Source organism: Pongo pygmaeus, chromosome 23, assembly GCF_028885625.2.
Source record: "Pongo pygmaeus isolate AG05252 chromosome 23, NHGRI_mPonPyg2-v2.0_pri, whole genome shotgun sequence".
Classification (NCBI taxonomy): domain Eukaryota; kingdom Metazoa; phylum Chordata; class Mammalia; order Primates; family Hominidae; genus Pongo; species Pongo pygmaeus.
The window spans coordinates 28,964,667-29,018,534 of NC_085931.1; the positions used below are offsets into that span (position 1 = coordinate 28,964,667).

Here is a 53,868-nt window from a genome sequence, read left to right on the forward strand (position 1 = left end):
TTTGTTGGCAATAGTGTTCCTATTCCAAGTTCAAACAAATTAAAAAAGAAGTGTTCAAATATTTTTTCTTAATTCTTTTTTTTTTTTTTTTTTTCCGCCCAGGCTGGACTGCAATGGCACGATCTCGGCTCACTGCAACCTCTGCCTCCCGGGTTAAAGCGATTCTCCTGCCTCAGCCTCCCGAGTAGCTGGGATTACAGGCATGCACCACCACACCTGGCTAATTTTGTATTTTTAGTAGAGACGGGGTTTCTCCATGTTGGCCAGGCTGGTCTTGAACTCCCGACCTCAGGTGATCTGCCCGTCTCGGCCTCCCAAAGTGTTGGGATTACATACCCTAGGCCATGTGCTTTCCTATGCATCACCTCCATCCATCCTCAATAGCTCTGTGGCTTCGGCATTGCTACACCCATTGTGCATTTTTATGTGGGAAGTGGGGATTTGAAGTCATTTTGCTCTCCCAAGAAAACCCATGCTCTTGTCACGACCACACATCAGACAGACTTGCGTTCAGATTCTGACTGTGGCACTCATTAGCTGTGCGACCTTGGGCACATCTTTTAACTTATGTGAAGCTCAGCTACTGGTACTAAAACAGGGGCAATGACAGAAAGTGAGGTTATTAAGAGAATTAGAGAGTACACCTCTAGGGCTTTTTGATTGTAAACAACAGCAATATACTCTAGGGCTAACTTTGGAGAAGGATGAAGAAATTTATTAGGAGGATATGAATTAGCTCATATAACTGAATGCAAAGCAAACAGCCAGGTCTTGGAAAGGATGAGAACCAGGCCAGCTGAAGCGATCTCGAGAATAGGGAGGTAACTGCCTTCCTTCTTCAGGGGATTATTGACTGCATGAAGCAGCTCCGGTTGTCTTCAGTTCTGCGGCTCTCTGCTTGACACTCAACTTCCAGGAAGACAGGTCAGACTGGACGAGGCTGGGCCATGTGCTGCCTTCCTCATGGATGGAGAGCAAGGTGCCTCCATCCCCATGCCCACCAGGCCTGCATGCAGTGGGGGAAAGGTAGTTTCCACAATAGAAGCTAAGATGTAGGCACTGTTACCAAGCAAGTGGGTCTGAATGCTGGGCAGGCTAAAGCCACAGTTGTCCACCGTGGAGCTGATGCAGTCAGACGTCCCAGCCCAGGACCTGGCACAAGGGAGTGGCTCCATAAATGCTTGGTTTTGCTGGTGGTGTTTTCACATGACCACCTGCGAGGCAGCAGTTCCAGACCAGTAAATCACCGTGTAACAGTACATCTAGAAATCCTAGCTCAAAGTTCTTCATGGGTGTGTCATGTTGTGATACACACAGAAGATGGTATTTGAGCAGCAAATATCTGAGGTAAACTGACAAGGTGCTCCTGCAGGAGGAGACTGGCTGGGAGGCTCTGGCCACCCCGGCCCTATCTGGCAGCCCTGGGAGCTGAGGGAATCAATACGGCACTTATGGGTGATGCACCCGTGAAGAAGCCCAATTAGATGATAGAACTTCAGGCCCCCCGCTGACTGCCACTGCCTTGGTCTCAGCTCTGCCTGGCCCTCCCTTACCCCTCCAAAAGTTTGAAAGAGGGTCCCCATGAGGGCCGAGGCCTGAGGCCCAGTAGAGTCAGCAGTGGTATCTCCGGCTTTGCCCCACTGATGACTGCCAGCTGTCTTCTGTCCACTAGCTCCTTAGGGCTTTCATTGTCAGGAAGTCAAGCTTTTCAGGAAATAAAAAGTAACCTCTTTTTATTTTTTTTATTTTTGAGACAGAGTCTTGCTCTGTCTTCCAGGATTGAGTGCAGTGGCATGATCTTGTCATGACCCCATATTCCAAGTTCAAAAAAATCAATAAATTAGGTCCAAGTGATTCTTCTGCCTTAGCTTCCCAAGAAGCTAGGATTATAGGCACCTGCCACCATACCTGGCTAATTTTTGTATTTTTAGTAGAGACAGGGTTTCGCCCTGTTGCCCAGGGTGGTCTTGATCTCCTGACCTCAGGTGATCTGCCCACCTTGGCCTTTCAAAGTGCTGGGATTACAGGTGTGAGCCACCGTACCCGGCCCCAACCATGCATTTTTTACTTTGCTAGCTAGTGGCAGATAGCTGATCAAAACTGGTTTAAGTCAAAAACAAAAACAAAAACAAAACTGAGCATAGTGGCTGAGGCCTGGAATCCTAGCACTTTAGGATGCTGAAGTGGGAGGATCACTTGAGCCCAGGAGTGCCAGGCTGCAGTGAACTATGATTGTGCCACTGCACTCTAGCCTGGGCAACAGAGCAAGACCCTGATTCTAAAAAAGAAAAAAAAAATCATTTTTTAAGTAATATATAATGGCATAGGAAAATTCCTAGCCTATTAAGTAGAAAAGTAGATTGCAAAGCAGTTTGATCAAATTTTGTTAAAAAGATAATACAGAAAAAGAAGATATATGACACATGTACACAGAAAAATACAAGAAAACACATCAAAATGGCAACAACAATATGCTGGTGAAGATAATGGGTATTTTTATTTTTTGTACTTTTCTCTATTTAAAAAATTCTTTTACAATGAACATGAGTTACTTTTGAAATCAGAAAATTGGCCAGGCATGGTGGCTCACGCCTGTAATCCTAGAACTTTGGGAGGCTGAGGCAGGTGGCTCACCTGAGGTCAAGAGTTCAAGACCAGCCTGGCCAACATGGTGAAACCCTGTCTCTGCCAAAATACAAAAATTAGCCGGGCATGATGGCGGGTGCCTGTAATCCCAGCTACTCGGGAGGCTGAGATGGGAGAATCGCTTGAACCCGGAAGATGGTGGTTGTGGTGAGCCGAGATCACGCCACTGCACTCCAGCCTGGGCGGCTGAGTGAGGCTCCATCTCAAAAAAAAAAAAAGAAATCAGAAAATTTTTTTCTTTTTTTGAGATGGAGTTTTGCTCTTGTTGCCCAGGCTGGAGTGAAATGGCGCGATCTCGGCTCACTGCAACCTCCGTCTCCCGGGTTCAAGTGATTTTCCTGCATCAGCCTCCTGAGTAGCTGGGATTACAGGCAAGCGCCATCACGCCCAGCTAATTTTGTATTTTTAGTAGAGATGGGGTTTCTCCATGTTGATCAGGCTGGTCTCAAACTCCCGACTTCAGGTGATCCGCCCGCCTCAGCCTCTTAAAGTGCTGGAATTACAGGCGTGAGCCACTGTGCCTGGCCCAGAAAGTATTTTTTAAATTGAAAATAAGACAGCATACTCCACAAATCTTCTACCAGCTCCATTGTGGACTGAATTAGATGATTCTCCCTATTGTTTGCTATGTGTCCAGTTATTTCTGGGCACTCTCCACCTCCCGAGGACACTGCCCATCTCCCCAACCCAGGACCATTTCTCAACCTACTGCTCCTTCTCCTACTAGCAGGGCGGACTTTCCAACATGAGCACCTACATTTCGCCGTGGATGGGATCCACTTGCACGCTCTGAGGTGCTCAGGCAGATTCCTTCCTTACGGAAGGGGGTCTGATACTTAATCACCCCATGCGCTAAGTACACACATCATGTGTGATCCATCAGGATAACCCCACACAACCTGCCAGTTCTTTGTTTGTAGTGGGTGCCCAATACATGTTTGAATGCATAAATAAAGCACTCAGATAAGCAGAGACATTTTAGAACTCTCTGGGGATGAGAAAAGAGAGAGCTATGGAAGTGAGAATTAACTTGATTGACTATGGCTGGACCTGGCAAAGAACAACTCAGAAGTATTGGCCTCACAATTGGTTTGTTCAGGCTGCTTAATCAATATTAAAAGTTTCCTGCTCCCACACAACTTTGGTAGGCTCTCCAACCCTGTGAGGATGTCAACAGTAGAAAAAGAAGAAATAATGAGCCCAGCCCGTATTTGCAGGGGAGTGTTAAAACTGTCGGTGGAGCAGGATAGTTTGCTAAATAGCAAGTTGAGAACTTTCCCAAACTGGTCGGCAGCAGCATTGCACATAGAAGTCCCTTCTTTGTTGACATGGGGCTAATTCTAGCCACCAGCATTCCAGCGGTATGGGGCAGTTTTGTGGCCTTTTGCTATTGAATTTGCCAGATGTGTCCAAGACACACTCTCATGGGCAGAAGATAAACAACAAACCAGTATAAAGAAGTCCACAGTGATTCTCGCCCTTCATAGAAGTCTTCTTTGACGTGTTTTCTGGCCCCCTGTAAGCACTCCTTGTACCACACTCCCTAAACCCCGTGGCTTAGGTTTTGCTATTTTGTATTTGTTTCCCCCTTCTCTGGTTGTTACATGTGAAAAGGTTGTGTTCACGCAGGGGGCAGGAATTGCAGTGGAAAGAATGCAGTGTGGAAAGCCAGGCTCAGTTACTTACCAGCCTTGCTACCTTAGCCAAACGGTCATGCTCTCTGAGCTGTAGTTTCCTTCCTCATCTGTGAATAGACTTCTACCAACTCTCCTCACATGACTGTTTTGAGGCTGAAATGATATTATAGGTACAGAAATAAATGTAAACATAATATAAATGTATGAGGCCTGGCATGGTGGCTCACACCTGTAATCCCAGCACTTTAGGAGGCCGAGGCAGGCAGATCACCTGAGGTCAGGAGTTCGAGACCAGCCTGGCCAACATAGTGAAACCCCTATCTCTACCAAAAATACAAAAATTAGCCAGGCATGGTGGCACAAGCCTGTAATCTCAGCTACTCGGGAGGCTGAGGCACGAGAATCGCTTGAACTCAGAAGGCAGAGGTTGCAGTGAGCCAAGATTGCGCCACTGTACTCCAGCCTGGGTGACAGAGTGTGACTCTGCCTCAAAAAAAAAAAAAAAAAAAAAGAAATAAAAATAAAAATAAAAATAAATAAGTAAATATATGAGATTATCTTTCATCTGGCATGCAATAGATTCTTAAGAAACTCAAGACAGTATTGCATTGTGGAGTTACGGTGGGGGCACTAGATGTCAGACCTCTGTGCACTCGGGCAGATCAGTCACTAAGCTCTTGTGTTTTCCTCAGGAGGGCAAAACGGAATGGGAATAATAATGGAACATCACAGAGTTGATATGAGGGTGAAATTAAATAATGCGGGCAAAGCACTTCCCAACAGTACCTAGCACATAGTGAGCACTTAATAAATGTAAGCTGTGGCTGCTGCTGCTGTGGCCAGCAGGGAGACGGGGAAATATGTCAATAAGAAACGTATATTGGCCGGGTGCAGTGGCTCACGCCTATAATCCCAGCACTTTGGGAGGCTGAGGTGGGCAGATCACCTGAGGTTGGAGTTTGAGACCAGCCTGATCAACATGGAGAAACCCTGTCTCTACTAAAAATGCAAAATTAGCCATGTGTGGTGGTGCATGCCTGTAATCCCAGCTACTCGGGAGGCTGAGGCTGGGGCAGGAGAATCACTTGAACCTGGGAGGCGGAGGTTGCAGTGAGCCAAGATTGCGCCATTTCACTCCAGCTTGGGCAATAAGAGCGAAACTCCATTTCAAAAAAAAAAAAAAAAAGAATTGTATATTGGGGCAGAGAGCATGGACAGTTGGGTTGTGGCAGGGCACAGAGTAGAAATGGGAGCTCTGTAAGCTAGCAGCTTCTGGCAATCGATCTGGAAGGCTTCATGGGGGGATGCACTTTCTGGAGCTCTTTGGATTATAGTTGGAAGATAAGTGGTCTGGAGCTATTAGAACAGGTATCCCAGACACCCTACATGATTTGGAAGCTGGTTGTGTGGGGGTGGGGTGATCACCTGTTGGGAGGTTGAAAAATTTTGAAATAAAGAAGGTGGAGCTGAAGCTTGGTAGCCAAAATGTAAGCCTAGCAGGCTGGTGTAAAACTCTGAAACAGAGCAGGCCCCAAGGAATGGTTAGAAAGTCTGAAATTTGGCTTGTAGTGTGGATGAAAGCACAATTGGCCACGTGTGGTTGAATGGTTGTCACAGCCTGAGTTAGGGACGAGCACTTTAGCAGCTATAGGGAGGGGTGAGCAGTGAGGTTTGTTGCTGAAGGCAGGAATTGTGGACAGCTCATGGGGTGAATGAATTATTAATCGAAGCTTTGTCTGATTATGAGGCGGAAGGGAGAAGGAAGAGAAAGGGGTGCCTCTTGGAGAAGTAGAAATTATTAGCTACTTGGAGGTGAGGGGCTCCACACATAAGAAGAATATCCTTCCCTAAGAGATGAGGGACCCAGAAAGAAGACTGTATTCGCCTTTACCAAAGGTGGGGTTGATACTATTGCTGAAAGTAGGTGTCAGAAAAGTCTATCTACTTTCAACTAAAGTTCTTTAAGATGGAGGATCATGCCCAAAATTGAAGAATAGTTGCAGGTATTGCTAGTCCCGTGCAAGGGATGATAGGATCACACACCAAGTGTGTGAAGGCTGTTAGACACCAAGTGCAGTCCAGTATCCTCATTGGACCAGATGACGAAACTGAGGCCGAGGGTTGGACTTACCTGCTCAAGGTCATACAGATATATTTGGTTCAATTCACTCTATATTTTCTTTGTCTTTCTTTTTTTTGAGAGGGAGTCTCACTCTGTTATACAGGCTGAAGTGCAATGGTGTGATCTTGGCTCACTGCAACCTCCGCCTCCCGGATTCAAGCGATTCTCCTGCCTTAGCCTCCTGAGTAGCTGAGATTACAGGCGCGCGCCACCATGCCTGGCTAATTTTTGTATTTTTAGTAGAGACTGGGTTTCACCATGTTGGTCAGGCTGGTCTCGAACTCCTGACCTTGTGATCCGCCCGCCTCAGCCTCCCAAAGTTCTGGTATTACAAGCGTGAGCCACCGCGTCCGGCCTCCGCTCTATATTTTCTTTTAGCTCCCTCCTCCAAAAATTTGAAATTCCCCCTAATCTCTTTGCTTCCCATCTGGATAGTGTCAGAATGAAAATCCTAGTTTTATTTTGCGGCAGCTAAGAGCAGCAAACAAGTCTGCTTTATTATTATTTTTTATTTCTTGAGACGGAGTCTCGCTCTGTAGTCCAGGCTGGAGTGCAGTGGCACCATCTCTGCTCACTGTAACCTCCGCCTCCCGGGTTCAAGTGATTCTCCTGCCTCAGCCTCCTGAGTAGCTGGGACTACAGGCCCACGCAACCATGCCCGGCTAATTTTTGTCTTTTCAGTAGAGACAGAGTTTCACCATGTTGGCCAGGCTGCTCTTGAACTCTTGACCTCAAGTGATCCGCCCGCCTCCGCTCCCCAAAGTGTTGGGATTACAGGCTTGAGCCACCACGCCGGGCCAACAAGTCCCCTTTAAATACATCCTCCCTTCTCTCTGCTGGCAGGGTTTGACATGCCCACCGCGTTTCTCCATTGGCCACTTCATGCGGCTTCTCGCTCCTTCCAAGATTTCCATCCAATCACCTCTTTCCTGTCTCCCGTTGGGCTTTGGGGAATGTACCATATGGACCCTGCGGGGAGACGGAGAAGACGAAGGGTGTGGCGACGGCTTATTTCTTTGCCTTTTGCACATATCCCATGAGATTCTGGCAAGGCTGAGCGTGCAGGTAGCAATGGGGTCCCTGAGGACGGGAGCCGCCGTGCCAGTTCCCGATGCACTGAGATCTCTCGCCCCCGAGGCTGGGGTCCTGTGGTCCGGCCCGAGGGCCGCAACGCCCGCCCTTCCTTGTGCCCGTCCCTCCTCCCGCTGCGCCGCTGCTCTGCGTGCTGCTTACCTCGACGGACGCCGGAGTTGCGGGACAGGCGGCACTGGCGGGTCAAGGGGACGCCGGCGCTGAGGGACACCGCAGCATGAAGCAGAGGTAAGGACGGGGCTTCGGGACTCCGACCCGCGCCAACCGCCCCCGAGGAGCCGCATCCTGTTCGCGCCCGAGCTCTGGGTCTCGGGCCCCGGGCTGGCCCCGGCGGGCGACTCTGGAGCGGGTGGCCCCGCGAGCGGACGCGCGCCGAGGCTCTCGCCCAGGCAGCCCCGAGACCCGGAACCGCCGCGGCGCGGTCGCCTCCTTCCAGCGGCGCTTATAGCCCTGCGCCCGGCGGGCGGGTCGCGAGTAAGCCCCCGCCTCGCGTCCCCCTGTGGTCACCTCCCGCGGGAGGATGCGCGGCCAGGTGCGCCGGCGGGTCCGGAGTTCCGGGACGGCGGGCGCGGGGAAGCGCGGGGAGGCTGCCCGCTTCAGGCGGGAGGCGGAGGGAGGAGGCTTAGCCCGGCGCTGGGCGGGGGTGCTTTTTGGGGCGGGGGAGGTCTCTGTTTTTACCCGGGTCCACAGGCTCGCGGCCGAGGCTCCGCCGGATCCTGCCTCCGCGGCCCGGCCCTCGGGGCCACCCCGTCCCGCTGTCCCAGCCTGGCGCTGGCGTGCGCCAAGGGTGGGCTCCTGCGACCCTGGCAAGTAGGTGGCCGAGAGGACCCTGGCGCACCTTTACATTTGTGGGGGCGGTGGGCGCGGCCGGGCGATGGCAGCCGCCTTCGCCTCTGGTCCCCTTCCCTAGCTGCCTTCCGAGGGGACCGCGCTCTTGGAGGTCTCCGGGGCACATTGGAAATTCCCAGGTTAGAAACCACCTTGAGGAGCCCTACACGGAGCCGGGCTTGCCTGGCTTAGCAGAAAGCCAGCCGCTACCGGGAGCCTCCGCCTGGCATGGGGCACTGGTGAGCCGCCACCCCACTTGCTCAGTGGTTTGCGGGGAAGAAGGGGTCTGGCAGGCCCCTCAGGCAAGGCCTCTGTGCCGCATCCCGTTAAGGGGCAGGGACCAGCCCCGTAGCTTGGCTGATTTTCCTGACTCTGAATGCAGAGAAAGTATGTCCAAGAGTTCAAACCACGTTTGTGTTCTTTTAATGGTGTTTAGTGCAGATGTTAATTGTGATTTATGTGAAATGGGTTGATGCAGAGGAATGAAGGTCAACTGTGGACAGGTGGACAGCTTTTGTTTTTTTTTTTGTTTTCTGTTTTTTCCCTAAGCTTCGTTTTAGTGGGATGTGCATGGAGAGGGTAACATTTGAATATCAGGCCACCAATGTGTATTTGGTCCCATCTGACACTTTGCTCCATAGACAGTCGTTGTACCCCAGGGATGAGGATGAACTAGGTTTTAAGCTGAGAAAGACATCTTCCTACAGTCGCTGCCGCCTGCGGGAAAGCCCCGCCTAATGGTTACCTGGCCGCACACAGGCCAGTTCGCTGTGGTTACCTTCTCCCGTGAGCACATCGCTGGGGCCTCTCAGAGGATGCCGTTCATTCCATATTTGATTGCCAGATGTACTTCTCGGGTCAGCAATCCAGCCCCAGATTGTTCGAGTCCTATAGTGAGTTTTTCTTGTGTTCCAGATTTTAAAAGTTTTCTTTTTTATAGTGTATTAAATAGCGTGAGTTAATTTCTTAATTATAGGAAAGACATGGTTTGTGTGTTCCTCCTGTAAAGGATGTTTCAGAACTTAGACGTGGTTCCTCAGTCAAGGCTGTTTATTTGTGTTTACAATGCTAACATTTGAAATGTCTTAAACTTGACTACATATTGTGATTCTTCCCCCCTACCCCCTACCGTGAGATGCTCCTGTTGTGGTGGTTATTCCATGGTGTTACTAGGCGTGGAAGAGGAAATGGGCTTTGGAAATAATGTGTGTGAAGAACTTAGCACAGTCCTTGGCACATAGCAGATGTTCAATAAACATAAAAGTAAATCTTTCCTCTCTTCCTTGGGTTTGAGAGACCTGGGGATGATGAAATTGGATGCAGTTTTGGTTGCATGCTCCGTGTTTAAATTAGGGAGATGAGGTCCCCCCCCATTCCTCCTCCCACTCAAACTTCCGGCTATCCAGACATTTCCGTGGTAGATTAAAAATGAAACTCACGTCTTGGACCTAGAAATAAAAATAAGGAAAAATTGAGCTCTTCCTCCTGGATCATGTGTTGCAGTTTAAAGGAAGGATGGCACATGCCCTGGAAGAGTGGTACACCATTCAGTACAGAAGAGCAGAGGGTCAAAGTGGACCCTTTCCTGCGTCTGTCGAGTAGTCCTGCAGGTGAGGATTTTGGTTGTCGTTGGTTTCACATGTCCAGGTGGAACCAGCTGAATTACCTGATTTCTCCCGGCACTGGCCTCTGAGAAGTGGCCCAGGATGGTTGAAGCCTGACCGTTGGCAGAGTGCTAGCTTTGCTGGGCCGTGCCTCTGAACTGGGATCTGCTAGGAGCAGCCATTTGCCTCCTCCGGCTTGTAGCAGGTTCCATGTGAATAGACGAAAGGGCCATCAAACCTAATGTTCAATAAGCCATCATTGGCTTATTTATGTTCCATAGTATTATGGGGCCCGGCATTTTAATAATAATTATGCTCTGGATTTACTACTTGTTGCTTTTTATTTGAGGAAGTGAAAGCTTTTTCATGACCTGTTATCTCATTGATTCTTACTCGTCTCTGAGGTCGTCAAAGTTTAGTAGGGTCTGTTATTCCCACTTTATAGGCAAAGAAATGGAGGTGACATGATTTACTTTAAGTTGCAAGTGAGTTCATCCCTGAACTGAGATTTAAATTGGGTTTTTCTTTTTTTTTTTTTTTTTTTTTTGAGATGGAGTCTCGCTCTGTTGTGCAGTGGCACAATCTTGGCTGGAGTGCAGTGGCGCAATCTTGGCTCACTGCAACCTCTGCCTCCTGGGTTCAAGTGATTCTCCTGCCTCAGCCTCCCAAGTAGCTGGAACTATAGGCGCCCGCCACCACGCCTGGCTGTTTTTGTATTTTTGGAAGAGACAGGGTTTCACCATGTTGGTCAGGCTGGTCTTGAACTCCTGACCTCATGTGATCTCCCCACCTTGGCCTTCCAAAGTGCTGAGATTATAGGCATGAGCCACTGCGCCCGGCCCAGGTTTTCCTTCTTAAATTTCACTTCACTGATACCTTTAGGGGAAAAAAATCCACACATCTTTTTCTTTCTTTCTTTTTTTGGGAAGTGGAAGGACTTAAAGATACAATATCATTGTGCTTTTCTGATGACTAGATAGTGGATGATAGTTAACATTTATTGAGTGTTTATCTGCAGGAATCTGTGCGAGGTGCTGCATAGACATTACCTCATTTATTCCTCACAACAACATTCAAGGTAGAACTTCTTATCCCCAGTTGTACAGATGACAAGGTTTTGTGAGGTCCTAGGTCGAGGGAGTGATAGTGAGTGACAAAGCCTTGACTGAAAGCAGGGCTGGGCTCAATCCTGGGCTTTCTGATTCCAGAGTGTGTGCTCCTGCTAACCCATGTGCTAACGGGTCTTAGGGATGACTAATGGGCAGGCCTGAGAGCCCCGAGGCCTGCTGCTGCCACACCCCAGGTCTAATGGGAGGTGGGGCTGGACGGGCTTTATGTTCTGTTGCAGTACAGTTTGCACACCCTGGCCTTTTCCTCTGCTAGAGGTATTCGTCTAGCCAGGTGGAGGGTCATTACTGCAGAAAAAATAATCAGAGCTGAGAAAACATCTGCATTTGCAGAGAATGAAGTATTTAATAAGACCAGATGGGCTGGGCGCAGTGGCTCACGCCTGTAATCCCAACACTTGGGGAGGTTGAGGTGGGCAGATTACTTGAGCCCAGTAGTTTGAGAGCAGCCTGGGCAACATAGCTAAACCCCATCTCTACAAAAAGTACAAAAATTAGCAGGGCATGGTGGTGTGCACCTGTGGTCCCAGCTACTGTGGAGGCTGAGATGGGAGGATTGCCTGAGCTCAGGAGGCCGAGGTTGCAGTGAGCCAAGATCGCACACTGTACTCCAGCCTGGGTGACAGAGCAAGACTCTGTCTCAAACAAAAAAAAAAAAAAAAAAAAGAAAGACTAGATGGGGAGATTAGGGACAGAGAGAATCAAAGAGAATCAAAGTGGTTTGTGGACAGAGGAAATTAGTGATACTCTGACCCAGAAGCCATCTTTAGTGTCCAGGCCGTTTTGCTTAAGCTGCTGGTGAAATTGTGAAACTGGAGGCATGGCACTTGGGCTAAAATCTGTGTGGTAAATAAGGCTCTCAGTTTCTCCTTTAGGTGGCAGAGTTGAAAATCTGATTCCTTTTTGGTCTTTAGCTTCCAGCATACTTTAATGCAGTACATTGCGGGCATGGTGGAAATGTGGTTGAGAAATTTACCTAAACTCTGTGGACTTCCCCCTCTCTCCAGCCACGCACTCTGTCGTCTTTGGTTCCACTCTTCAGAATTGAGCTCTGATCCCCTGGAGTTGGGGGGTGATGGGTGGTGTCAGATATCCAAGTGGTTGGGTTGCTCCGGTGGAGAGAACAGCATCCTGCCCCCCTGGGCCTCAATTGTACATGACTTGTTTTCTTGCGGGTGGCCTTTAGCCATCTCTAGCTATAAAGACACCAAGAAACTGGGAGGAATGACCAGGAAACTGTCACCCCAAGTTGCAGTTGATTACTTTTTTTTTTTTAAATCGAGACAGCATCTCACTCTGCCACCTAGGCTGGAGTGCAGTGGCGTGATCATAGTTCACTGCAACCTTGACCGCCTGAGCAGCTGAGACTACAGGCGTGCACCACCAAGCCTGGCTAATTTTTCACATTATTTGTAGAGATGGGGTTTTGCCACATTGCCCAGGCTGGTCTTGAGCTCCTGGGCTCAAACAGTTTGCCCGCCTCAGTCTCTCAAACTGCTGAGATTACAGGCGTGAGCCACCATGCCTGGCCCCACTGACTTTTTCTCATTGGTGAGTTCAACAGAGGAGAGATGGTTGCCACAGTTTTAAAAAAGAGGCCAGGTGTGGTGGCTCACGCCTGTAATCCCAGCACTTTGAGAGGCCGAGGTGGGCAGATCACCTGAGGTCAGGAGTTCCAGACCAGCCTGGCCAACATGGTGAAACCCTGTCTCTACAGAAAAATACAAAAATTAGCCGGGTGTGGGTGTTGCACACCCGTAGTCCCAGCTACTCAGGAGGATGAGGCAGGTGGATCATTTGAGCCTGGGAGGCCAAGGCTGCAGTGAGCGGAGATCACACCACTGCATTCCAGCCTTGGTAACAGAGCAAGACCCTACTGTCTCAAAAAAAAAAAAAAGTAAAAGAAAAGGCTGGGTGTCGTGGCTCATGTCTGTAATCCCAGCACTTTGAGAGGCTAAGGCAGGAGTATTGCTTGAGGCCAGGTGAGACCAGCCTGGGCAACATAGTGAGACCCTGTCTCTACAAAAATTTTAAAAATTAGCCGGGCGTGGTGGTGTACACCTATGGTCCCAGCTGCTCAGAAGGCTGAGGTGGGGGGATCCCTTGAGGCCAGGAGCTCAAGGCTGCAGTGAGCTATAATCATGCCGCTGCATTCCAGCCTGGGTGACAGAGTGAGATTCTGTCTCTTAAAAGAAAACAGAAAGGGAAGACAGAAATCAGATTAAAGAAGAGAGAAGAAGTGAGACTGTTGGCTTATAACTTGATGAAAGGTGGAAGCGGAAGGGCAGGAGCTTCTGCTAAGTAGTGAGTACCTTGGCAAGGACAACAGTATCTTTTTCGTGTTCTGTTAGGCCCTGTCTCTGTAGCGCCCAGCTCAGAGTGCACGTGTGTTATGTGTGAGGGAATCTAGTGAGGAGTCTTCCTGCATTAGGCACATCTGCAGGTGTCTGTTGAATTGTATATCTGCTGAAGGATTCAGTCTGGTTAACTCTGGCAGGAGACTCGGTCTGGTTAACTCCGGCAGGAGACTCGGTCTGGTTAACTCCGGCAGGAGACTCGGTCTGGTGAACTCCGGCAGGAGACTCGGTCTGGTGAACTCTGGCAGGAGACTCGGTCTGGTGAACTCTGGCAGGAGATTCGGTCTGGTGAACTCTGGCAGGAGATTCGGTCTGGTGAACTCTGGCAGGAGATTCGGTCTGGTGAACTCTGGCAGGAGGGGGAGGGACAGCACAGCCCCGTGGTTAACTAGTAGCTTTTATTGACTTTTCCTATTTAAAGGTGAAATGAAAGCTTAGTCCCAGCCTTCTCCTCTCTCCTGCCCATGCTTCTTATTTATTTATTTTTTTTGGAGACAGTGTCTTGCTCTGTGGCCCCCCGGCTAGAGTGGCGTGATATCGGCTCACTGCAGCCTTGACCTTCCGGGCCCAGGCCATCTCCCCAACCTCAGCCACCTGAGTAGCTGGGACTACAGGCCCACACCACCACACCCGACTAATTTTTAAATTTTGTGTAGAGACAAACTCTCTCTGTGTTGCCCAGTCTGGTCTTGAACTGCTGGGCTCAAGCGATCCTCCAGCCTTAGCCTCCCAAAGTGCTGGGATTACAGGCACCCCACTGCACCCAGCCCCCTGTCTCTTTTCTGTTGCCAATTGAAGTCTGGAGGTGGCATGGGTCCTGGGAGGCCAGTGCCAGTGTTGGAAGCTTGGGAAGAGAGGAGGAGCAGCTTGGTTGGGGGGAAGATGCAGAGTGCTCACTCCTGGCACCTGCAGCTCCCGGGGGTATGGCAGCTACCCTTTAGCATGGACTGTCCCCAGCCCACAGAAAGTCAGCTTACAAAGGTTCTAGCCATATTCCTCGCTGCCTCCACTGCCAAAGCTCCTTGTGGCTGAGAATTGTCGGACTGTGATGGGACAGGGACAGGTGGGAGAGCAGCCCCTGGCGCTGATGAGCACAGCAGTGATGGCAGCAGCAGAGATGCTTAGAGACCGTTGGCCATGCCACGTTTTGTCCTGAGTGCCCACATGTCTTAACGCACTCAGTCCTCACCACAGCAGACAGACTGGGTGCTGTTACGATTCCTGCTTTTCACACTAGGAAATGGGGCACAGAGGACTAAAAAAAGTGGTGGCGTCAGGATTTAGATGAAGGCATTGGGTTTTGGACTTGTGCTCTTGCAGACCAATTGAGGGCAACTGACTTGGGCAGATTCCACAGGGTTACCTCCGTCCTGGGGGGTCACACCTTCCTGTCTTCAGACCCCTTCTCCATGTTTCCCTCTCTTCACTCTTGAGTTATCTCTCTGAAATGCCAGGAGAGGTGCATTGAGGTTAATTGGTGTATTCCTTGAAATATTCCTGGCCTGTTTCTCAGGGGGCAGAGTCAGGAGGTAATTCTAAAGCACTGGGAGGAGAGCATGGGCACAGGGGGGCTTCCCAGAGGGGCACTTAAGACACTGTGTGTTCAGGAACCTGGGGGCTGTGCCTTGGGAATCCAGAGAGTGCTGAGGGCAGCCCTGCTCCTGGAAAAGGTGAGGAAGCCCTTCCCTTCCTTCTGATTCCCAAGTTGTGGAACCCAAGCAGATCCATTATTGCCCCAGCTGAACTCCTTTATGATGATTCTTTTAAGAATGAGCTGGGCCAGGGTTGGAGGAAGGCAAGGGGAGGGACAGCATTAGGACAAATACCTAATGCATGTGGGGCTTCAAACCTAGATGACAGGTTGACAGGTGCAGCAAACCACCATGGCACACATATACCTATGTAACAAACCTGCACGTTCTGCACATGTATCCTGGAACTTAAAGTAAAATTTAAAAAAAAAGAGAATGAGCCATCTGGGAATCCTAATCGCTGTGTATAATTGGCACATGAACTTATGGAACAGAACCTTTTTCCCAGTTTGGCCATGACTAGTCAGAGTCATTCATTTCCCTGAGAAAAAGGAAAAAGGAAATATTTTAACTAGTGACATGGGCTTGGGTCAGTTTCTTTCCAAAACAGATAGGCTTTCTCAAAACCACCCTTGCCAGGGGTAAGAAAAACAAATAAACTTTCTGCTTTTGGTATTCTAAGTTCCTTTAGACAGTGGGGCCTGTGGACAATTATATAAGCAAGTCATAACAGCGATCACTTCCCGTTACTGTGGCCAGACTGCGCACACATCATTTCTAGTCTTCGGGTAGGGTCCTTTCACCCCATTTTACAGCAGGGAAGTTGTTCCAGTGAGGTAAAGGGCCATAAACCCAATAATTTGCATAGCTGATGACTCCAAATCCCATGAGATACATGTTCAGGGAGCAAAAGAAGAAGAATGGGGCAGAAAAAGAGAGTATGAGGCAGGGAAAAAATTCACAGGTGGCAGCTTGAATCCGCCCTCCGGGTGTAGTGAGCACCGTGCTAGGCCCTAGCGGAGGGTGGGGACACAAGCCCCTGGGCCTCAACCACCCTCAGGGAGCCAGGGAGCAGGGGGGATTCCTACTTTAGGAATCCTTTACACACTGACTTTTTTCAGCACATTTATTGAGCACCTGTTGTATGTAAGTGCCATGTGGTAAGACAGCCTGTGTCTGCAAGAGGTTGATATTTCTAAGAGGTTAGATGCATTGTCAGCCATGCAAGTGCAGTAACCTGGATTTAACTGGCCAGGAAGCCCTGGACATAGAGTGCTAAGCAAATTTATGCTAACTAGTAAAATATTCTTCTTGATTTGGTTTTGTTTATTTCTTGCACCTAAGACTGAGAATTTCTAGAATTTACCTACCCCCTGTGCCTGCTGTTTGTGGAATGTTTGTGTTTTGCAAACAGGATCATTTTGCAACTCCTTCCCGAGGACCAGCCCTGCACTTTGGCTGCAGGAAAGGCTGGGACCATTTCCCTTGCCTGAAGGCTGCCCTTGGGCCCGTCACCACTTTGGATCTGGTGCTCTCAATGTGCTTGTCCTTGCCCAGCTACTCATCGAGAGATACAGCTGCCCCAAGTGAACTGGGCAGCCCTTCCTAGAGGAGCATTTTGTGGGCCATGCCCTTTCCTAGGTGCTCTAGCAACGGTGGGTGGCAGCAGTCCTGGGCATGGAGGCACCTCATCCGTGCTTTGGGCATTAGATTGTCCATGCTGCTTCTGGGGCTCCTTTCTAACCCTAGGACCACGGTGCTGTGTCTACCACAGCCTCGGAGCTGGTTGGAGCCTTGTAATAATGTCATCAGCCAGCACGGTAACAAGCCCCCCATTCCTCCACCTTCCTGAAGTATTTCTTTGTCATGTGCTGCATTTGGAAGCTGATGTGTTGTGGGAAAAGGCCTAATAGGACTTCTTACTACCGGATATGATGAGTGAGATACAGTTTTTGCTTGGGTTTTAACCGTTTATTTTCTAAGACCTTTGGATCCGTTTGATCAGGTCCATTCAAATAGAAATTACTTACATCTTCTAGAAATGAGTTAAACACCTGGCTTCTGCTCCCTGCTATATTAACTGAGCTGACTTGCTAACTCGAAGAACACTTTTTTTTTGAGACGGAATCTCGCTCTGTCGCCCAGGCTGGAGTGCAGTGGCTAGATCTCGGCTCACTGCAGCTTCCACCTGCCAGGTTCAAGCAGTTCTTCTGCCTCAGCCTCCCAAGTACCTGGGACTACAGGCACGCACCGCCATGCCCGGCTAATTTTTTGTATTTTTAGTAGAGACGGGGTTTCACTGTGTTGGCCAGGCTGGCCTCGAACTCGTGACCTCGTGATCCGCCCACCTCGGCCTCCCAAAGTGCTGGGATTACAGGTGTGAGCCACTGCACCCCGCCCCGAAGGACACTTTTACATGCTGCTAATGACAGGTTCCCTCTGTACATGACCACCAGCCCAGGGGAAGGGTTCATGGCTTAAAGGTATCTCTTACCCTTCAAGCAAACTTGATGTATGGAAATGTGGATTTACCTTCAAAATAAACTAGTGTGTATCTGTACTTCTTGACTTGAAATTAAATTCTTCACAGTAAAGGAATTTTGCAACAGAATTCCTTCTGTAGGAATTTAAAAATTTACCTTGCTATAGACAATATTTTAGGCAGTCTGATATCCCACCATTGGTGGGAATGACTGTCTGTCACTGTCACCTGCCTGTCCCTCTTTGTCCCCCTACAGCACTTAAAGACATGTGGGCTCAGAGGCACAGGTGCTCCTGGCTCTGCCTACAGCCTCCCAGGCCTGTCTTCTGGGCCTGTTGGTGGGGCACATGGATCTAGGTGCCATCACGGGCTGTCAGTTGTGGCGTGTCCTGGCAGGGCCTGGCTGGCCCGGCCTCTGCTCCTGCAGTATTCATCTGCACGCCAGGAGCCGTCTGGACCATCTCTGCTGCGCTGCCCCACTCAGCTCTGTGTGCAGTTGCTTTCCTTTCCTGCTTGTCTCCAGGCCATTTTTGTAAGCTTTTATGAGGTCCAAATGCTTAGGCACAGGCAGTAGGCAGGAAAATCCAGCAGGGCATATAGATCATTCCTAGTAGTAAAAGAGGTCAAGGGGTTTGGCTAAAAACCTCACTTATATCGGGATATGGGAAAAGTGGGAGGGAACTGATTTCTCAGGAGTCCACTTCATAATATGTGTCATGGCATGATCGCTTTCAATCCTCATGACCGTCTTACAAAGTTACCCATATGAGGCCCACTTGAAAGATGAGGTGCAGTGAGATTAGATGACTTGCCTGAGATCTCTCACCTGGTAAATGGTGGAGCTAAATCAGAGTAAGACACTCAAACTGCGTTGTGGCTAAGAGCTCGGACTCTGGAACCAGACTGTGCTGTACTGTACCGGTTACTAGAGTGTGTGACCTGGAGTGTGTTCCTTATCCTCCCGAGACTCAGTTTCCTTATCTGTGCAATGAAGGGCGTAACAGTCCTACTCACCTCGTGTGGTCAGAAGCATTTAGAAGCCTCCCAGCACGTGGTAAGCACGCAGTGAGCACCCCACACATCAGCTGGTACTGTCACTGACTGGTGCTCATGAAACTTGGAATGGAATTCTGAGGCTTGGGGCTTCCTCTCATCCAGAGACAGTCTTCAGGGGAGCATGCTGGGTCCAGACTGTCCAGTGAGTCAGCACAGGTTTCTTTGCAGTGTTTGGATGGGTGAGAATGAACAGAACCACCTCCAAGGGGGAGTTCTTTCCTCTCTTGCTGGTCCCCTCCTCATCCCACTTGCTCCCGCTCTCTAACTGCCTTTCTCATCAATATGAAAGCATCTGCAAAAGCCTGCTCTCTAGCTCACTCCTGATCCCCTGGGGCTTTGCATTTTTTTTTTATTAGCAATTCTTTAAACTTCCTGAAATAACTTATTTATTAAGGTTGTATCCGTTGGTCCCTTCTTCCACGTGTTGTGTTGTCCTGGGTTTTAGGGCAGGGGCGGCTTCATGGAAGTGTACAACAACCTTGTCTCTGCTTATGACAAACCTGCCTGCTTCAGGAGAGCCAGGAGTAATATACACAACAGTTATGGAGAAGAAAAGGGACAAAATACCCAGATGGCATAGACAGTGTGATTCGGGAAAACAAGTGTGCTATTACTTCTTAAAAATCTATTATATGCCAAGTGTCGGTTCAGAAGCTTTATATGCATTGTCAGCCCTGCAAGTTAGGGGATACTGAGTCATTCCCTCTTTGCAGATGAGGACCCAGAGACAGAAGCATCTTGTGCAAGGGCACTCGGCACATGGGTGAGAGGAGCTGAGGGTTTGAACCTGCGACCATGTTGACTTCCGTGGGCCTACGGAGGAAATGCAGTTTGAACTGTGCCCAGGCCGTGGTCGGATTGTCTTGAGATGTGGGGGTGCTGGGGTGAGCACGGGCCCAGGGTTGAGAGTGAGCAGCATGCATTCAGGGGCAGCGAGGAGGCCAGCCTGGCCAGGCTGGGGTTGCATTCAGCGTTGATGAGCTGTTGTACTGGGTTCTGTATGGGTGATGGGAGATGAGTAAGATGTGTTCCTTGCCCTCTGGGATCTTGCTTCACCTGGCGAGACAGATGCACAAATAGATGATTTCAGCGCTGTGTGGTAAGAGCTATGATGAGGGTAAGTATAGGGAGCTGTGGGAGCAGAGCACAGGGAGCTGGGAGCATTCCCAGAGCCTTGCCCTGACTGCAAGGACAAAGTAAGGTAGAGGCAGGCTTAGCGGTGGAAGGCAGGAAGGGCTTCCAGAAAGGCAGAGAAAAGCATGAGCAAAGGCATGGCCTTGAGGGCTTTTCTTATTTCTTCTCATGGTCGAATGGATGTCAGGGTACAGTGTGGGCTTTATGGGCATCGGGGAACCTGTCGGGGGTTTGAACACAGAGAGACGGCGGAAGTCGAGTTTTAGGTCAGTTAATCTTGTGGAGGTGGGAGAACTGAGTCAAGCAAGATCAGCCGGGGAGGAGTCAGCCAACTTTTTTCTGTAGAAGGCCAGAAGGTAAATGTTTTAGGTTCCATGAGCTGGTTGGGCTCCGCGGCTGCCCCCCTCTGCTGTTGTGTGAAGGCAGCCACAGAGAACACAGAAGTGGATGGCTGTGGCTGGATTCTAGTAATGCTTTTATTTGTGGCCTCTGAAATTTAAATTTTATGTCATTTTTACATGTCACAAAATAGCCTCCTTTTAATTTTTTTCCCTAGCCCTTTAGAAATGTAAATACCAGGCTGGGCGCAGTGGCTCATGCCTGTAATCCCAGCACTTTGGGAGGCTGAGGCGGGTGGATCACGAGGTCAGGAGTTCAAGACCAGCCTAGCCAAGATGGTGAAACCCCCGTCTCTACTAAAAATACAAAAAATTAGTCAGGCACATGTAATCCCAGCTACTTGGGAGGCTGAGGCAGGAGAATCGCTTGAACTCGGAGGGCAGAGGTTGCACAACGTGAGCCGAGATCGTGCCACTGCACTCCAGCCTGGGTGACAAGAGTGAGACTCTGTCTCAAAAAACAAAACAAGACAAAAAACAGAAACGTAAACACCATTCTTTGCCTGCAGGCTGGATTTGGCACGTGGGTGGTGGTGTGCCCACCCCTGGCAGGTGGGGATGATTCAGGTGTGACACGACAAGGAACTGGAACAGGATGTTGGCAGTGGATGTGGACATGAAGGGACCTGATGCCAGATACATTTTTGGGAAGAGGTCACTGATTAGATAGAAGGGATAAGGAAAGGGCAGCACCCCAGATAATGCTGGGTAGGGTAGCTGTTGGTAAAGCTGGCCTTGTTTTCCAAGCGTCAGCAGTATGACTTGGTTCTGGAGAAAAATCCAGAGATGTCGGATGCTCGCAGACTTCCATCAGCATTGTTAGCTGTCCCCATGTCTCCCTGGGGGCAGTGCTGTGCCAGTTTCTCTGCTGCCCTGGCCTTGAGTGTGCTGGGCAACAGGTGCCCCCCGCTGTGACTGGGGCAGCATGCCCGCCTGTTTGTGGAGCCACAGGTAGTCACCTTTAGGGCAACTCTATTTTGATGTAATTTGCTGTTTACAGAGAAGTTGCAGGAGGAGTACTAGGCACTCCCCATCTATTACCTGGATTTATTAGATTTGATCGTTTGACCCCATTTGCTTTATCATTCTCCCAGTGTGTAGATGCATTTTTTTTCCAGACCAATTTGAAAGTTGAAGACATTGTGCGCCTTTACCCTAAATAATTCAGTGTGGGTTTATCAAGAATAAGGATGTTCTTGTCCCCACCACAGTACAGGGATCAGGAAAGTTCCCAGTGACAGTGCTGTTTCTGTCTTTGAAGCTAGCACCCGTCCAATTGCTCTTGCTCACAGAGTACCTGCCGTAGGTAAATAGTGACGTGGCAGCTGTTCCATCACAGGTGAGTGGGTACCTGCCCGTCTCTGCACCCACACACACGCCTGCGATGGTTCCCCAGCACCCATGCTAGGCTGCCCAGGGGGCAGCAGGCCCAGCAGTGGCCTAAATGGAGAGCAGGCCTAGGGCTCATGGATCACTTGTCTTGAGCATCTGAGCTGCAGAGGGCGGGGACTGTGCTTTCCTTCACATAGCTCCTGCCAGTCCCTGCTGCCTCCAGGAGGAAGGCCATCTCCTGAACAGAACAGCTGCTCAGTTACAGTTTCAAACATCTTCTCTTTCAGCTTTCCTCTCCTCCATTGTCTGTCAGTCTGTGGAAAATGATTCTTCTTGTTTTTCTTTTTTTTCTTTTTCTTTTTCTTTTTTTTTTTTTTTGAGACAGGGTCTTGCTCTGTTACCCAGGCGGGAGTGCAGTGGCATGAGCATAGTTCACTGCAGCCTGGAACTCCTGGGCTCCAGCAATCCTCCTTCCTCAGTCTCCTGAGTAGCTGGGACTACAGGCATGCACCCCTATGCCTGGCCAATTTTTTTTTATTTTTAGTAGAGATGGGGTCTCGCTGTGTTGCCCAGGCTGGACTCGAACTCCTAGTCTCAATGATTCTCCTGCCTCAGCCTCCCAAAGCATTGGAATTACAGATGTGAGCCACCACGCCCAGTTGAAAATGATTCTTCCAGGTTGGATTTTTTTGTATGCTTATTCTGGAAAATAAAATGGAATTAAATTGGTGTAATCTACTTTGGAAATAAATGGGAGGAAAGAGGTGTCCTACCATTTCTGATGTAGGAGAAAAAGGCATTTTCTTTTGGCTACTTTGAAGACTGAAACTAGAAATAGGGAAGTGTCTGATGCATATTCCTTAATTCCTTATGAGTAGCCTGCATAGTTCAAGGGGAACTATGGGAAAGAAATCTGGGCCTTCTGCGTGTGATGAGACAGGAGTAGAGGGATGCATTTTTCTCTGTGTGAAGTGGGTGACTCACTGCGTTTAGCTAAATTCTCTGTGACTTAAGTAAATGCTCAGTCTTTGCCTTAAGCCTACTTAGATGGGATCGGGACCCTGTACTGTTCGGTCATTACTTACCTTTTTTTTCTTTTTTCTTTTTTCTTTTTCTTTTTCTTTTTTTTTTTTTGAGACAGAGTCTCGCTCTGTTGCCCAGGTTGGAGTGCAGTGGCACCATCTTGGCTCACTGCAACCTCTGCCTCCTGGATTCAAGCAATTCTCTTGCCTTAGCCTCCCCAATAGCTGGGACTACAGGCATGTGCCACCATGCCTGGCTAATTTTTGTATTTTTAGTAGAGACAGAATTTCACCATCTTGGCCAGGCTGGTCTTGAACTCCTGACCTCAGGTGATCTGCCTACCTTGGCCTCTCAAAGTGCTGGGATTACAGGCATGAGCCACCGCACCCGGCCCGGTCTTTACTCACCTCTTGAGAGTCATTCTTGAGGCTGGGCATGGTGGCTCACACCTGTAATCCCAGCACTTTGGGAGGCTGAGGTGGGTGGTTTTGCCATTTGTCAAGCAGGGTGGAATTGGCTGCCTACCAGTTTAAAGGGGCCTACTGGGAATAAAATTTGAATATAGAATTAGGCAGGCAGGCTTTGAAAATACAGAATACAAGTGCCCTTTACTTAACTGCTGCTTCCCCGCCCCAGGCAGAGGCTACTGCTCACCACTAGTGTAGGAGGACCAGTGACAGAGGTGTCAGAAGCTTCCCTGGCAGGACCTGCTCATCCTCCTGGACCTTGTAGTTTTGTGGAATCCACAAGGCAAGGCAGACAGATCCAGCAAACATCAGCTTGAAAGTACCAGGGACAAGCAGAGGGAGTAGAGGTCACGGGCTCTGTTCTCTGAGTTCACTGTTCACTTTGGAAGTCAAGATGAATACTAAAAGAGCACCACGGGCACCAGGGAGGCAGGGAATCAGGCACGCAGCACGCACGGGCATTCTGCTGCACAAGAAGCAAGTGCTGTTCCCTCCCTGTCTGGACCTTCCTCCCATGCTCCAGGCACGCCCTGCCTCAGGACTGTGGGACAGACTCCCCCTCCCTGAAACACTCTTTCCTGCAATATTGCATGCGAACTCCCTCAACCCTTGTGTGCCTTTGCTCAGATGTCACCTCCTCCGGGAATCCTCATGCCTCCCAGTTTAAAATGTCAGTATGTCTCCTTCCCTCCGTGCTCCAGATTCCCTTTACTCTGCTTTACTCTCCATTTTTCCAGGGCACTCTAGTATGCTGTGTTGCTCACTCGTGCTTACTGAGGGGTGGCAGGGCCTGGGCTCTGGAGCCAGGCTGCCTGGGGTTGAGTTGTGGCTTCACCGCTTGCTACTCGTGTGGCTTTGGGTGGATTATTTAACCCCTTTAGCCTTGGTTTCCTTATTTATATGAACTATACCTAACTGAGAATTTTCATGAGGATCAAATGAATTTATAAAATGCGTAGCGTAACACCTGCCATGGAGTCAGTGCTATGTTAAGTGTTTAATAAATACAGCTTCTATTGTCCGTCTCCTTCCACAAAAATGGAAGCTTCATGAAGTCAAAAACCTATTTGTTTTGTTCTCTGATGGGTCCCTAAGCATTTTGAGCAGGACCTGGGGCAAAGCAGCCCATCTGTGCTCACGGAGTGAATGACTGGGTAGGGTGAGGGTGTGGTCTGGGACAGCGTCAGGGAGCAGTGAGGTGTGGGTCAGTGCTGTGGACAGGTCTGCTGTGGGTCAGCTGGCTGAAGAGGCTGAAGCTGCCGTGTGCCAGTGTGTTTGTACACAGTCCGGGGGAGTGGGAGGGACAGTGCTGGGCTGGGGCGGAGGGGCTGGCTGCATTTGGAGAGCGCTGAGCCGAGTCCTACTGCAAGAGGAGAGAGAAGGTCTGGCTGTCAAGAGCAGTAAGAAGCCTACAGGGCCCAGTATTTCCAAGCGCTCTTCCGTCCACCTCCTATCCTGGCCTGACCCCGCTTCGCTTGGGAGAGCAGAGGAGACCTTGTGCGTTCAGCAGGGAGGGCACATCCAGAGACCTTGGCGAGGCTGCCTGCATGGGGGAGGAACCTGGGCCCAGGTGCTCCAGGCTGTGGCTGGAGCGGGTGGAGCGCAGCCAGCCCGGCTACACAGACCAGTCCCTGCCCACGGGCCTTCCCCCTCCCACCTATGGGCCACCCCTCTGCTGCCTTGTATCTTGCACCCTCCTGCCATGGACAGTGAGCCAGCCTGGCAGTGCCCTGCTGTGCTAACCGGGACCAGGAGGCCCAGGCCATCCTCCCTGACCACCTCACGGGGTCAGAGGACTGCACAAGAAATGGGTGCAGAGGCCGGCGCGGTGGCTTCGCCTGTGGTCCCAGCTACGAGAACAAGAGATCCACCTCGGGTGGTGTTCTCGGCCCGGGGCGACGGAGGGCATCCAGCACCCATAGTGGGAGTCAGCCTTGGAGTTCCCAGCGGCCACCGCCAGGCACGGTGCAACCCAGCAGGAGAAGGGGTACTTGGGACATTTTTACATGCAGTCCCTGTGACCTCCGTTCCCCACCAGGGACGGCTGCCAGGAAGGGGACTGACTCCCCTCGTGACTCCCGGTCTGTACGAGCAGGGCCCAAGCTCCAGAGGGGTGGAGACCTTTCCCAGAGGCGCGGAGACCGGGATGCCCCGCCAGGACCTGCTTGGGCTGCGCCAGCGGCTCCAGGGCTCCGAGCGGTGGTAGATCCGGAAAACAGACCACGAAAGGCGTTGCAGAAACACGGATGTGACACTTTTAATTCCATTTAATTCCTCCACTCCGAAGAATGCAGGTCTGTCTAAACCATAGAACAAAGCCCAGAAGCCGTCAAGGAAATAGCCTGACCACACAAAGTTCCAACAGAATTGATCTTTGCATACTGCATGACCGAGTGGAATGACAACAAACGGGTGTGGGGCGCATTTGTGCAAATGTATCTGTGATGAGAATATTGTTCTCAGGCGAGTGTGGTGGCTCCCGCCTGTAACCCTGGTGCTTTAGGAGGAGGCAGAAGGATCGCTTGAGGCCAGGAGTTTTAGACCAGCCTAGGCAACATACTGAGACCCCATCTCCACAAACACACACACACACACAAAACAACAAAATGGATGTTGCATTACTTACTATAATAACAAAAAAGGAAGAAGAAACCATAGGCATTCAGAGGGTCCTAGTTCAATAAGTCCCAGTGCATCCAAACAATGAAATACCATGAATTTGTGGGGTTTTAAAAATAAGGTAAATGTTGATGACGAACTGTTCAATGAAATGCACTTCACCTCGCTCATACAAACAGTAACTGAAAATGGGTCACTCGCATGTTAAACATAAAACTATAAAACTTTAAGGGAGAAATTCTAAGAGAAAAAATGGAGCCCTAGAACTAGGTAGAGATTTGAGACTTGACACCAAAAGCATGACCCATGCAAATATGGATACATCAGAATTCATCAACATTTAAAACCTAGGCTCCGTGAAATACTAGCTTAAGAGGATGAAATGAAAAAGTACAGACCAGGAGAAAAGACAGGCATTCCTGGGAGATATTGTGCGTTCAGTTCCAGACTCCCACAATCAAAGCAAATATGGAAGTAAACTCAGTTACACAACGTTTTTGTTTCCCAGTGCACATACACGTTATGTTTACACTACGGTGTAATCTATTAAGTGTGCAATAGCATTATGTGTAAAAACCATGCACATTCCTTAGTTTAAAAATACTCTCTTGGGCGGGGTGTTGTGGCTTACGCCTGTAATCCCAGCACTTAGGGAGGTCAGGGCAGGCGGATGTCTTGAGCTCAGGAGTTCGAGACCCGCCTTGGCAATGTGGCAAAACCCTGTCTCCACACAAAAAAATAAAACTAGCCAGGTGTGGTGGTACATGTCCGTAGTCCCAGCTACTAGGGAAGATAAGATGGGAGGATCGCTTGAACCTGAGACGTCAACGCTGCAGTGAACCATGTTTGTGCCGCTGCACTGCAGCTTGAGTGACAGCACAAGACCCTGTCTCAAAAAAAGAAAAAAAAAAAAAACAAGAATATTGGTTTGCTTAATGACTTGTGATACAGAAAAAACTTTGCTAAAAAATGCTAAGGATTATCTGAGCCTTTAGAGACCCCTACATAATCTTTTTGATCTTTTTGCTGGTGGAGTCATGCCGTGAAGCTGATTGGCTGCTGACTGATGAGGATGGCGGTTGCTGAAGGGTTGTTGGGGGGGGGGGTTGCTGTGGCAATTTCTCAAAATAAGACAATAATGAAGTTTGCCACATCGATTGACTCTTTCACAAAAGACTGATCTGTAGCTTTGTAATGCTGTTTGATAGCATTTTACCCACAGTAGAACTCCTTTGAAAATTGAAGTCAGTACTCTCAGATCCTGGTGCGGCTTTATTAACTAAGTTTATGCACTATTCTGTATCCTTTGTTGTCATTTCAACAATGTTCGCAGCATCTTCCGCAGGAGTAGATTCTATCTCAGGAAACCACTTTCTTTGCTCATCCCTAAGAAGCAACTCCTCATCTGTTCAAGTTTCATCATGAAATCACAGCAATTCAATCCCATCTCCAGGCTCCACTCCTAATTCTAGTTCTCGTGCTATTTCCCCCACATCTGCAGTGACTTTCTCCACTAAGTCCTGAACCCCTCCAAGTCATCCATGAGGGTTGGAATCCACTTCTTCCAAATTCCTGTTAATTTGGCTAGTTTGACCTCATCCTATTTGATCACAGATGTTCTTAATGGCATCTAGAATGGTGAATGATTTTGAGAAGGTTTTCAGTTTACTTTGCCCAGATCCATCAGAGGAATCACTGTGTATTGCAGCTACAGCATTGTGAAATGTATTTTTTAAATAACAAGGCTTGAAAGTCTTTGTTCCACAGGCTGCAGAATGGATATTGTGTTAGCAGGCATGAAAATAACACTTGTCTCCTTGTACATCTCCAGCAGAGCTCTTGGGTGACCAGGTGCATTGTCAGTGAGCAGTAATCTTTTGAAAGGTATCCTGTTTTCTGAGCAGTGGGTCTCAGAGTGGGCTTACAGTAAACCATGCTGTAAACAGATGTGCTGTCATCCAGGCTTTGTTGATTATTTATAGAGCACAGGCAGAGTGGATCTGGCACAATTCTTAAGGGCCCTAGAATTTTGGGAATGGTGGATAAGAATTGGCTTCCATTTAAAGTCACCAGCTGCATTGACCCCTAGCAAGAGAATCAGCCTGTCCTTTGAAGCTTTGAATCCAGGCATTGACTTTCCTTCTCTAGCTAGGAAAGTCCTAGATTGCATCTTCTTCCAATAGAAGGCTGTTTTTTCTACATTGAAAATCTGTTGTTCAGTGTCACCACCTTCATCAGTGAACTCACCTAGATCTTTTGGGTAATTTACTGCAGCTTCTACATCAGCACTTGCTGCTTCATCTTGCATTTTTATGTTATGGAGCTGGCTTCCTTCCTTCATCTCATGAGCCAACCTCCTCTGCTAGCTTCAAACAGTTCTGTAGCTTCCTCACCTCTCAGCCTTCATACAATTGAAGACAGTTAATGCTTTGTTCTGGATTAGACTTTGTCTTAAGGGAATGTTGTGGCTGGTTTGATCTTCTAACCAGACCACTAAAACAAAACTTTTTCCATATCAGAAATAAGCTGTTTCACTTTGTTGCCATTTGTGTGTTCACTGGAGTAGGACTTTTAATTTCCTTCAAGAACTTTTCCTTTGCATTCACGACTTGGCCAGCTGTTTAGTGCAAAAGGCCTAGATTTTGGCCTATGTCAGCTTTCAACATACCTTCCTGGCTAAGCTTAATTATTTCTAGTTTTGGATTTGAAGTGAGGGATGCACAACTCTTCCTTTCACTTGAACACTTAGAGGCCACTGTAGGGTTATTGACTGGCCTGGCTTCAATATTGTGTGTCAGAGAATAGGGAGGCCCAAGGGGAGAGAGAGACCTGAGGGAACAGCTGGTTGGTGGAGCATTCAGAGCACACACAATATTTATTGATTAGTTCACAGTCTTATATGAGTGCAGTTCATGGTGCCCCGGAACAATGACAATGACAATAGTGATGTCAAAGATCACAGATCATCATAATACATATCATAATAATGAAAAAGTTTGAAATGTTGTGAGAATTACCAAAATTTTGACACAGAGACCCAAAGTGAGCACATGCTGGTGGGATGATGGCTCCTATAGGTTTCCTTGATGCAGGATTGCCACGACTTTCAATTTGTAAAAAACAAATCGTACAATACAGCAAAGTACAATAAAGCAAAGCATAATAAGATGAAGAGGTCTGCTTGGATTTGCAAATTTCAGGTCCAACCAAGTGCCAGTATCCAGAATGTGCCAAGAACTATCAAAATGCAACAGTATTTTTTGAAAATAGACAAAAGACACTAATAGGCATTTCACCAAGAGTATATACAGACGTTAGGTAAGCAGCTGAAAAGATGTTTGCCGTTTCCTGGCAAGGCATTGTTATGAACTGAATGTATATATCCCCCAGATTCATGCGTAGAAGCCCTAACCCCCTGAGTGGCTGAATTTGGACTAAGAAATAATTAAGGTTGAATGAGGTCATAAGTTGGGGTCCTGATGAGACAGGATTTGTGTCCTTGTTAGAGGAGACCCCAGGGAGTTGGCTCCCATTCTCTCCACCTACACACACCAAGGAAAGTCCACATGAGGACAGAGTGACAGGGGCCATCTATAAGCCAGGAAGGGCCCTTGCCAGGAACTGATGCTGCCGCACCTTGATGTGGGACTTCCAACCTGTAGAATGGTGAGAAAAGAGTTTAAGGTGCTGAAGTCGCCCAGCCTGTGGTATTTTGTTACGGCAGCCCAAGCAGACTAATACACATGAAGATCATGGTGCGGCAGCATGACACCCATCAGCATGCCTTAAACACAACGTAGAAACAGCACCAAGAGCTGGTGAGGATGGGGAGAAACTGGGCGACTCACACATCGCTGGGTAAATGTAATGTGGTACAGCCACTCTGGAAAAGAGTGTGGCCATTCCGCCTCCCAATACAGCAGACACCACCACCAACAGCAAAACATGCCACTACGGAACAACCTGGCAACTCAGTCCCTGGGCATTTGCCTCAGAGAAATGAACATGTATGGTGTGGCAGAGAATTAATGCAGTTGGTCTGGGATGCTCAGAACCTGCTCATTCCAAGAGAATGTCTGGCCTTGCCTGGCTCGGGGGAGGAAGCCCAGAAACCACTGAAATACTTGCCTGATAAGAGTGTCTTTTCATAGCTGGGGCTGTGGGCAGTTTATGCTGACGGCCTGGTCCATGGTGGGGCCCTGGGCCAGGTGGTGTCCTTCAGGGAGTTGGGCTTCGTGAAGTTCTTTGAGTCCTTCTAGGGAGTCGTCCAACTCAAGGATGCCTGGAGGACCTCACCCAACAACACTTATGTTCACACAAAATTCTGGACATGAGTGACCTCAGCAGGCTCGTTCCTCAAAGCCAAAACCTAAAAACAACTCCTCAGAGGCCTTTCAAGGGCCAAGAGGTTAAGGGCTGGGGGTGGGTGTGGAAATAAAGAGGAGTGTTTGGAGATCCATATTAGAGGAGGAATGAACAGGACTGGGCCACAGGTTGTTTAGGACATAGGGACATACAGGATGAGGAAACTCTCCCAGAGTCCTAGGCTAATACGCAAATTAACATAGACAGGCACAGGCCGGGCAGTGGCTCATGCCTGTAATCCCAGCACTTTGGGAGGCCAAGGTGGGAGGACTGCTTGAGCCCAGGAGGTTGAAGCTGCAGTGAGCTATGATCATGCCACTGTACTCCAGCCTGGGTGACAGAGGGAGACCCTGTCTCTAAAGGAATTTTAAAAAAACACTAGTGAAATTTATTGACAGTCTGGGTCACAGCCAAATAGAAGAAGAAGAAGACCAAGATTTGGGGGTTGGATTGTTTTTAATATGTAATGTCTGTGAAACAATCAAGCCAGAAAATCAACAGAGCAATTCTATGTCTATGTAATTCGGAATGAAGATAAAACCTTGGACTTATAAGCATGGAGCTAATAATTAATGCCTTGGAAATGGATTACATCACCCAGAGGTTATGTTTTTAAGTGTAGAGATAGAATAATAAGGTCATACCTGAACTGTGATGCACTGGAGATTGTAAACCCAGGCAGAGGATTCTGCTGGCAAACGCTGCTGGGGAGGAGCATCCAGACAGGGAGGAGCAGGTTCTGATATCAGGATCCAGAGAGGAGAGGGTCCTCAGAATCTCAGGTGAGCCCCTCACCCAGACTGCTGCCAGGATGTCCAGGAAGATGGACAGTGGAAAGTGGCCATTAGGTTTTTCCCACAACAGTTCATCAGTGGCAAGAGAGAGGAGTTCTGGGGCAATCTGGTGGGAGAGCGAAGAGTGTAGGAGAAATGAAGAGGGAACCTCCAGTGACCACGGTGAAAGGCGCTATATGTTGACTTCATGGAAATTTAACTCTGAAGGGGCCCAGACACACTGGGCTCTTGAATACGGTTGGCCAAGGGATGTTAAGGATTTTTTTTTTTTTTTTTTTTTTTTTTTAGGCAGAATCTTGCTCTGTCACCCAGGCTGTAGTGCTGTAACTTGATCATAGCTCATTGCAGCCTCAACCTCTCAGACTCAAGCGCTCCTTCTACCTCAGCCTCCTGAGTAGCTGGGACCACAAGTCACCAGGCAGGAGAATGCAGTGACGCAATCTTGGCTCACTGCAACTTCCACCTACTGGGTTTTTGTGTCTCAGCCTCCCGAGTAGCTGAGACTATGGGCATGTGCCATCATGCCTGGCTCATTTTTGTATTTTTTAGGAGAGACGGGGTTTCATGATGATGGCCAGGCTGGTCTCAAACTCCTGACCTCAACTGATCCTCCTGCCTCAGCCTCTCAATGTGCTGGGATTACAGGTGTGAGCCACTGCACCCGGCCTCTCTCCTTTCTTAGCATGTTAATTATATTTCTTTTTTTACTTTTTTTAGTGGTTGCCCTAGAGTTTACAATATATATTTGCAACTAATCCAAGTCCACCTTCAAATAACGCTATACTACCTCACAGGTAATGCAGGTATCTTACAACAATAAAATCTTCCTAACTCCTGTCTCCCATTCCTTGTGTCATTCATGACACTTAAATGTAAGCTACAGTCATCAAATACATTGTTGCTACTACTATTTTGAATAAATTATCTGTTAGCTATATTAAGACTAAACAGAAAAGTTTTTAGTTTGTTTCTTCTTTCTCTGTTGCTCTTCTTTTCTTTCTGTAGATCTGAGTTTCTGACCTATATCATTCTCCTTTTCGCTGAAGAAATTCTTTTAACATTTCTTGCGAGGTAACTATACTGGAGACAACTTCTCTAACTGTTATATATGTGAGAAAGTATTTCTCCTTCAGCTTTTCCCCCAATTTTTTCTATTGTGGTAAATTACTCATAAAATTTACCGTCGTAACCATTTTTGAGTGTACAGGTCAGTGATATTAAGTACAAGCCTAATGTTATGCAGCCATCACCGCTGTCTAGCTCTGGAATCCGTTTCATCTTGTGAAACAGAAACTCTGTGCCTGCTGAACAGTATTGCCCATTCCCATCTCACCCCAGGCCCTGGCAACCACCATTCTACTTTCTGTCAATGACTGAGACTCCTCAACGTATCTCATGTGAGTGGAATCATACTGCGGCTTTCACTCAGCATAATGTCCTTAAGGTTCGTCCGTGTGGTAGCATGTGTTAGAATTTCCTGCCTTTCTAAGGCTGAATAATAGTCCATTGTATACATAGACCACATTTTGTGTATCCTTTCATGTGTGGATGAACACTTGGCTTGTTTCCATATTTTAGCTATTGTGAGCAATGCTGTTATGAAGATGGATGTACAGATATCTCTTTGAGAACCTGCTTTCAATTCTTTTGGGTATATGAAAGGAAAATAAATCTAAGGACCCAAAAATCACTAAGCCAAGGGAAAAGTCAAGCTGGGAACTATGTCAGGCAAATCTGCCTCCCATTTTATTCCTAAATAAGATAGCTACAAAGATTAAAAACAGCAGCCAGGCGTGGTGGCTCACGCTTGTAATCCCAGCACTTTGGGAGGCTGAGGTGGGCAGATCACTTCAGGTCAGGAGTTCCAGACCATCCTGGCCAACATGGTGAAACCCCGTCTCTACTAAAAATATGAAAATTAGCTGAATGTGGTGGTGTGCACCTGTAATCCCAGCTACTCAGGAGGCTGAGGCAGGAGACTGGCTTGAACCCGGGTGGTGGAGGTTGCAGTGAGCCGAAATCACACCACTGTACTCCAGCCTGACGACAGAGCCAGACTCTGTTTTAAAATAAATAAATAAATAAAAATAAAAAATTGGTTTTGGATTTTAGCAGTCCTGTTTTTCATTTCCAAGACATCTCTATCATTCCCCGAGCTCCCCTCTTCTTGTTCCAGAGAATTCTGTTCTGCTCTTGGGGATAAAGTGGGTTTGGAGGAAGGCGAATCTTTTGCTTTCTGCATTTTCTCTCATAGTTCTTTTTTGTTTATTTAGTCTTGGAACTTCCCATGAGACTCAGTGCTCAAATCTCTGGCTTTTCTTTCCTTTTTTTTTTTTTTTTTTTTGAGATGGTGTCTCGCTCTGTCGCCCAGGCTGGAGTGCAGTGGCGCGATCTTGGCTCACTGCAAGCTCCGCCTCCCGGATTCACGCCATTCTCCTGCCTCAGCCTCCCGAGTAGCTGGGACTACAGGCGCCCGCCACCATGCCCGGCTAATTTTTTTGTATTTTTAGTAGAGATGGGGTTTCACCGTATTAGCCAGTATGGTCTCGATCTCCTGACGTCGTGATCTGCCCGCCTCTGCCTCCCAAAGTGCTGGGATTACAGGCGTGAGCCACCGCGCCCAGCCTTTTCTTTCTTTTTGATCCCTGTTTATAGGGGAGGCAGGCAGAGCTGCCCGGCACTCCTCTCTCCTTGTTAACTTGAGAAAGCCGGACACCCAGGTCTTGGAAGGTAGGCCTCCTGCCTCCAGGCGGCATCTCGGGCTGCAGGGCTGCAGTCTGGAGTGGGGACAGTCCCGGCTCCCACTCGTCTCGGGCTGCAGGGCTGCAGTCTGGAGTGGGGACAGTCCCGGCTCCCATTCGTCTTCAGCTGCAGGGCTGCAGTCTGGAGTGGGGGCAGTACCGGCTCCCACTCGTCTTGGGCTGCAGGGCTGCGGTCTGGAGTGAGGGCAGTACTGGCTCCCACTCGTCTCAGGCTGCAGGGCTGTGGTCTGGAGTGGGGACAGTACCAGCTCCCACTGCTGTCCTGCCATGCTTGTTTGCAGCACACATCTCCTCATACCAGTGACGAGGCCACTGCTTGCCAGCCACTTGCCTTCTTCCTGCCAGGGTGTCCTGCTATGTTAGCCTCTGCTCTCCACTTCAAGAAGTGTCTCTAAAGATCTGGTCTGCAGATGACCTCTCTCCTGTTCTCAGTGCCACGTGGGGCCTCCCCAGCAGAGGCGGCTGGATACCTGGCCCTGGCTACTGGAGGCTGTCTGTGTAGCTGCCAGAGGGCGGCGGCAGCCTTCAGGAACCTCCCCTAGCCTCTGCCCTGTTCATTCCTTGTCGGAATGTCATGGGTCTCAGGATGTGCTGAGCTCAGAGACCCCATGGGGCAGCTTGAGATGGGGGCTAAGGAAGGCCTCTTGGAGGAACCCTGAGGCGAGGTGGCCCTGGGGTAGAGTGGAGGAGGCCTTGAGCAGCAGGGGAGGGCGCTGCCCCCTGCTCTCTGCATCCCTGAATGAGTGGGGCGGGGCCTGCCCCCTGCTCTCTGCGTCCCTGAGTGAGTGGGGTGGGGGGCTGCCTCCTGCTCTCTGTGTCCCTGAGTGGGGCAGGGCCTGCCCCCTGCTCTCTGCGTCCCTGAGTGAGTGGGGTGGGGGGCTGCACCCTGCTCTCTGTGTCCCTGAGTGAGTGGGGCGGGGGCTGCCTCCTGCTCTCTGTGTCCCTGAGTGGGGCGGGGGCCTGCCCCCTGCTCTCTGCATACCTGAGTGAGTGGGGTGGGGGCTGCACCTGCTTTGTGTGTCCCCAGCCTGCTAGGTGCCCCACAGGGGCCAGGATGCTGAGGAGGGAGAGGTCTTCACAGAGACAGGTGGCTCCTGTAGTAAGGAAGACAACACTGGCTTCCTGGGTGAACAGCAGGGCGGGGTCCTTAGGTCCCACCGTAGGTACCCAGGCCCAGATGAGGTTCCTCAGTGGCCCCGAGGGGGCGCCCGGGACCCCCTGAATGGCCCAATGTCCTCCCGTCACCTTTGACCCTGGGCACCACCTTCCTTGGCCTGGAAACCCCAAGCTCCTTGATGCCCCCACCCCTTTCCCCGCCTGTACCCGGGAAAGCTGCTGCTGTCTCAGTCAGCCCTGAAGCCCCTCCTCCCCCAGCCCCTCTCACCCCTCCCTGTGATTCTTGCCAATCGCCCTGAGCCGGAGAAGGTGGGGGACTCTTGGAGAGATGGGGCCCTGGATCCCCAGCCCTGGGGTCCCCCACTCACGGGGTCAGATACGCTAACAAAGGCCAAGCGCCCTGCCAAGCGGTGTCCTGGATTGGGGTGGGCATGGGGGTTCGCCTCAGGTCCAGGCTCCGGGATGTCGTGCAGGACAGGGCATGGCTGCGGTGGGGGCACTGGCTGGAAGCTGGAACTCCCAGGCTCGAGGGCAGAAAGTGTGGCCAGGGCAGTGTGCTAGGAGGGCCGTGGCCCCATTGCCAGGCCGGCGCCTCCCTGGACGTCATTTGCAATGGAAGCCGCTTCCTGCCCATGTTGCCATGGTGTCCAGATGGCCTCGAGGAGCCTGGTTCAGAGGGTCTGCCCTGTGCCCTTGCCCCTCCTCTGCTGGCCAGGAATGGGTTGGGAGGGCAAAGAGGAGGAGAGGCTGGGGTGCCCAGCATGGAGACCCGAGTCCTTCCTGCTGGAGCCGGGCTGCAGCGCAGGGCAGGGGCCAGATGGGGCTGTTCTGCTGTCTGCACTGCCACCTTGATGTTCCATGCCCTAAGCTCGTTTTATTTATTTTCTATTTTTATTTTTTAAAACAGGATCTCACTCTGTTGCCCAGGCTGGAGTGCAGTGGTTCGATCACAGCTCATTGAAGCCTCCAACTGGGCTTGAGGTATCCTCCCACCTCAGCCTCATGTGTATTGGGGACCACAGGTATGCGCCACCATGCCCAGGTAATTCTTTATTATTTTATTTTTGTAGAGACTGGGTCTTGCTATGTTGCCCAGGCTGGTCTTGAACTCCTGGCTCAAGTGATCTGCCCACCTCAGCCTCTCAAAATGTTAGGATTACAGGTGTGAGCCACCTTGCCTGTGCTTGGCTCTTCCCAAGCATATCTCAAAAGCCAGGAAACAGGCCCTGAGTGGATGGAACTCGGGGTCACTGGGCTAGCCACAGCCCTCAGAGGACCCTATCTGTGTGCCCCCTAACATGGGCTCTTGGTCCACACCCACCCAGGCTGCCTGTCAGGGTCTGCTCCCTCTCCAGCCCTCAGAGCTGCCCTATGTGGAGGGTTGGGGGTTCCAGAAAACCTGGCAGAAAGGGCCGTGGGCCCTGGCATGGGCACTACCCTTCATGTCCTCCCAGGGCCTGGGCTGTGGCCTGAGGTGTGAGTGCTCCTTTGCCTCAGGAGGGGAAGAGGTGCATGGTGGCCTTCGGTCAGGGCCCATGGGGCTCCAAGGTGGTCTTGGGCCTCCCAGGTTCCCCTAGACTCACAGCCAAGAGGACGGGTCTGCGGGGGGCTGTGTGAGGGATGCGGTGGCCTGCAGAGTGCCCCACCCTGTCCAGGGCCAGGGTGGCAAGTGGACACATGCCCCGAGTGCCAGGCAGCCTCCCCTGCCTTCCCACCCTGTGGGGCACCCCCGAGGGGACAGAGAACAGATGAGGGCTGGGTCCTGGGAACAGGGTGTGGGGGAAGGGCAGAGTGCTGGGGATGCTGAGCCCATGACCTCCCTGTCCCTGGGGCCTTCCCATGTCAGAGGTGAGGCTCAGAGAGGGAAGGGCTCACCCTTTGTCTGTCCCATCCCTAGCATGGCTAAGCCGCTCCCAGGGTGTGGGTAATGGCAGGCCATTTGTCTCCCTCCTGGGTGAGTCTCTGGACACGGCTTTTCACATTTTTTATTTAGGAATCAGAGAGAGATAAGAATGCCACCTCTCATGGACAATGTGGCCCCAGTAAATGACTGTCAGCCGGGGTGTCCAGGGCTCCAAGGCCCCAGGAGGTGGCCATGCTGGGGTGACAGGCTCCTGGCTCCAGGGTTGCCGGGGCTGAACTGAACATGCTTACCCCTGCCCAGGCCCAGGCTCCTCCCTGTGAGGAGCCCACCGGCTTGGCCAGTCCACCTTCTTGGCACTCCCTGCCCACCTGTCCCTTCTAGTCTGACAGTGGAGCCTGGGGAGACAGCGTGGCGAGCGCCTGATGGTTGGTGCCAAGGTCATCTCCCAGGTCCTTGCTGGAGCCAAGAGCCAGGACTCCTTACCTGTCCCCTTCGCTGCCCCGTGCCCGCCCAGCACCTGCTGGGGACTAGGCTGCCTATTGGAGCAGGAAACACAGTGCTGGGCTGTGAGCTCCAGGGCCTGTCTCTGTGCCCCAATATCAGGCTCCTGAGTTGAGAGAGAGACGGGGGGGTGGGTGGGGAGCAGGTGAGGAGCAGCAGTCCCCCTGGAATCCCTCCATGGCCGCCCCTTGGTCTCTGGGACTTGTGTGCGGCAGGTACGCGCTGGAGCTGTGGTGCAGTTCCCAGTTTCACCACCAGATGGCACTGCGCCCCTGCAGACGCAGTGCCCAGAGCAGGCCAAGTGGTTCGGGAGCTGCAGCTGGAGCATCCAGCAGGGGAAGCTCTGGGAGGGCAGGGGCAGTGCTGGGGGGAGCCCCCTCCCCACTTGGATCCGAAGTTCCCATGGGGTCTAGGGCAGGGGCTTGCCGGGTAGCCAGAAGTTCCCTTGCTGAGTCTAGGGTGTCTATCCCACATTTCACATGGAGACAAATCATCCCAGCCACCCCAGCACTGTCCCAGGGCGGTTTGCCACCCCTCCCAAGGGGCAGGGCTCCTGTCTTGGGGCCTTCCCAAGCGTAGTAGCCTTCGGGCAGCACTGGCCTGGCCCCAGGTTGTCCCACTTGTCAGTGGGCAGCTGGGGCTGGGGGAGGGGTCCCAGCTCCTGTCCAAGGTCACAATTGCCCCTGGCCAGGGTGTGGCAGCCGCTGTGGCCTGGGTCAGTGAGGCCGTGGACAGAGAGTGGCCCGGGTGTAGGCACTGCTCTCAGCTAAGAGACAGCCCATCTGGAGGAAGAACCAGGAGCCAGAGGGATGGCCGGGTTCCCAGCATGCAGGAGGCCAGCTTAGGGTCAGCAGGGGCCCCCTGCAGGTACTCCAAGAGGCAAACCAAACCACATGAAGAGTCACCTGAGAGGGAATGATGGAGCCTGGGGAGGTGGAGCCCCCACCTCCAACTGATGTCTCGGCCCACAGCAGGGGAGGGCGGGAGGCTGGTCCTGGCTCTGCCCTGGGAGATGCCACCTGGGCCTTGGTCTGGGGCGGAGGGCGGCCGGGAGGCTGGATATGGCCACTGCTCTGGAGTGACCACACCATTTCCACCCTGCTTGCCTCATTCTTCTCATGGGGGCCTCAAGGGGACACACCAGAGGTTTACTGGGGACAGGGCAGGGGAGGGATCTCAGCGCTGGCCTTCTGGGGCCCTGTGTTCACTCTGCCCTTTTCTGTTCTGGACTTGGGCTGGGGCCTCTGCCCTCCCCCAGGCCTGGAGACAGAGCCCTTTTGAGGGCCCTCAGGCCCAACAAGCCTGTTCCTTGGAGCCAGGCTGTGGGCTGGGTGTATCCTGGTGGGATGGGAGATCTGGGATGTGGGGTGGGAGTGGGGCTGGGAGCAGGTTGAGGTTGATGCCTCAGGCTCTGTGGAATGGGACTGGGATGGCTGCAGACCCTGGGCTTTGGGGTCTGAGCCCAGCCCTGTCCCCAGGCAGGCTGCCCCCTGGCTGCCCTGGATTCCCATGTTGGTTGGAGTTTCGATGAGAGGTTCTGGGGCCTCCTTTGCTTCTGTCCAGGACACACAGCTGAGAAGTCACGGTCTGCTGCCTGACTGTGGGGGTTTCAAGCCCCACTGGAGCATCCAGGCAGGCCCTTGGGCGGCAGGGCCTCTTGGGGGCAGGAGGGGACCCTGGGAAGTTGGCAACCAGGCCAGGGAGGGAGAGAAGGCAGGAGCACAGTTGTGGGTGTAGGCACCCACCCCGTCCCGAACTGTGTTCCTCCCAGCCCACCCCACTCCAGCCCTCTGGGCCGGCTGCCAAGGGGTGCTGCTTGAGGCCACCTGTCTCCTCAGAAGAAGGTCTCACCTTCAGAGCCAGCCTTTGAGGGTCCTGGGTGACCTCAGCCTGTTGCCCTTGACCCTGAGTTCTCCTAGATCAAGTGGGAGGCCACTCTTTGGGCCTCAGTTCTCCCATTCCCAGGGAGCAGGTCCTCTGTCCCCTGACAGCACCCTTCCTCGCTGTGCAGCCACCACTGCCAGGGTTCTGACCAGGCGGATGTTCCCCAGGGGGTGGCTCTGGGCCCTCAGGCAACCGGCCACGCTGGGAGGGGCAGTGGTTTGCACGTGAATAGTGTCACTCGGGTCCTTTGCTTGAAGTTGGCTCTGCTGAGTGCAGCCTGCAGACATTTTCAGGAAACTCAGTCCAGAGGCTGGAGGCTTCTGCTTCCCCACAACCCAAAGAGCCCCCAGCCAGCCAGAGAGCCACGAGAACCCAGCCGCTAGCAACTGCCAGCAGGAAACCCACTATCAGCCGCTCACAGATGGACAGCCCATCCTGGCAGCTGGCCCCACCTCCCCGCCCCTCTGCTGACCAACCCAGCAGCTCCTTGGGTGGGTGTGGCCAGCCTGCTGCCCCCACCTGCTCCCAGACCCTGTGCCAGGCGGTACCTTGCCTCAGCGGGGCCTCGCCTCCCCCAGAGCTGCTCTGCTGCCTGACCTTGTGATGTCTTGGGTCCTCTGGGCACTGGCTCAATCGGGTGGGGTCAGCTTTGGCCAGCAGGTGGGGGGCAGGTGGGTAAATCCTCCCTCTCTACCATCTCCGCTTCCTTCCTCCTGCCTGACTTCCCTGCCTTTTCCCCACTCTGGCTCCAGGGTTGCACTGCTCAGAAAGCTGTCGCTGCCCGGCTGCGCACAAGCCTGATTTTCTTGGGAGTCTAGGCTGAGATTCTGACTGGCCCTCCCACCAATCACCCACACCACCACCCAGCTAGCCAGCAACAGGGCCAGGAGTGGTCAGGAGGGGGCCCACCTGATCACCCACCCGGCGCCTCCAGTTGGCCAACTCTGCCCGCTCAGGGCCGTGAGCTGGAGGTGCCAGGAGCCTCCCGGGAGGCAGTGTGAGGCATTCTTCTTAATAAGTCCCGCATCAATGATAAAGGGCAGTATCAGCCCCTCGCTGATGCGCAGTGAGCGGCTCACCATACTGGGGAGACGTTTAATTTATCTCAGGAACTGGGCGCAAGTTATAAAAATGGTAATTTCTTGGAGATTCAATTACGTGTTTTCATTGTTACCCTCAGTAATCAAGGAAACGATTTTTTCTAAAAGGCTGTTGGATGATACTGATCTCAGGAGAGGATCTGGGCCAGGTGGGGGCTTTGGGGATGAAGAGGAGGGCAGTGTCTGCTGGGGGCAGGCAGGGCAAGTGGAGCTGAGCAGTCCAGCCCACCAGCTGTCCCAGCCCTCCAGCTCCTCCAGTCCTCTCTGGCCTCAGTCTTCCCATCTGCCGATGGGGCCATCTCTGGTAGGGAGGGTCTGGCAGGGGCTGATGTAGTGAGGCATGGCTCCTGGGACGTGAGGGTGGCTGTGAGGGTAGCAGCATCCCTGCCCCTCCCTGCCTGGTGCCCGAGCAGTCTCGTCCATCTCCTGAGGGCTCTGCAGGGCATAGAGAGGGGTTCCTCGTGGAGTGCGGACCTGATTTTTTTCCCCAAGTGATGTCTTGGCTCTAAATAACATCTCCAGGATGAATGGTGCCGGTCCCCAACAGCACCAGGTGATTGGGAAAAGGGTTTTATGGCCCCGTGGGTGAAACTGAACTTGCATCCGAGGTGTATTTCCAAGATGGGATTTTCTTCCCTGGGAGAGGCGGCACATTCCACGCTAATTATAATGGCAGTTCCTCGACATTCATCACCCATAGTGAGGGGGACACCTGTCTGGGGCACAGGGGCAGGGTGTCCCTGGGGTCACCTCCAAGCCCCCTAATCTCAGCAGACCCTGAGTGGCTGCTTCTAGGAGATGCGCCCTCACCCAGTGCAGGGCAAGGGAAGGGGGAGGCGGGAGGCCCCAGGGAATGAACGCGCTCTAGCTGGGCTGCACCAGGGAGGAGGCTGGAAGGAGGCCTCAGGCTGAGGGTAGGACCCAGCTAGTGTTTGCCCAGGGACCCACAGGCCCCTTGCTGAGCAGACTCCGGCGAGGGGCCTGGCCCATCTTGTTGCAAGAGGCTGGAGTCCTGGGCTGAGATGGGCAGTTGACCTTGGATCTGACTCTGTCGCCCCTGAAATTCCTTTTACCCCAACTCAGGCTCCTGCAGCCCAGCACAGTGCCCAGCCAGGATGGGCAGGAGGAAGCCCTTCCTCCGATGGGCCCTCACCACGCCCTGTCTGAGGGGCCTCGAGCCCCAGGGCTCTTGTTTCAGCACTGGGCCGTGGAGATTCGGGGACTATGGGAGTTTGGGGATCTCGGTGGCTGAGGGCCGTGCTCATGGAGGACTCCTTGAGTTCGGAAGATTAGGCCCACCTTCTGCACAGCCAGTAGGTCGTTGTCACGGGGACACTGACTACCAGTACCAACCTCCATCCCCCGCCGGGGGCACGTGCCTTTATCACCCATTTCCCAGGTGAGGACAGGGGCTAAAAGAGGGGCAGGGTTCCTGAGGTCACACAGCAGGTGAGCAACAGAGCCAGTGAGGGCCTGGAGGTGTCCTGCCAGGGGCTGAGGTGTGCCCACATTCAGGAATCCAGGGGTCCGTGGGCCAGGGCCCTGCCAAGAGTTGGGGGCTGGGGGAGGGAAGGGGACATTGCCAACCCTGCAGCCCCTGCCCTGGGGGGTAGGAGGGAGATGCCCCTCCGGGGGCCCGAGGGCAGGGTGGGCCCATGCCGTTCCCTCCCACCTGCCACGGTGAGCCTGACAGGAATGGGGATGGAGCCTGGCATCCCGAGGGAACCTCCTGGAGTAATCACTCCACATGCTCGCGGTAAATACTGGGCCCTTCTTCCCCTCCCAGTAAATGAATTTATTTACTTTTAACTAAGATTAAATGTTCTCTGTGAGTTCAAGATACTGACTGGCCTGTCAGGCTCAGTCCACGCTCTGCTTTTCCTGCCTCCGGGGACCACCCCCAGGCAGGGAGGGACCAGGCAGCCCTGGGGAAGCAGATAAGTTGTTTCTCCAGGAAACTCTAGGAGGAGAATCCATTTACATCATCACCACTGTCACCATGAGCATGGCCATAACCACCATCATGGCCAGCTCCACCAGCACCACATCACCACCAGCACTACCACCATCACCATGATCACCACCATCACCATCACCATCACCATGATCACCAGCATCACCACCACCATCACCACCATCACCATGATCACCAGCATCACCACCACCATCACCATCACACCACCACCACCACCATGATCACCAGCATCACCACCACCACCATCACCACCACCATGATCACCACCACCACCACCATGATCACCAGCATCACCACCACCACCATCACCACCACCATGATCACCACCACCACCACCATGATCACCAGCATCACCACCACCATCACCACCATCACCATGATCACCACCATCACCATCACCATGATCACCAGCATCACCACCACCATCACCACCATCACCATGATCACCAGCATCACCACCACCATCACCATCACACCACCACCACCACCATGATCACCAGCATCACCACCACCATGATCACCACCACCACCACCATGATCACCAGCATCACCACCACCATCACCACCACCATGATCACCACCACCATCACCATGATCAGCAGCATCACCACCACCACCATCACCACCACCATGATCACCACCACCATCACCATGATCACCAGCATCACCACCACCATCACCACCATCACCATGATCACCAGCATCACCACCACCATCACCATCACACCACCACCACCACCATGATCACCAGCATCACCACCACCATGATCACCACCACCACCACCATGATCACCAGCATCACCACCACCATCACCACCACCATGATCACCACCACCATCACCATGATCAGCAGCATCACCACCACCACCATCACCACCACCATGATCACCACCACCATCACCATGATCACCAGCATCACCACCACGACTACCACCATCACCACCACAGCCTCCATCACCTCCACCATCACCACCTCCATCACTACCTCTATCGCCACCACCATCACCATCACTATCACCACACCACCATCACTATGGTCACTGTGACTGAGCCCATCCTCACTACTGTCATCAGCACTGTCATAGCACCATGCTGACAAGCCCACAGTGGGTTTGAGGGCTGCCATTGCTTGGGACTAGTTCCTCAGGTACAGGAGGCTCCACGCTGGTCTGATTGCATTGGAGGGGATGCCTGACAAGGCTCTTTATGGGGTGCGCATTGTGGAGTGGGGAGGGGGAGGCTAGGGCGGGTCTCCAGGACTTCATGCCATGGGCATTCTCCCCGGCCGCCTTCTGTCTCAGCAGCACCCTTCGCTTCTCCTTGACTGAGCTGGAGCAGAGGAAGCAGGCAGGGGTGGGCGGAGGGGCAGGGGCAGCCACAACCACCTCCACCTAGGCTGGAGCACAGTCTCCGAGCCTCCCTAAAGTGAGGGGCCACCCAGAGGAGGCACCTAACCATTCTCCCCTCCAGACTCCATCCAGTGCTTGGATAGCCAGCGGGGCAGCTTGGGGATGGGGCTGGGCACTCAGCCAAAGGGGCCTGAGGGCATGCCGTGTGTAGAGCGTGCTCCCATGAGGTGGTGAGCCTGCTGCACTGGTCTCCTGCCCCGAGCCTTGGCTTGCTCATCTATGAACGGGTGACATGGTGCCTGCTGCACAACAGGCCACAGGGGCAGAGCGACAGGACATAGTGAGGGGCGGTAAAGTGCTGCCTGGTAAGAGAGCTGTGGGCTGGCCTCAAAGGGTAGCCTGTGTCCTCTCGCTGAGAATAGTGGGAAGCGAGCTGCGAGCTTGGGCCCGCAGTAGTGGTCTTAGGCTGCCGTGGTCACATAATGCCACCTCCCAGCGCCTGCGGCATCACCCCTGGGCTCCACAGCCCCAGCCAGCCATCCGTGTGGCCCATCCTGTCCTCTCCGGGCCCCTGGGTGTGCACCCAATGGAGGGTCTCCTGTCTGCTGTGGCTCCCTGAGGCTGCTGGTCACAGAGCTGATGAGGACACTGGAGACCGCTGCGCGGCTGGGCGGGGGCCCTGCGGGAGTGCAGCAGCCTGGGATCTGCAGCTGGGGCTGACCTAGCACAGCAGGCCACTGGTGCCACCTCTCACGTGGCAGATGCTTCACAGCCTCCCACTGCAATCTCGGCAGGTCTCGGTGCCAGGGCGGCCCCATCCTGGGGGCCATTGAGGACCTGCATCGGCCACAGGGCTCGCAAGCATCGGCACCCCAGGGCCCGGTGGGAGCATCTGGAGGGAGGGTTCAGTCACCCAGGCCTGCCCAGAGCTCTGCTCAGGGCCCAGGATGAACTGATGGGGGCAGTCTGCAGGTGGTGCCAGCGAGAGTGGGGGCTCCCCACAACAGGGGGGCCCTAGCCAGCCTCACCCAGAGCAGGGAGGGCATGTGTGGAGATGCAGGAAACCTCTCCCATGTCCAGGAAATATTATTAACAATTAAAAATTTTAAATCTTGGTGACATTCCCAATGCCCAGATAATTAATATAAGAGCAGAAAATAATTAATTATTAATAACTGCACTGAATAGTTTTCAAAGTAATTGTGATGAAGAGAATGTTAAATGAAAACTCATCAAAATTGCTGAGGCCCTGCACAGTGAGGGCACCTTGGTGCTGGGGGTGGCCACATCGACTGGGCCGAGACTGGCCCCCAAGGCCCACTGTGTCCTGGTGCCACGTATTAGGGGTTGTTACCCATACTTGGAGTGTGAGAACCCCCCCACAACACACACGGGGTGAGGACCCTTCACGCACATGTAAAGGCGGGGGTCTCTCTTAGTACTGGGCCAGGTGGGCAGAGACTCTCTCTCTTCCTGCCTCACTGGGATAGTGGATGGCCGTGGGGTTGGCTCAGGAGTCTGCCCTGTGCCTGCAGGTGTCCTGGATATCTGGGCTAGTGGGTGGGGTTATTGTCTGCCCCATGAGCCAGTCTCTGGTTCTTCTATTGCCGCAGACCCTCCAGGCCTTGGGTGAACCCCCTCCACCATCCAACTTGACCTGCCATGTTCCCAGGATCTAGCCCAGGGCTACTTCATCCACCAATTCTCACTAAAGTGTGAGTGGCTGCTTGGCACTACCGTAATCTTTGCCGCCTCACGTGTTTATTGGTGTGAAGCCTTCAGCTGCAGCGGGATGAAGAGGACTATCCCAGGCAGAGCAGGCCTGCTCCCTCCACCCTCAGGCTACTGACTCTGCAGCTCTGGACAGTGGCTGGGAGCTGCCAGGAGCCCAGGTAGGAGCAGGACCTGGGGACCTACTCCCCCTCACATAAGCCGGTTTCTCTGATCCTGGTTCCTTGCCCTGTCTGGCCTGCCTTCCAACTGACACCACCATGTGGCTCCCTCACCTCATTGAGCAGGACTGTTGCGGTAAACTGAGGAACGGAGAGACCAATATGAGAGAAACAGGAGGATTGTTTGTTTTAGGTACGGACCGGCTCAGTGGATTCATATCCAAGAAGCTGAGCATTAAACAAAGACAGATTGGGGGTTTTTATGAGTGGACTTACAATAAATAAAAGAACTTACAATAAATTAATCATGTGATAGGTCGCATAATCTATAGCACAGCATAACTTGTGGCCTTGCATAGCCGGTGGCCTTGTAGCTGCATTGAAAGAAAAACAAGAACTGGCTAATTACAGACATTTGTAAAACATAATCATGCATTTGGACCCATTCCACAGATGGAGAAGATGAGGCACAGGAATGGCGTAAATGACTTCCTCTGTGTTGTACATGCAGTAGGTGCTAGATTCTGGCACCAAAGCCAGTGCTTTGTCCTCCTCCCCTTTCCTCAGTTGCTTTCCTCTCTTTACCTGCCCCAAAGACTGTAATCTCTAACATGACCGTAAGAAAGAGAATGGAAAGGATTTCTTATTAAATGTATAAAGAGAGATAATGCCATTTGAATAACGTTTTATGTTCCCTGGTCCCAGTTTTTCTAACCAATAAAGTTTTTACTCTTCCCTCATTTCTTTTTTTTTTTTTTTTTTTTTTTTTTTGAGGCAGAGTCTCAGCCTGTCACCCAGGCTGGAGTGCAGTGGTGCAACCTCAGCTCACTGCAACCTTCGCCACCCGGGCTCAAGTGATTCTTATGCCTCAGCTTCCCGAGTAGCTGGGATAACAGGTGCCTGCCACCATGCCCGGCTAATTTTTTTTTTTAGTAGAGACAGGGTTTCACCATATTGCCCAGGGTGGTCTCGAACTCCTGAGCTCAGGCAATTCACCCACCTCAGACTCCCAAAGTGCTGGGATTACAGGCATGAGCCACCACTCCTGACCCTTCTTTCTCTCCCTTCTTTCTTCATCTTTCATCCTTCCCCTTCTCCCTTCCTCCTCCTCTTTCTTCTCCTCCTCCTCTTTTTCTCCACCTCCCCTCCCCTCACCCCATCCATTCCCGTTTTCTCCCCTCCCTCTGAAGGTAGAGAGCTTTCCTCTGAAACACCTTGAGCTGTTTTTGCTCTTATACATGGCTTACAACGGTTTCCATCTTCCCGTGGGTCACAGGTTCACTGGTATTTAGTGAACAAGTTCTGAGCACTTTGAAATTTGAAATATGCTAATGCTCACTGTTCTGTGAGCTTTAGATGCAGAATTTTGTTTAAACCTCATAAAACTTCGCAAGTGAGATACTTTCCCTCTTCACATTTTACAGATGAGAAAAATGAGCCTTAGGTTAAGTAAACTGCCCAAGGTCACACAGCTAGTTAGTGGCAGAGCTGGGAATCAAAGCCAGGCACTCAGGTGCCAGAGCCTACAGGCTTCACCCTGGGCCTTCAAAAGATGAAACCTCACACCCTGCTTAGCAAGTGGGACATTTATATTTCATTTCACCTGAAGAACGTGTGCCCCAAACGGCATGGGGAGGGGAGGTGGTGCCTGGTGGGCTGATGGGACATTCCTGTCTCCTCCTCAGGTTTTGGTGTGGTTCCCAGGGGGTGCCTTCAAGACTGCCTCAGCCTCCATCTTCGATGGGTCCTCCCTGGCTGCCTATGAGGACGTGCTGGTTGTGATCGTCCGGTACTGGCTGGGAATATTTGGCTTCTTCACGTGAGTCTCTCCAAATGATCGACATCCCAGATCCCCAAGGGGCAGCAGTGCAGTAGCCATAGACAGTGCCCAGCAACCTAAGAAGGAGTGAGCCTTCTGGGACATTGAACAAAACTGGCCCTAGTTCCTTAGGTAATTTTTGCTGCTGTAGCAGCTAAATCCCCAAATTTTGGTGGCTTAACACAATAAAAATCTCTTTCTCACTTGAGTAAAGTTTAATTGAGCATCCCTGATCAGCAGACATTCTTCCCCATGGTCAGCCAGGGATCTGGCTCTTTACATCTTGAGCTCTGATGTGGATTCTCTAACTCAGTCACATGGCCACATCCAGTTGCAAGCGAGCTGGGGCAATGTAGCCCCGCTGCGTGCCCTGGAAGACAGGACACTGTTTGTGTGAGCAGTTGGTAGTGTCTACCTGAGCCTCACCCCAAGGCTTCTCAAATGCTCACCTGAGAATCATCACTCCATCACAGTGGCTTCCCTCCTCCAATCATGCCTAACATGTATTGGGTTATCAATGAACCAGGCATGCATTATTTCAACTCATCCTCAAAATAATCCTTCAAGGAAGGTTCTCTGTTGTTATTTTCATTTCACAGCTGGAAAATAGAGGCCCAGAGAAGCCAAGCAACTTCCCAGGGGTCACAAAACAGAGCTAGGTCTCTTGACCACTTCTATTATCCTGCCTAAAACATGGCAGGAGAAGTCCTGACCAGGGACCAATGTAAGCAAAGAGAAGTGAGAGGTGGGGCCAGGATTATGCTTGAGGGTCACTGTCACATACTATGGGAAAGTCAGCAATGATTCAAATATGCATCCTGCCCTGCAGAGGCTCCTGACTATGGGGGACATAATGCAGGGACAAAAATATCCACATTACCAAGGACATGGTTAATTCTCCAAGAATGAGAGGCCATGGGGCTGCAGAAACAGAGGAATGAGTTGCAAGGGATCGGGGAGGCTTCAGAAGGGTGGCATTGGAGTTGCACCTGAAGGGTGTGGTTGGGTTTGAGGAGAAGGGGTTGAGAGAATGTGTGCTCGGCAAAGGTTGCTACCTGTGCAAAGGCTAGGAAGTTGGAAGGGAGGTAGCAACACATGGGGATGAAGCAATACTTCTGCAAACTGCACTGGGCCTGTAGCCCTGGAGGGTGGCTCTGGGAGTGCTGTGCAGCAGGACAGGCTGACGGGGTGCCCTGACCAGAGCAATTACACTTCTAGCTGCTCTATACATTAGGATTCTGCATAAGATTCCTTTGGTAAGAACGTTTTCAACAATTGTTTATCATATCTGGTTTGAGCATAGGTAGATGAAGCTGCAGCAGGAGATGGATGTAGAAAGGCAAGGACAGGCCTGACAGGGAAAGACCTTGAATGCCAGGTCGTAAATGGAGTTTGGGCTTTATCCAATACAGATTGAGGGACCAGGAGTACCTTTCTCAGAGTAGTGTACCAGGAACCTCACTCCAGAGAAGAACAGAGGCTGAGCCAGGGGTGTCCAGCTGCAGATAGGGAGCCCCAATGGGAGGCACCGTCTTGATGCGGGCCACGGGGCGGTTGAACCACAAAAGCAATAGCTAACATGTATATAACAGGTGTATATGACATGCTTATTGTCTGCCTGGCACTGTCCATCTTCACAACCATGTGGAGTGGGCACTATCCCCATTTTAGACGTGAGAACCATTGAGGCACAGCAGGTTAAGTGACTTGCCCAAGGTCACCCAGATGCTAAGTGGCCAGGCTGTGAATCCTGTGCTCGAGGCTGAGATAGTAACCACTAAGGTATAATGCTTCTCAGGATAAAGAGATGGAGAAACGGGGACCAGGGTGGGCGCCACAGTAAAATGGAGGTAAAATTGGCGGGGCCTGACTCTTAATCAGAGGCAGGGGACTGGGAGAGAGAAGGTGGAGGCAGAGCCAGCTCAGTGGTCATGGACAGAGGAGGGAACCCAGGGGAAGGAGCAGTCTGGGGAATGGAGTAGAATGTGCCCTGGGATGACTTGCATTGATGGTGTGCACTGCATGCATGCTTTCGGTCTAGACATTTCTTTGGTTCCCTGGGATTTCCACTTGTTTCATTTGTTCTCCCATTAATTCCATCCCAGGAAACATGCAATTGTGCAGGAGCAGCAGCATGGGGGCGTCGGATCCCAAATCTGCAGCTTTCTAGCTCTTGGGCAAGGGGGTTTAACCTCTTAGTGCCTGAATTAAAGTTTATGTATCCATTCGTCTCCTGACAGCATGCTCACAGGTTTAGTGGAAGGGAGTTGGCATGAACTGCTGCTGTGGAGAAAAGCAGCCTCTGCCCAAACACTTCCCAGCAGAGAGGGAGCAGGGGGTGGTGGGATAAACATCCCAGTCTCTCTCTAGCCCATCCTCACAGCACACAGCTGAGGCCTGGGTGATGCCATGTCTGACTAAATTTGTATTTTTACTAGAGACGGGATTACACTATGTTGGTCAGGCTGGTCTCCAACTCCTGATCTCCTGATCCGTCCACCCCGACCTCCCAAAGTGCTAGGATTATAGGCATAAGCCACCACGCCCGGCCTTTTTTTTCTTTTTCTTTTTCTTTTATTTTGAGGCGGAGTTTTGCTCTTGTTGCCCCGGCTGGAGTGCAATGGTGCGATCTCAGCTCACTGCAATCTCCACCTCTGCAGGAGAGCAGGAATCTTCAGTGATCCACGGGCAGATCTGCAGCCACTGTGGGCACCTGTTCTTCCCGTGACCTTTGTGCCCACGTCTCCCCTTCCAGTACTTATTGCATGCCCCCCCCACATCCGCCTCCCGCCATTGGCAGGAAGTGCCTTGTGCGGATACCTTGCTGCGCTTATTAATCCGTTAAGGTCACTCGTCACTGACGCCATTATGCGCACATGCATAAGGCACGTTGCCCGGCAACAGAAGAAACTGCTGGCTTAGCCTTTGGCCGAGTTGGCAGCTCGACGAGGACGCTCAGAGTCCAGCTCTCCACAGTTCAAGCATCTGACGGTCCCCCCCTGCTCCCAGGAGCGGTTACCTGGGCACTCTGTGCCCCTCATTCCTGTCGGGGCCCAGGCTGAGGACCTGCTAGTAGGGCTCAGTTGCCTGGAGTCTGTTCAGCCCATCCCCCAGTTCACTTTGCTTGTGGGATCTCCCCGTTGCTCCTGCCCCTGGACTGAGTGGCAGGCCATCCTACAAGCACCCGGATACTTGGCATCAGTGGTGTCAAGACAACTCTAAGAAGGTTTTCTGTGATCCTGCAAGACCTGTGTTCCTTCCTGGTGATCCTGCCTTCAATTTGATTGCACAGGTACCACAGCAAGCCAGTGCTGTGTGCGCCGAATTCCAGGGTGTCCTCCAGCTCAGCCACTGCACTGAGCACAAGGACTCTTTGTGGGGCCCAGGAGCAGATAGTCACCCCTTTGGGGCCCACAACACCCGGCTGTCCCCAGACTTGTGGCCAGGGAAGATAGTGTTGAGGGCCCTCAAGGAGAGCGGGACAGGGATGGCTGAGCAGGACAAGGACCCTAGAGTCCAAGAGAATCCTGATGATCAGAGAAGGGTCCCCGAGGTCACCGGGGATGCACGGTCTGCATTTCGGCCCCTGCGGGACAATGGAGGCCTCTCTCCCTTTGTGCCCAGGCCTGGGCCTCTGCAGAGAGACCTCCATGCCCAGAGGTCAGAAGTCAGATATAACCAGAGATCCCAGACCTCCTGGATGAGCTCGTGCCCGAAACGAAATGCCATCTCGAGCTCCTACAGCTCTACGGGAGGCCTCCCAGGGCTAAAGCAGAGAAGGGGGCCAGCCTCATCACACTGCCAGCTGACCCTCAGTTCCTCAAAGACAGTGAGTGAGGACGGACCTCAGGCTGTCTCTTCGGGTCACACCCAGTGTGAAAAGACGGCAGATATAGCACCAGGGCAGACACTGGCCCTCAGGAATGGCTCCCCCAGATCCCAGGCCTCTAGGCCCTGTAAACACAAGCTTCCCCTGTCGCCACACAGGTGAGGGGATCCTCTGATGCTGCCACCTCCCTTAGAGCTGGGGTTCCGGGTCACTGCCGAAGACCTGGACCTGGAGAAGGAGGCGGCATTCCAGCGCATCAACAGTGCACTGCAGGTTGAGACCAAGGCCATCTCGGACTGTAGACCCTCACGGCCTTCCCACACTTTGTCCTCACTTGCAACAGGGGCTTCTGGTCTGCCTGCTGTCTCTAAAGCACACAGTATGGATGCACAGCAGGAGAGACACAGGTCCCAAGACTGCCTGGGCCCAGTGGCCCCCCCCAGCTTCTGCTGCAGAGGTCCCCTCTACAGCTCCTGTGTCTGGGAAGAAGGAGAGACCACCAGGCCCCCTGTTCTCCTCCTCAGATCCCCTTCCTGCCACCTCTTCCCACTCCCGGGACTCAGCCCGGGTCACCTCGCTGATTCCTGCCCCCTTCCCAGCTGCAAGCATGGATGCGGGCATCAGAACAAGGCCTGGCACTTCTGCTGCTGCAGCTGCCGCAGCAGCCCCTCCCCCCTCCACATTGAACCCCACGTCGGGGTCACTACTGAATGGAGTGGATGGAGGCCCTTCACATTTCTGGGCCTCAGCCACAGCTGCAGCAGGTGCCTAGAGGTCATAAGTCACATAAAACCAGAGATCCCAGACCTCCTGGATGAGCTCGTGCCCCTAACGAAATGCCATCTTCAGCTCCTACAGCTCTACGGGAGGCCTCCTGGGGCTAAAGTGGAGGAGGGGGCCATCCTCAAAGACAGTGAGTGAGGACGGACCTCAGGCTGTCTCTTCGGGTCACACCCAGTGTGAAAAGAAGGCAGATATAGCACCAGGGCAGACACTCGTCCCCAGGAATGGCTCCCCCAGATCCCAGGCCTCTAGGCCCCGTAGACGCAAGTTTCCCCTGCTGCCACGCAGGCGAGGGGAGCCTTTGATGCTGCCACCTCCCTTAGAGCTGGGGTTCCGGGTCACTGCTGAAGACCTGGACCTGGAGAAGGAGGCGGCATTCCAGCGCATCAACAGTGAACTGCGGGTTGAGGCCAAGGCCATCTCGGACTGCAGACCCTCACGGCCTTCCCACACTTTGTCCTTACTTGCAACAGGGGCTTCTGGTCTGCCTGCTGTCTCTAAAGCACCCAGTATGGATGCACAGCAGGAGAGACACAAGTCCCAAGACTGCCTGGGCCCAGTGGCCACCCTAGCTTCTGCTGCAGAGGCCCCCTCTACAGCTCCCGTGTTTGGGACGGAGCACAGATTACCAGGCCCCCTCCCGTTCTCCTCCTCAGATCCCCCTCCTACCACCTTTTTCTACTTCTGGTACTTCTGGTACTCAGCCCAGGTCATCTGGCCGATTCCTGCCCCCTTCCCAGCTGCAAGCATGGACGGAAGCATGAGAAGCCCAAGGCCTGGCACTTCTGCAGCCAGTTCCAGCCCTCCAGCTGCACCCACGGAAATTCGGAGTAGAGAGTGGGATCCACGTCTGCATTCCATCAGAAGAAAACCTTTTAAGAGAAAGGCCCAAAAGAAATAGGGCATGAGGGGGCCTGAACACCCAGGGGGCCCCCCAGGCAGAGCACTTCCATGTTGACCACGGGACCTGGCACGGGGAGCAACTCTGTTGGGTGGCACTTCTGTCTTTACTTTCCATCACATCCCTGGGGGACCATTTAAGCTGATGTCTGCAATTGCAAGTCGGGGATCCAGTGCCACTGCAAACAAGGCACGCTTCACGTGCAAGTCTGGGCCGGCCTCTGACCCTAGCAACTCCACTTCCCGCGTGGGCACAGCAAGGAGGAACCTGGCTTCTAAGGCTCCCTCATGTGCTGTCAGGAGTTCTGCTGGACACAGGTCCAATGCACCATCCTCCAGCTCATCCTTCTCCACGTTGGGCTTTTGAGCCCGTCATAAATTCCTAGAGTGAGGTCCAGAAGAGTTGTGTCTAGGTTTCCTTCCAATATTTTTGTAGTTTCGTATCTTGACATTCACATTTAAGTCTTGAATCTATCTCGAGGTGATTTTTCTATATGCTGAGAGATAAAGGTCCGGGTTCATTCTTCTGCATGTGGCTATCCAACCCTCCCAGTACCATTCATTGAAGAGGGTGTCCTTTCCCCAGTGTGTGTTTCTGTCGGCTCTGTCAAAGATCAATTGGCTGTGAATATGTGTCTGTCTTTCTGGGTTCTCTCATCTGTCCCATTGATCTAAGTGTCTAGTTTTATGCTAGGATTATACTATTTTGGTTACTATGCACTTGTCAAAAATTTTGTAGTCTAATTTGCAGTGAAATGGGATGCCTCTAGTTTTGTTGTTTTTGCTGAGCATGACTTTGGGTCTTTGAGCTCTTTTTTGGTTCTTTTTTATGAATTTTAGGACTTTCCAGTTCCGTGAGTGATGACATTGATATTTTGGTAGGGGTTGTATTGAATCTCTAGACTGCTTCGGGCAGTATGGTCATTTTAATGCTATGAATTCCTTCCGTGAGCATGAAATGATTGTCCATTTCTTTCTGTCCTCTTAAACATTTTCATCAGCGTTTTGTAGTTTTCCTTGTAGAAATCTTTCACCTCCTTGGTAAAGTTTCTTCTGTCGTATACATCTTTCCATGTTGTTGCTATTGTAAATGGGATTGCCTTCTTAATTTCTTTCCCAACCAGACCATTATTGGTGTATAGAAATGCTGCTGATTTTTTTTGTTGTTGTTGTTGATTCTGTATCCTGCAAATTACTGTATTATTTATCAAGTCTAGGGGTTTTCTGGTGGAGCCTTGACATGTTTCTAGATCGAAGATCACATCTTCATCAGACAAGGATAATTCGATGTCCTCTTTTCCAGTGTGGATGCCTTTTATTGTTTTCTCTTGCCTGATTGTGTGATGTCGAATAGGAGTGGTGAGAACGGGCATCCTCGTCTTGTTCCTGTTTACAGAGGAAATGCTTTCAACTTTTCCCCATTCTGTAATAGGTTAGCTATGGCTTTGTCGTATCAGCTTTTATTATTTTCAGTTATGT

At 51.7% G+C, this 53,868-nt stretch overlaps 1 pseudogene; it reads left to right on the forward strand.

Annotated features, from left to right (window-relative positions):
• The first annotated feature begins 8,637 nt into the window (after positions 1-8,637).
• On the forward strand, positions 8,638-53,534 carry LOC134739255 (putative POM121-like protein 1-like; annotated as a pseudogene).
• The last annotated feature ends 334 nt before the right edge of the window (positions 53,535-53,868 follow it).